This window comes from Papaver somniferum, chromosome 5, assembly GCF_003573695.1.
Source record: "Papaver somniferum cultivar HN1 chromosome 5, ASM357369v1, whole genome shotgun sequence".
Lineage (NCBI taxonomy): Eukaryota > Viridiplantae > Streptophyta > Magnoliopsida > Ranunculales > Papaveraceae > Papaver > Papaver somniferum.
The window spans coordinates 208326301-208398140 of NC_039362.1; the positions used below are offsets into that span (position 1 = coordinate 208326301).

Below are 71840 nucleotides of genomic sequence, written 5' to 3' on the forward strand. Positions count from 1 at the left end.
TTTACGATAAAATTTTGGTCATGTCAGATTTATGCGACGTGCCTAAAGAAGGTTCACAAGATTCCCCCGGTGTGTTCTCCGGTTGGTGTAGCAGTGGTCTAATCGTAGTTCTTACGTGTCGTCTTGTAGGTGTTCTCAAACCCAGTTTGTGCCACATCAGCGGAGGGTAACCCCAGAATAGCACATCACGTGCCACCGAAAGACAGGATTTTGGTACGGTGTACCGACCATTCCAATTATGTAAACATATTAAATGAGTCCACCTCATCACATGACTTCTACACCTCTACTTCCCAAGTTCCATTTCGAGGCCAATAATGAGGTGATGATGACGTTTTAATGATGTAATACGCCACGTGGTATAATCTCTAAAACGTGCACGGTCGGAAATGTTGCAGTTATGTTACTCGCCACGTGGTATAAATCTTTGAAACGTGGATGGCTGAGAATGTATAGACGGTGGGTCGTTGCTGCAGGCTGCTGGTCGTTGTTCTTGTTGGGTAGTCCGTTGTAAGCCCTAAACAAGACAAAGTCGTCCCAAAATTTAAAACCTCTATTAGCATAAAACTAAGATTATAAGTTTTGGTTTAAAATGTTAATTATTAAATAATTGAATATTCTTTTGGTTAAGATCTTGGAATTTGAATGTAAGAACAAAAGAGTTGGAAAAAAGAATATCTAATTCAATAATGATGAGTGTTGTGGATAAGTTTGTTTATTCAATAATTTTGCAAAGATATTATGTTTGATTTGTTGTTTATAGAGCTGTGTGGATGATAACTAATCTTAATAAACTAACCACTAATGTTTTGTGTGTGTTTTTAATATCATAGGTCTAATTAAGTTGACTAAAGGGGGTGGTAGACTAGTGTAGTCTTGAAAGAGTTCTCCACCACCAAGAAAAGATAGGTGAAATTCTTGAAAGAGTTGAATTTGCTAGGCTGCTAGCTCTGCGGCAAGGGCAACTTCATTGTAGGCCGGTCAGCTCTCTAAATCGAGCTAGGAAAGATGAAATATCGAGGACTCCAACTCGAAAGATTTAAAAGACGAACTTCAAGAACATATTTATCAATGTTATCTCAGCATTTCTGAGACATGGCATTAAGTTGACGAAATGGCTAGCAGGTGTGTTTCAATATGATTTTGGATTTTTTTTTTTATGGTGGAAATTTTATTTAGAGAGTTGAAATTTTTATCTTTTTTTTTTCGCTAATGAGACATGTCAACTTATAGAAAAACAGACGTTTAAGCTGGTTATGTGCTCATTGCACAGTTGACGCCTCATCAGAAATAAATGTTTTTCATCTACTGATTTTACACCCAAAAACTTATATTACCTACGTGTCTTATAGATATTGGTCCATGATAGTTCAACCATGACCCACCCGCGCATCACAGAAAAGTTCACCATTCGGGATCCAGAACTTGCAAAGTAACACTTTCAATCAAAAAAATGTTAATCAGATGGAAGGACTAGGGAGGCAGCAGCAATGTGCTTGTCATTGTATCTCAACTACAATATTGACCATATTTATTATGTTAAAGTGCAACAGAAAGCAAAACTGAATTTATTACACGATGGAGGTTCACTAGTGCACACAAGCTAATTTTGTGTTGCTTATTACTCCATAAATTCATTACTATTTCTATTAATATATTTTTAATATGGTGGTAGTAGTGGTGCAAGCAACATCCTATATTCCAATTGTATTGTAATAGGAATTATAAGTGAAGTGGTTAGCTAGAGTTTACTAGGTTTATAGTTCTAATCGTATTGCCCTATTAAGCTAATGCATCACGGTCCCATCTCTTTACAAGCATACCCAATAGTTTGTCATTTCTGTTAGATATCCGAAACACAATTGTTTATACACACACATTACGCATTACCCAGCAGATCCGCTCAACAATAATAACACATCGACATGTAATCATGATCATGTATTCTATGATTGGATCTCCACAGTTATCTGTTTCCGCTGCTCACTTCTCATCTTGACAGCCATCCATCCAGCCAGGGATAGTCTATTATGTGTCTTGCGAAGACAGCTGACAAAGTGACAGTTCATGCAAAATGTACACGACGGTACAGTGCTTGACGTCAACACATCACTGATTCCCAGCAGAGACGATGATATATCGGGCTGGCTGGACATTAATGAACGGTAGTACTACGTACATGAAAATCATCACATGTAAAAAAAAAAGGAACACACACAACTGATACTTCTCTGTCCGTCGAAAGTGGAAGGGAAGGGAGTACGCACTTTTGTATGACTCTGAGATCTCAAAGTGACGTCCACATCTGCAATTCCCTGGAACATAAGGCAATCAATATTGCTAACCAACCCACTTAGCAAATCTAATAAGAGATCTCAAGTCATAATCTCTTTTTATTTCAGAACTAACACTTATGGTTTCGATTGACACCTCAGTTCCTTTTAAGAGAATCGAAAGTGATCTCCAGAAAAGAAGGAACTCCATTTTATGTGCACATTATTTGGAAAATATAAAAAGGTGTTAATTTGATCTGGTTAAGTAGTTAATGATTGTAGTCATATTACAAGACTGCTAAAAGTCTTGTTCTTCGTTACGTAACTCCCAAAATTAAATACGAAAATGTGAATAACATCTCAGGTCATGCGAATACTAGTGAGACAGTGTGCACAAAATCAGACTCGTGATGATCTCGGAGAGCATAAAGTATTAAAGTCCCGGTCATTTTAAATGGGCTAATGACAACGGTAGAATATTACCGCCGGCTGGGTGGTAATTATTTTTTTTGGTTTAGCAAACAGTGATTTGGAACCCAGTTTGAAGCCATAAAACATGTCAAATCCACAAAAACAATCATGGAGAACTTCATTTCTAACACTTCTTCTCAACACGACAAGAATGAGGCCTTCTTTAAAAAGCTGAATTAAGGCGCCATCCAGACGCTAGTTATATAACTAGTAAATTCCTTCCTTTTTATTTACTCGCTCAGCAACAACTAAAACATTCTGTAAAAACTTTTCAAGGGTTTTCAGAGAGAAACAAACAATTGGCCCTGCCGCTGAGAGTTGGAGGATTCTATTAGGTTTTCATTCAGCACTGGCATTCATTCAATCAGCGGTTTGATTTGAGGAATTTTCGAAGGAGAAAAGAAAGAAATCCGTTTGGATGGAATCAAGAATTCTGCTATTACAAGGAAATTTTGATGTTAAACTTTGATTCAAGAGTTATTATTAGTTAAAAGGTAAGGAAGACAGACAAATTATGATTGAAATGAATGAAGTAGATTACAGGAACTGAATTAGAATAGTGGAATTTCTTCTCATTAAACCTTTTCACTGATATTTTCCTCTAAAAAAATTTGTTTTTCATTTTCTTCAAAGTTTTCCAGAGAATACTTGTAATTGAAATACTGAATTATCAGAATTTATTCCAATTTTGCGATAGAATAGAATATCCATTTCTTTTTTTGACTGGTAGAAGAACAGGACCAATAATCTTTATCGATTTTGAAAAGAACCCAATTCTTAAATGCATCATCTGTCTGTCAATCTCTAGATCTCCATAATCAATCATCTTCTATTTCGAACTTCCATTGAATTACAGTTCAATCTATCAAAATTCATTGGAATTCAGAATATTCTTCTCATAATACTAGAAAATTATAAACTCTCTCTAATCCATGTTTTTGGTCATTGAATTGTTTATTACTAGGTGAAGGCTTTAAGCTACTTCTACTTTCTGGTCTTTTAGTGTGTTTTTTTTCCTGCTTCAGCTTGTCTTTGTTGTTACGTTTTTTACCTTCCAAAATTGAGTTTCTTTACGCATTTTAGATGTCCACAAAGCTAAGAAACTGTAATCCAAAAGGGGGATATCATGTGATTCTATTTGCACTACTTTTTTCTCTTGTTGTGTTCTGACACTGTTAAGAGTTTACTTTATGCAGGGAACTAAAACAATACAAGTTTCTTCTTCTAGTCCAGGTTAGGCTTCTTTGTTTCTTTCTTTCCATTCATTGTGTCGTTTTTCGATTAGTATGTAATTTCATTTCTAATTTGGATGAATGAATGAATTCATTAATTGCTTTGAGATGGTACTCGTGAATTGCTGACTAACCTTGAGAATTGGTTGGCATTTAAGTATCCAATCCTTTTATGGGTCGTTTTATCTGTAAAAGTAATCTTCTCATGTGAATTCAGTGCCTACTTTGTGAATTTTCTTGACTTTTCAGTTTTCATTGTTTATGAATTTCTCTTCATTTAGTTGATGACATTCGTCCGTAATAGTCGTCTATAAGGTGTGCCTGGAGTTTTTATGTGTTCTTGAATTGTTTCGACAGATATAAGCTCCAGGATATGGGATGCCTGGTATCAACACCTCAGGATACTGCCGGTGGTAATAGGAAAAGGCAAGGAAATGTTGGGGAAGTGGCAGTTTTTGTACCTGGGTTCAGGATTCCAAAGCCTGTAGATTTCTCTCAGCCACTTGGTGATAGTTTGTCAAAGAGTCTAGTGGAGCGTCTTTCTGCTCTTAGAACTCGTGTAGTTGTTATGGCTGCACAAGAAGCACCCACAGCATCAAAATCAAGAAAAAGAACAGCTACTCAACATGGTTTGTTAAGAATTTAAATCATACAATTATTTTTTCTTTTTTTTTGGGTTACAGTTTGGTTTAACTTCATGTGATACTAAACTTAATCTTGTTATGTGCAGGAGGTTCAACAGTGTCTGATCTTCAGCAGGCTCTTGAAGATTACTTACCAGTATTATTGGGATTACTTAAAGAAGGTAACTTAAACCTCTGATTCCTGAAAGACACTTAGGCACTTAGTTAGTTCACCATGTGTTAGCGTAATGTTGTAGTTTCTTCTTTTGAATTGTGTTGGTTCCTTCATTTCAGGTAGCAATCTACAATGTATGGTACACTTTATATGGGTTAATCAGGAGGACGAAGCAGAGGTGAGCATCAACATAGAGACGTCAGATTTTATACATATATGAACTACATGAGAACTGATCCATATGCTCACTGTAATGTCTGCAGGAAACAGCCTTACCAAATGCTTGGTATGAGGTATTGTCAGTTTTACACTTGATGGCCATGCTATCGTTATCACAAGCAAATATGCTGCTCCTTCCTAAAACAGCTGCTGATGGTTATCAGCCAAAAGTATCAGAAGGTATTTACTGAAATTTTATTTCATCTGCCACCAACAATTTCTTGATTCTAAGAGATTCTCCTTCATCGTTCTTGCTGTTTCTCTGGTTTGGCTAAAGAAGCTTTCCTATCAGCTTGTATATTTATTTTCAACCTATTTTTCGTGCTCGGTGAAGCTTTCTTGTTGTTTCTTTTGTCACTGCTCCTACCACAAGTAATTTTTGTACTTCTTTTTTGTAGCAGAAAGCAGGCGAATGTCAATAGATATTTTCTTAAGGGCGGCAGGATATTTGGATTGTGCTCTTAAGCATGTTTTCCCCAAGCTATCCCCAGATCTTAGGTTTGTGCCTTCTTGTTTTTTCTTAGCTGTGGCCTGTAAACATATAACCAAGTTAATCATTTGAATTTACATAAATGTTATTGGATGTACTTGATGTCCCATTAATGTTGTATATTTTCATGCTTTACTACTTTTTATTGACAAATACCATTGGGCTGACATCAATACTCATGCTGTTAATTGTAGGAGAGATCTTCCTGTAGACCTAGCAGAAGGGGCACTCCGATCACTTTCCTTACAAGCATTAGGCCAGGTACTAAATTGCGCACCAAAAAGTTATTTAGTAATATCATGGTCATTTGTTCTAATTGTTCTGGATTCTGCTTTACTTTTACATGTTCAGAGTATAAGTCTTAACAATGTCCTGTAGCTCCCCAGTTTTACGTTAAGTTGTCCACCAATCTAAGCTAGATAGGGAAATTGGTAACCTGTTGGAAATTCTTCACTGTCTGATTAATGGTTTCTTTCATATGATGAAGGGTGTCGAAATTCAGCTTGGCATGGCAATTGATAGTGTTAAGGCCACACTGGCGGTGAAAAGGAGGCTTGCTTGCGAGATGGTTAAATACTGGCAACAGGTATTGTCTCAACTATATATTTGTTGGTTTGATAAGTTTAGAGTGTTTCCCTTCAAATATTTCATTTTCCACTACCCTTCGTATGGGGGGTTTAGGAGACTTTCTAAGAGCTATGTCTATATTCAAAAGACGCCAGTTAGATTCAAGAAATATTTGTACTGATCTAAGAATCTTAATGGCATAGTTGTGAACATTTGTGGGATTTCTCTTATTCATTGTTTGTAATAACTTAGAAATTAGAATATCCTGGATCATATGGCTCCATATTTCTTGACAAGGAGACATTCTCATTTTTGCTATTTCATTGCAGGCTCAAGAAAATGTAATGCGCCTACCATTAACAAATGGGTGGGGCGAAAAACATAAGCTATTTGTCAAGTGGAAGCATATTGAAGCAAAGGTATCCGACTCTTTTGTTCATGCAAATTTCATGTTCCATTATAGAGACTTTCAAGTTTTAACCTGCTGGCAATCCTGAGATTTGCCATGTTCTTCAAGGGTCCTAAATACTACTTATCTTCTGTTGTAAACCTTGATTAGTAACTAGTCCTGTGTGCATATTTTTTAATTGAGTTGACACATTTGTATTTCCTTGCCAGGCAGCAGCATATTATTACCATGGTTTAATCCTTGACGAGGGTAACACTGAGAAATCTCATGGGATTGCTGTGGCTGCTCTTCAAGCAGCAGAAGAGTTTCTCAAAGAAAGTAAGAAGGTCTCTGACACTTTTAACAAATCTCCTCCTATTTCAAGGTTAGCCCTTCATAAATCTCTCTGTACTTCTTTTTTTTTTTACTTTCATTACATTATCTGTTTAGGGTTGTTACTAGCGATACAGTTTCTAAAGTGTAAAACAATTGCCAGTAAGCTCTCTAAGTTTAGTTCTGTCCCCGTGTACCATCAACTTTTGAGGCTTGCTTCTTCACAATGCTAAGACCTCGATTTCCTTGCAGGAATCCACCTCTTTGGGGAACAATGAAGTATCTCTCTGAGAAAATCCCAAAAGACACATCAAGCAAGGTTCGGATCAACCGGGATCTCTACACTTCTGAAAAGTACGTACATTCTAAATTTGGATTTTATGTTCAAGTCAGATATTTTCTTTTCTTTTCAAGCTCGGTAACATCCCAGGGATCCGTTTCAAATTGCCTGGTGAAGCACATTACGGACGATTATAGTTCTAGGCATTTGCATAATTACATATGGATAGTTTCAATAGGTTCGAGTCTTAACGGACTAAATTCAAGACGTTTTATCCTCAAACTATTACAAGTTCTGTTGCTTATGATTTTGTGTGGATTGCAGGATAATGGAGACAGCTCCAGCATTGCCAGATTTTGCGTTGGCATTGAAACCAGATGATTATCAGCTCCCACCGGTGGATCCCTCATGGAATGATCACGAGACGGCAAAGGCTCAACCTGTTGCCAGCCAGCACACCCCTGGGAGAATGTAAAGTTGCTTTATGAATGTTCACACTTAGCATTGGGCACTATACGAGCTCAATGCACCACACAAGGTCCAAGTCTTTTGGTCCCCAAAATTTTTCATACATCTCAACACACTTCGATACACCTTGCCTGTAGAGGCGTCAAGTAGAACAACTTAGGTCTGAAATTTATGTAAGGAATCATGGTACCGTAGGTCAACCTTGTAAGAAAATCACATCGCTCTGAAGCTTTTAACCTTATAAAATTGAATGAACGGCAATTGAAATTTTAAGCTTTTGAAATTGCTACCCTGTGCAAGTTTCTTAGAATGCCTTCTGCTGCCTTTTAAATTTCCAAATTCCAATAGTAGTATGTAATTCTTTCTTGGAAGGTTTGGATGATATGAGTGTCGACAATGGACTATGGACAAGTTGGACACTGTAATTGGCAACTTGGTAGTATAATAGAGCAGAGAAATACCTAGTGTCCACTTATTCTACATTCTTATGTTCAGTTTTCAATTTCTATATTTAGAATAATCACAGCCTGAGGTGCATCGGAGCAAGTGAAGCCCATGCTGAAGGTGAGATCCCACTCTAAGACTCCCTAGATCATTACATCCTTGAAGCATTACAATAAATAACCTATGAATTTCTGGACGGCAAACTGTTTGCCTAGAGAAAATACGCACCATCACAGGCAGCACACGGTTTGTCGTCTACATTATAATATGAGATTTATCTCTCGAGTTCTCCTTCAGATTGACAGAAAACTCAGAAGAGTTCTGGAGCTCCTCCTATAGTGGCACAATGGATGCCCCACTCCTTTACTTTCAAGTTTATAAAGCATTGTAATCCACACAAGCCAAGAATTGCAAGTAAAAACAGTAATTGGAGAGAAAGCTACAGATCATTAGTAGAATTGTTATGTCATAGAGATGGATGCACTCCACAACTGCATGCGAATATCGCTAGCTTAAGAGGTAGTTGTGGTAAATGGTAATCCACCACTACATTATTCATAATGGTTAACAATTTAACCATAATTCCATATATTGTCAAATGCCATCCATATACCACTGAGAAGGATTAGTGAAAAAAAAAAAAAAAGATGATTCTGGGTGGAAACACCTAATTGGTATGTCAACTCCAGAGGACTAACTTTTTAAATGTGTTTCTACTGCTCTACTATCCTAGGTACCATTATTTTTCATTTCTAGAGCTTTGGTGCAGGAGGAATCATGTCTAATGCCTTGAGCATGAAAGTAAAGATAAACGCGTCTTCTTGGAGCTTCTCAAACCTGCAACAAAATTAAATTTTATGTTACATACAAAAAAGAATGGAGACTTTGAAGAAAGAAGTGTTTGACTCATTCAGAGGGAAAAATGAATGCATTATGTGGTTCATTCGAAGTGCAGAGGGTATATAAGTATATAGTCTCTCGAAATAAGGACATAGAAAGCTCTCCAAGTAGCAAATTACCTTCCCGATTTTGAGGAGTGTCCAGCACCGAATTCACACTTGAATAGCAGTGTGTTAAGATCCGTTTTCATTTCCCTTAACTTCGCCACAAACTTGGCTGGTTCAGAATACAAAACTCTGGTATCTGTAGCAAAAATCAAGAATAAGACGACAAATTTTCTTTTATGAAAAAGAGTGAGCAGATAGATGAGACCTTGCATTCACAAACATTTACGGCTTTCATGATAGAATTTGAAGCCTTAGATATAAAGCAGGGAGAACTCTATTAGATCAGTTTACTCGTAGCACCAAAGAGAAGTGTTGAACTTACCATGTAGACCGGCAGTAATGAGAATGTTAGGGTAATTTTGTGCCTTGATCTGTAAAACAAAATAGTATTTAGGCAAAATTATAACAAAATATAAAAAGAAGCATATCATTTTCTTTATCAAAGGAAGCAATGAAGACTCAGTTAGTTCTTACATTATCCACAGGAGAATAAGATTTCATGTAGTGGTAAAATTCTTCTTTACGAGGATCACCCCATTCCTGCAATAAAATCCAAGGTAAAACATTATCATTACAAAAGTCTGAAATCTGACATAGGATAAAGTGGAAAGGCCGAAAAGCGGTGTCATCTTTATTCAAATTCAGGCATTCGAGATGAGATGTATCTCGAGATTTATTAGTCTTAAGGAATAAGAGACTAACCTCATATTCTGAAGTTGTAAGAGGAATAGTTGCATCTAGCATTGTCGTCACAACGTCTACAAATGGAACTCCGGCTACCGCTGCCTTGAACAAATCAGGACGCATATTGAGAACAGCACCCATAAGCAAACCTCCAGCACTCCTTCCGTTGATGCACAGCTTTTCTTGGGCGCAGTACTTGTTCTCTATTAGATACTCGGCACAAGCAATAAAATCGGTAAAAGTGTTCATCTTCTTTAGGAATTTTCCATTTTCATACCACTGCCTTCCCATTTCACCTCCTCCACGAATATGAGCTATAACATAAATGAACCCTCTGTCTAACAAAGACAGCCTTGATGCCTTGAAATATGGATCTATGCACACCTATTAATGTTAACAGTTTATAAAACATCAATTACGTGAGACTTCCATCAACACTAGAAAGCAACAAAAACGAAAAAGAAGAACAATAGTTTGACACCCGCCTTCTACCATCTATGGGCATAGTCCTTTAGATGCATATGATAACAATAGTGACATGCCATGAGCCCATGACTGATTTTCTGTCAGATTTTTTGGTTTTTTAACCAACTGAACATGTAACTTTTTTGGTTTAAATTTGTAGTCATTTAAGAGTTCGAACTCTGAATCTCTGATTAGCGCACTTTTATGCAGAGCGCCAACCAGAAGTCCTGATGATGCTCTCTTTATGTTTACGAGTATAGAAGTTAGTTATATACAGGACACTGACAATAAGTGAAAATCACAAGCTAGTAATACAGGAGAATATTAGTAAGTGGTGAACACGTCCTTCATACCTCATATGATCCATAGCCATATAGGAGTAAAGGATCAGTCCCATCAAGCTTCACAAGAACCTTATTATAAACGATTGACATAGGAACTTGAGTGCCATCTGAAGCAGTTGCCCATTTTCTTTCCGTGACATAATTTGATTTGTCAAAACCTCCTAAAACCTGGTAAAATTGTGGACAGTTCAACAAACTGCTGACTTAAAAACATACACATAACAAGAATGGTTATGAACGAAACATAATTGACAAGTACTCCAGTTTAGAAACATAATCAATGGAGTATATAAGAAGAAAGGAGCAGTGGTGTCACTTACAGTATCAATCTTCTTCAACACAGACACGCCAGTGTTCATATCATAATCATATACAGATTCAGGTGTCTTCAGTGAACTGTATGAAAATCTTAAAATGCTTGAACTAAATTCTGCCTCAGAAGGATCCACAGAGTGGACAGGATCTATAAAATCAACAGCTCGACCTCCAGATAGGGATTCAATTGGTTGCCCTTCGGCAGGAAGTCCATAAACAGTCACTTTAGGCAAACCATTTTCACGCTCAAATACAACGAGATTGTCTACAAAAAGTTGTATGTCTTGAATCTTCACACTGCATGAAATTCAAGCGCTAGTAAGTTTTTAATCAACTGAAACTGCAATAACTTGCAATTGAAATTATGTGCCATCTGAAGCAGTTGCCCACTATAGAAGCACGAATAAGTTCAGTGGAAAATAACTTGCAATTGAAACAAACCACATGTAAACTGTAAAGTTTCATGTAATTGCAAAGTTTGCCAGTCATGGTTAGCCAACGGCACATTAACCAGGAAGATTCCACATAGCATACAATTGTATAATTACCAAGAAGTTGGCAATCAGTAAAGGCAAGTCAAATATTAGTGTTACCTTTCCCTGTGAGAAAGTATCAATGTTGTCGCAGATGTATTATCTATTGGGCACACAAGTAACTCTGAATTGTAAATCTCATCGCTTCTTCTCTTAATGAAGAAATGACTTCCACGATGGCTGACTGATGTGTCGATGCCATTCAAACGAGGTGTCAAAACAACAAGCGCATCTTCTTGCTTAGAAACGTCAAAGTAGAAGACAAACCGTGTAGTTTTACTTTCAGATGCAACAAACAAAAATCTCTTGCTCTCAGAAAGTTGAAGATCAATAGAGAACATATCATCCTTTTCTTGATAAAGACAAGTATCGCCAGATTGGTCAGAGCCCAGCTTATGTAGCCAAACCTGTTAAATTGTAAGAATGTTAAAGTCATAGACGTCAAACTAAACTCAAACCCAAGTTGGCAAAACACGCTGAACATGCACTTTTCAAGAACATAGCAGCACGGAAAGGACGACTATCTATAAGCGAATTATCTATAATCAAAGCAAACTACAGTATAGAGAAATTCCGAACATAAAGTTAATTCACCACTGACCTTGTCTGGCCGAAGGGTCTCGTCCATTGTAACATAAGCTAGCGCCTCATCACCAGCCCATTCGAGGTACGATGTGACACCAACCAATGGCTTCCCAACTAGAGCTTGAGACTCTGCGTCAATGACATAAACAGTATAAATCTCATTTCCTATAGTGTCTTCTGCATACGCTACCAACTTATTATTCGGACTAACCTGCAAACAAATAACGGAACAAAGCAATCAATTAGCGGCATCAACTAAAACAAAACCATAATACATTATCAAAAACAAAACGCAAAACCACCCAATAGGTACATACTCTGAAAGCTCCAATCCTATAGTAATCATGCTCCTTGGCCTTGACATTTTCATCCAGGATAACATGCTCTTGAGGATAGTTAGGTCCTATCGGCATTGTATCATGCACAGTAGCAGCTCGTTCTCCATTATCGCCTATAAGACGTCTACAATACTGAACATACTCCCTCCCCTCCAATGTTCTCTCATAGTAATAATAAGGTCCTTTCCGAATTGGAGCAGTTATATCATCTTCCTTAATCCTCCCTCTTATCTCAGCAAATAGCTTATCTTCCATGTATTTAGTCCCTAACAAAAATTGAAAAAACAATTGTAACCTAAATTCCAATTATCAACACTCCATTGACGAAATCAATGAGATCTAATTAAGATGATAAGATTAAACATACCTTCCATGACGGAATCAACATACGAATTTTCTTCATTGAGATAAGAAATAACCTCAGGATTAGAACGAGAATCATCACGAAGCCAGTAATAATTGTCGATTCTAACATCTCCAAACATTTCCATTTCATGTTTAACCTTCTTTGCTACCGGAGCTGCTTTCATGGTGACTGATGGTGATGATAACGATGAAGATGGTGATATTCCTGCTGCTGTAGATTTTATTACAGAGGAAGGTAATGAGACGGAGAGAAGAAGTGGGAAACCAAAATAAACCAGGCCGCTTATACCAGCGGCAGCAATACTTCTTCTTCTGAGAGAGGAGGTAAGGTATTACGAACAATACAACCGACTACCATTTTAATTTCCGAAAAATATGAGGGTGGTGAGATTCGAAGTCGAGATCTCTATAATGCACCAATGGTACTACTACGAGTATACTGTGACTGCTGCCGCAGTCTAAATTTGCCTCGAGCACTGTGACTGCCGCAAACTGCAGCCGATGTGGCCTTCAAGTAGAGTGTGGATGCTTTCAAGCAGCAGTCTCTGGAGCAGGGAAATATAATCTAGATGGGTGTGTGTTAGGAGGGAATCTCTTATGAATAGGTTTTAGTCATGCAATTATGCAATTAGGAAAAATGAAACTTTGGTTTTTCTACTTTGCAAAACAATAAGGTGAATGTATCAATGTTCCTGAAACAGAGGGACTACCGCATAACAAACACGCAGGTCTCTTCTTGACAATATTTTGAGTACAAAATATTTATCCTAAAAAGAAAATACATAAGATTTCAACAGGTAGTCTCAATGAGATAAGGTAAGTGTAGGGTTGGATTTTCCTTTCTTTGTATAGAAGATGTTGATGAGGTTCCTACTTGATAGCAGCTTAGCTTGTGTTTTGTAGTTTGATCAACAGTTAGAGAACTATTCGGTGTTCTCAAAACTTCTATGTTTTTGGTTTGATTTTTGTTTTTTTGCTTTTTCCTGGTGCGTTTTGCTCTCTTTAAGATGTATTCGCTTGCCCACGTCCTGGGAAGCACCGACACACGACACGGACACGGACACGACACGACACGGACACGAGGACCGGCAATTTCTCAAAATACTAGGACACGGACACGTATATATATAAATATTTTCATTAAATTATATATGTTTGTCCACATTCCTAACATAAAAGATTAAGCATTTACCTGTCTAAATGTTCCAGCCTTCCAGGAGAACATAGATATCCATTATCAACAAAAGGTTATATAGACATTTACTAGTCTATATATACATATCAACAAAAAATTAGAAGGCTTTGCAAAAGGGAGTAAAGTCCTTTCCGCGACATTTACTAGTCTATATATATACATATCAACAAAAAATTAGAAGGCTTCGCAAAGGGGAGTGAAGTCCTTCCCGCAACAGCGCAACTTCATGAACCAAATACTAGCCCAAAAAACAAGGATCCTCCAAGTATGATGTGAATGCCGCTACATCCAGGATCCAGCTGTAGAAATTTAAAACAAAGAATTGGCATAAATGAAAGTTGCCAGAGTTTGTAAGAGTGCAGGGCTACTTGTAGAAGGTCAGTTTAAACACAAATTTCAGGGGGAATTCACATCATAAAACAAAGAATTGGCATGATAGTAACTAAAATTTTAGAATAAAACAGATCAAGGAGATGGACAGTTACCTGGTCACCAAAAAATAACGTCAACAGTCAAACCAGGGGGTATAGCTCCTCCACATTAGCTTCATTATCATCCAATATCATGCGTTCCATCTCTGGCTCATTAAGAGAAAGATCAGCAACTTCAAGTACACCAACAGTACCCTCCATAGTATCAAAAGAATCACCTCCAATGTCCCACATTCTTGTATCCCCTAGCAAGTATTCTGGGCTTCGTCTTGATAAGAGACGAAGATTAGTATGAACAAATACCAAATCTTCACCTCTTTGTGGAGTAATTTTATTTCTCTTCACAGAATTTATGAAACTATACGTACTCCAGTTTCTCTCACTACAAGAAGATGAACAAGGTTGGCCAAGCAACATGAGTGCTTTTTGCTGAAGTAAAGGAGCATACACCCCATAAGTAACCCACCACACATAAGGATTCATACTCCATCTATCATTTATGGTATTTGCATTTGCAAATTCTTCACGGCAAGATGAAAACTTAGCATACTCAATGTTAACTTCTCTTAACTCATCCGCATCGTAATACCTCTCGAAACACTTCAATCTTTGACCTGCAATCAAAAGATCTCTATGTGGTGGAACACGCCCTGGACGTTCATCAAGCCACTGACGACTATAATACCTATGTTGTTTCAATTATGATTTTAGTATAAATTTTTTTAACATTTAACTCAACTGACCAGAAAATATAAATAAGCGATTGCATATTTTACACTGTCATACATACCTTGGGTTCAATGAATGTGCCAAAGAGTGAAGCGGTGTGCTACTTTTACTCCAACGATCTGTTAAAATCCCGTCCACCACCATATGAAATGGTGAAATATCATATTCTTGTAAGCCCTCGTGGCGATGTATAATGCTCTTTACCTCATCTATCATTCGATCCCACCTTTCATAAACCAAGTGAAGACAAGGCTCGTCTGTGTCGCATAATCTAAGCATTTCTATGATAGGTTTTGTAAAATCAATAACATACTGCAAAGTGTTCCACCAATCATCATCCAACAACTTCTCTTTTATAAACAATGCTTGATTAGGATCATCATCTTTATATGATGACCATTGATTGCAAATTACCAAGTTACGGAGTCCTTGCTTCACATCTTTAAATCTTTGAAGCATTATAATACTAGAGGCAAAACGTGTCTCTGCAAGTGTGAATAATTTTAACTCCACATGTTCATTAAACATGGCTAATCTCATGGAATGTTTAGTGATGAAGTTTCTGATCAGTACCACCTCAGCAATAATTTCACTAATCCAAGCACACCCTTCATATACTAAAACATTAGTTCGAATATCTCTCGGATGACATATATTCTTTAAAGCAAGGTTTAGTGTGTGGACTACACATGGAGTCCAAAAAATGTGTTTAAAGTGACCTTCTACAAGTAGCCCTGCACTCTTACAAACTGGTGCATTGTCCGTGATTACTTGCACAACATTCTGATGCCCAACTTCCGTAATTGTCTCAATGATCAACTTAGAAATGTACTCTTTGTCCTTCACTGACCCTTGAGTGTTGACTGCTTTAATAAACATTGCACCAGCCTCTGAAACAGCCATAAAGTTCATGAGGGGTCTTCGTTGTTCGTCGGTCCATCCATCGGTCACAATACTCACACCTTTTTCTTTCCAAGTGCTCTTAATTGGTTCTAGCTCTTTCTCAACATGTTCTCTTTCCTTCCGTAAAAGAGTTGTTCTTAGTTTATTATAACCCGGCGGAATATAACCTTGAATGCTTTTACTATCTGATGTAGCCAAATTAAATGCAACTTTATAATATGGACACCTAGCAAGATGGAACGGCAAGCCAGCTGCATAAAACAACCGTGCAATTATGCTATCCATTTCTTCACGTCTGGCAGCATTATACAATTTCTCTATTGGGCTCTCAACCCCTCTTTTCTTCTTCCTAGGATCTTCAACAAGTGATGAAGAATTTGACGCAAAAGAAGAACCACTACCTGATCCACATGTTGGCAGAGGCACACTTTTAAACTTAGATGCTTTTGCTCTGGCCTCAGCTTCATCACTCAATTGTTTCATTTCCTGAAGTTTATGTTCTCTGACCTTTGGACATATTCTAATTCCAGAGCCTGGAATCTTTAACAAATGTGCTTTCACTCTTGAATATGAACCCGAATATGGAACTTGACAGTGGTTACATACAAAATTCCAATTACCACCACCTTTAACTTTATCCTTCTTAGTCACATATCTCCATAGCGGAGTAGTGCTTAAAACCTCTTCGTTCATATCTGGCTATCTGCATCAAAATTAAAGAGATGATAGCCATCAAAATACAAGCATAAAATCATTACAAGCAGAAAATTAAAAGATAAATTATAAGTATTATATATAAAGCTCAAATTCAATGAACGACCAAAAATTCCCCCAAAGGCCCCAAAAAAAACCCTAAAACCTACACAGTAGACAATACACATGATCCCCACCACTAAAATCAAAACAAAACCCAAATTCACCAAATACAGCAACAACCCAAATTCACAATAGATTGAAAATAGAACAAAAAATCAATAACTCAACAAAATCATGCAAATCAGAAGGAAGAAGGGAGAGTAAAAGAAAGAGAACATACCTTCAAATTCAATGTAAACAACTACGAGATAAAGCCATAACAACTAGAAAATGATTGTAAAAAACTAAATAAGTTGATTTTCGGATGATCAACTTAGATCTGAGAAGAGAAGAGTAAAGGTGAGGGAGACTGTGGGAAGGGGTATTCTTCTGAGTTCTGAGAGTAGAAGATAGACGAGAGAGAGAGATGAGTTTTGATAAAAAAAATTTTTTTTTTGGAATTTAAGATAGAGGGTAACATATGCGTCCGACGTGCGTCCGAGTGTGTCCGATGTGTGTCCAATGTGCGTCCAACGTGCGTCAAGTGAGGACACGGATTTTGATGCGTCCGACACGCGTCGTGTGGGCGTCGTGGCCGCGTCATGTGTCCATAGTGCGTCCGACACGGACACGGAAACGAATCTGATGTGTCCGTGCTTCACAGCCCACGTCTTGTGTGCCTTTTAGTTTAACCACTTTTTCCGATTTAAAAAACGTATTATCATCATGAGACAATGATGAACATTATTAAATCTTTTATTAATACCTAACATTCAATTGCATACAAAGCTTCATCCTAGACCTTAGTCTAAAAAATTAGCTATGAACATTGAAAGAAAAACAACAAATATCAAAAGATTTTACATCAAAAATAATAAAAATCGTACTTACAAAAATTCTCACGCGAAAATTTGGTAATGCTCTTCTCAGCTTCTCTCCCGTCTGTATTTTTGAATGTTCATTATAGGCAGGCCCAGGGATCCGCACATTCCAGGTCCCACTTCCTTGGACCTTGGACGTGTAAAGAGTAATGGGCCTGGTTACCAGCTAGTTTTTGCCAATAGAAAAGAAGCCAGAATACAACGTTTATAACGGATATTTAGTACAAATGTTTTTGATCCGTATTTTTCTTAAGCAAATAATCACAAGCACTACTAATAAAACCCGTGCTTCTAACAAGTTTCCCATGCGGAAGATACAGACAAATACATTTGGATATAAAAGTTGTTATTCAGTTCATCGTCTTCCTTGTGAATGAACAAGCAGATCAAAGTTCAGATTTCACGGCTGAGACAGGGACGTGGCCGTGAACCCTCAGGCGGTAAATGCATGTGTGAGAAGCTCCATGGTTTGAAAAGAAGTCAAATCTGACCATGTTGACGACTTGCTTTTCTCCAGACTCCACTTTGAAGGTCTGCGCATTACTTTTGTCGAGATCGTAAGCAAACTCAGACAGCGTATACATATTCTCACCCTGATGAGATAGATCAGCGTCGCCAGCACCGGTACCGATTGTCCCAATCTTTTGATACCAACCAGAGACCCGACAGTCCTTTGGAGCACTTGCTCTGTCGTAGGCTACACTCTGTTTATATACCACCATTATAATACAAACCAAATTAGAAAGAAACATAAACAAAACAATAACGACAGAGAATATCCAACATATTTGTTCATCATATCATGTAACTATAGAGGAGACCTGCAAAGCTATGGTTACTGTTACTTTTATAGTGTGGCCAAAATGATTAGAGCTGATTGAACAGCAAAAGCTCATAACCAATTAGTTTCGCAAGGAGTTTCATACAACACTACCTACTTAACAGCAAAGGCTGTGGTTCAATAAACTCCTTCAGCCAAGCAACTATTTTTCAAGGAAGAAAATCTGAGGAGCATCATTTAAATACCCCTTGATTTCCTTCCACAGCCCTAAGTTTCATAGATTACAGAATTCATCCAGTTAAAACTTGCTGAAACAGTTATTTAAGAATTTATGAAAAAAGACTCTACTTATTCAGTTCTAGTGTTATAGAGCATAAAATTCGAAAGAATGTATGGTCTCCAACCAGTTCCAAACTCATTAAATAAACTCTATGACAAAGGTGAAAGCAGAGTCAACTACCTCAGTGAAGAAGTAGGTGCAGCAATGGAAATATATGCGTCATGTAAGGAGGATTTATGATTTCTAATGCAAACCTATTTCATATTCTACAGCCTTTGGAGCAGACAGACTATTAGCATCACATATGTACCTGGCTTTACTCAGTGACTCATTTATAGATTATTAGTCTATAATCAACCAAATTCAATACATGCTTAACTTGCCAGACCTTATTGTGATACTAGTTCGAAATCTAGCTGAGGCCAAAGAGAGGTGAAGGATATGGTTTCAGCATCCTCCTTAACCAATGAACAATTTACCAGGTCCTATGACTTCCAATACAGGATAATAAAAAAAAAGTATGTTTCGTTTACACAGCAGCAACTACGGTAAAAGATCTCATTGTGTGGCTTGATAATGACAGAATACGTGCATGATCTGCAGTTTTGGTCCGTCTACTATATTTCTTTATCATACTCATCCATCTAGGAGGCATGTGAGCAAACCAGGAGGAAGTTATCAAATACAAATTCACGAAGCTAGGAGGTAGTGCAAACTATTCAGATAAAACATGCTAATTTGCAACGAAGATCCATAAATGAAACAGATGAAGAAAAAAAACTAAATATACTACTTTATCTAAAATGATTCCCTTCCAAGTTCCAACAAACTTAAATCATAAATTTCATACCTACTTTTCTACAACATGCATAAAAGATGTAACAGGCATTACATATCAGTATAACTATAATTGAATGTTAGAACAATGTGGGGCTAGTCACAATACCTTAGATACATGTTCGACAGTCACAGCCTCTGGAATGATCCCCGTCCTAAGCTTAATTATCACATACCCACTCTTTCCTTGCAGAGGAAAGCATTGACCAGGTTCCCCAAAACTTGGTTTCAATATAATCTGTGCATCCTTCTGAATCCCAAACTGCTTCTTAAAAGGAATCCAAGCCAAACCCTTCTTATATATAAAAGGTTCCGAATGATCAAGCACAATCCCTCCTCCAGAACCCAATGCATAATCAACCATTCCAAGCCCATCAGCAGCATGTTTCTCAATTTCCTTCTCAACAATCTCTTTAGCCAAACCTCTAATATCATCCAAACTCCATTCATTTCCCTCCTTACCCTTCCCATCACCCTTCCCCTTCTCAAATTCCTCCAAAAAATTATCAAAATCTTGTTTGGTAAAGAAACCCTTCTCTTTCAATTCACCAAAACCTTTCTCCAATTCATCAGTCTTGACACCCAATTTCATCAATTCAGACTCATACAAACTCCCTTTCTCATCAATCTTCTTCCCAATTTCCCTCCTTAAACCACTAATTTCACTCTCAACTTTCTTATCCATAATCTCAACTTGAACTTGCATCATCTTAGTAGTTGTCTTCAAAAACGCTTCCACTTCTGCAATCCTTCCCTCAAACTCAGTAATCCCCACAATCCCACCATCACCAACACCAGCACCATCCTTGAAAACCAATTTCCTTATCATTTGAACAAGCCCCAAAAGGACAAGAATGAGTATAAAATTCTTGGCTAATACACTGATCACTGTCTTCCATAAAGGTACTCTCTTTGTAACCAAGACTGTCTTCTTCTTCACTAAACCCCCTTTCTTCAAAGAAGATGATGATACATTTCTATCTCTATCTCCACCGATTGAAGTGGTTTCTCCTGCTTTTCTGATCTGTTCAGATACAATTGAAGTTCCTCCTTCTGCTGCCATTTCGAAATTGGATGATCTCTTCTCTGTAACTACTGTTGTTCTCCTCCTTGATGCGGGATTTGGATCGATTGGGTTTGACGATGTAGACATTGATTTTAATAAATTTGAATTTCTTGATGGAAACCCTAGATTTGATTATTATTTAAAATAAATAAAGTGGCTTTCCCTTTTTTGACTTTCTCTGTTTTTCTTGAACAGTCGTTTCGATTGGGAATTGCGGTTATGCAGTTGGGGGATTGGGGATATTCTATCTAGACGGAGGACGTAATAATTCTCACACCTATCTTACACTTCCCCAAACATCACACCGTTTTCTGTCAAAGCCGCTGGCGGCTTCATGTTTGCCAAAGGGAAAGCCACAATTCAGCTTACATCCTGTTGTTTATTTTCTTTGTGTGGATCTGACTTGCCTGGATCTAACTCGCTTAAATCCGATTGAAATCACATCTGACTTAGTCAGATCTGATTCGCCTGACTCAAAAAATATGTGAGTCAAAGATTGGCCACATGAATCAGGGGCTTCTTGTTACCTGAATCAAAAGGGTCTGAGTCAGGTGGCGAGTTGGATCTGATTCAAAATAAAAAACAAACGGTCTGACATCTACTCTCGTCGAGTCAGTGATTGACTCAGATCTAGAAGTCGAGTCAGATGCAAACCGACATGTTGTTAAGGTTGCGAAAGTGAAGCACCAAATACAGATGTGTTGCAAAGATGAAGTAAAAACTTGGAGCAAAATTCCAACAGCTATCGCTTCATCCAGCAGATGGAGAATTCTAAAGATTGGCTTTACAATCGGTTTAATGTTGCGAAAGTAGATGTGTTGCGGAGATGAAGAAAAAACTTTGAGCAAAATGTCAACTATTATCGCTTCATCAAGCAGATGGAGAATCCTTTTTTCTTTTTTTTCTTTGCAAATTGGACATTCATTAAAAAGAGCTAACTTGAGGTGTTAGTAGCCACTGATATGGAGAAGATGAAGCCACTCCTAATACTTAGATTTTATTTACTAATAATTTCTGAGAAATGCAAAGAGCACAGATAGAATCCCAATTAAGATTGCAACTAAAGTATTTTGCTTGTTTTGGTAATGTATCAGGCACTGCATCACTTGATTTGTGAACAAAGTAAAACCCTGAAAAATTATAACAAAAATCAACAATATTTCTTGTTTCTTCCAAAATAGCCTTGCATTGTCAAAAGATAGGAGTTGTGATCTCATTCAGATTATTTATCAAGCTCTTGTAGTCTTCTTGTATGATGAAGCTATTTGAAGTTCTTCTCCTTTGTCGATTGCGCTGCCTATAAAAGGCCTACAACTTCTGCTTCTTCAGGATTTGATGTTCAATGGTCCTGGTCTTCCATTTACAAAGTTTCATGCATCATCTCTTAGTTTTAGAGCAAAATTATAGGGTCTATCTTTAGATATCCAATCTGCATCTACATTTATGTGTCCTTCTATTTGATGGTTGTCATGGTTTATTTAAGGTCGGGCAATTTCTATTTTTTAAGTTCCAAAACTGCATGTGTCTCTGTATAGCTAATGCAACTTATATTGGTGAGTTCTATTTTCCTTGGAACACTTTTCTACATCTTTCTTTCCAAATGAACCATTTTTGGTCAGCGCTAATTTTATAGAAATTAAATTACTAGGTTCCCATTCGGATTTTACATATATCAAGACATTTTATGGAATTGTTAAGATGGAAAATAATATGATCTGGTGGTAGAGCCCATACTGATTCAACAAAGTGATAGTAAAAGAAGAGATATTCTATTGTTTACTTTGCATCACACCCAAATGAGCATGTAGGAGAATCATCTTTCACTATACGCAAAAAAACTGGGATTGGTTGTACGAGCATTTTGAAGACGACATTTCAAGAAAAAGAGCTTAATTCTTTAAAAAAAAATTAACTTTCCATAAATATTTCCAGAAATGACCAGGCATATTTAGATTATCCCATCATCCATTAATTTGTTAAATTACCTACAAAACTTGCGTTAACTGTGAGGTAATTAATTTGGGATGCTATAATTTATACTAAGTATTGCTCTTATACCTTCTAGTTGCAGATTGGCAACTGAATCCGGGTTAGCTTACGAACTACGTCTATAATGTAGCAAGACAGTCAAATACATAATCTATTAACTCAAATTGAAAAGTTCCTAGTCTTTCAGCTAGGTGATTAAATTAGGCCAATCAGCATTCGAAAAAAATTCGAACAATTAAGAAATACAACTAAATTGAGGTGGCAGAAGAACTCTTTAACAAATTGTAGTCCCAAAGAACTCACAATTTCCACTTAAGTAGTGCAACTTTACTCGCACCAAAATAGACCCAATAAGTAAAACATTACATATTAGATTTTTTTTTGCATTGACTATTGTTTGTATACCTTCTGGTATGTAAGATAATCTTTGTGTATAATTGCATGTACGATGTTGGTCCAGCGGGGTGCATGCAAGTGGTTCCATAATTACCTACCAAATTTGCTTTAACTGTGAGGTAGTTGATCTCGGATGCTATAATTTAGATTGAATATTGTCTTTATACCTTCTTGTGTGCAGGTTGCGCATAACTGTTGGAAAGACGCGAGTTCAATTTTGATCTCGCGCTTCTTTCGGGTGCTTAACAAGTTTAATCCATACTTGCTGGAAGGTAATAAAGTGCCTGAAAGATCGCCACATGGTCCAATCTCGCAGGATTTTCATAATGATGGGCCTGATTCCTCATCTGAAGGAACTGGATCTCCATATACCGGGTCTCCAAGCAGTCAGGAACAACACAACTCTAATCTAGACATTAACACCAACGTCAAGAGAAGAAGAAGAAGAAGAGGGGGTCAGAAAGCTGCAAAAGCAGCGAGAGACGCAGCCCAACGAGCATTAGAAGGAGGTTCAAACGAGTTCAACTATGATGAGCACAAGGAATCCGAGTTGAAGATAAAAGCAAATAAATCCAGGGACCGTGGCATTGTTATAAATCAACAAAGAAAAAGTCGTCTTTTACGAGAATAATACTACAGGGATTGTAAGCTAAACAAGTTACTCGCCTTGAACACTTCAACAATGAATGAACGACAACTTTTTGTATGTACTAAGGAAATGGATGCGGCCTAACAACAACAAGTCGCGGCCGAACAACAACAAGTCCCTCAACAAACTAGCCAGTATCATAATGTGGAAGAAGACGAAGATGATGCCTCAGAAGAAAACGAAGATGAATACAGTCTTGATAACTGATTCTAATTCTTGTTTACTAGTTAAGTTTAATTTAATTGTACTTGTTTATTTAAAATTACTTTTAATATAATTGCCTTAATTTTAATTTTAAGTGTAGTCTTTTAAACAAACAATTTTAAGTTAAAAAACATATTAATTAAAATAAACAACACTCAATTGAAAATAACATTTATCTTCCTCTCCTCATGCCTTGCCCCCACACATTGTCTTTTGCTCCTTTTAAATCCCAAAGGTGCTTAGTTGTCCATAGATTCCCCGGTTTTGGAGTCTATTAGTGGCAAGTGTATATTCTCTTGCCGGACGTCCATGCTCCACCACAATATTCGGACTCAAATCTTCATCTGGAAAATTAGTCCAGGTTGGGTCACGTCTGGTTTCTTCAATGACCATGTTATGTAGAATAATACAAGTCAGCATAATTTTGTTCATTTCTTGAAGATCAAAAAAGCGAGACGGCCCAGCTATGATGGCAAACTTCTTTTTCAGCATGCCAAAAGCGCGTTCAACATCCTTTGTGTATTTCATTTGTTGGGTGTTAAAGTACTTCATATCCTTCGAAATCGTCAGTCCAACAACTACCTGAATATAAGCTTGAACCATAGTTGACCATTCTGGATAGATTCTGTCTGCTAGATAATAATCCTGAGTGTAGTGATGACCGTTGATGGTGAAATTACAATGCGGCGTGATCCAATTGTTAATATCTTCAAACAATGGTAACTTATATAAAATGTTGAGATCGATATTTGAACCCGTAAGTCCAAAAAAAGCATACCAAAACCAATAATCATAAGTAGCTGTATTAGAGCACTGCTCGGTCGAACTCGTAAGCGTTGATATCTCAAGCTTGTTTGTCAAGTTTAGGTGATCAAAACTATAAGTCTTGATTTCTAGTCTACTTAAAGTTATGTCTCGGATTAGGATAGAATGTGTAGTTGAGCTTTAGACTTCACGGCGTTCATCGATTGAAGACTGAGATCTACTGAGGAGAGCTTGGAGGAACTTCATCAATAAAAGGTATGTGGAGACTAAAACTTATCTATCACTAAAAAGTCTATTCTATTCCATCTCCTATTGAGACAAATTCGTATAGCTATATAAGCTTTTACATTATACACATTTGACATTTCGAGTTGAGTTTAACTCGCTTATATTTTTCTCGAAGTATGTGTTAGAAGCTTTTTTCTTTAGCTACATTCATCATTATTCTTCACGAGTTTAGTCGGAAACAATTTATTTGTTGGAAACTAAATAATAAGTTAAAAGATGATCATGTGAAAATTTCCTTGAAACATCTTACATGATTTGTGTGAGACAATCATTTGATGTCGACTCAGAATGTTTCGTATTGATTATTCAATCACTTGAAAATTACTTATAAGCTAATAGTTTGTGTGAGACATCTATTGTCATCTTCTAAGAATGTTTCAATGATTGAAATGGGAGTTTAGAACAAATAACCATTATCTGGATATAACACAGTATGCATACCAGTATGCAAACTATTGTGGTATGATTCAGGTCCGGAAACCAAGTTTGCATACCAGTATGCGAACGGTTTTAACTGTTAAAGTCCGGGAACCAAGTTTGCGTACCAGTATGCGAACGGTTCTACCTGAGTTAGTTCCGGGAAGACAGTATGAATACCGGTTTGCGAACTATCGGACAAGACCAAAGTCCGGAACTTCATTTTGCGTACCCGTTTGCAAATTGAGTTGGTTTATAAGTATGATTTCATACTCATGAACAAATACATTTATAAATTAAGGAATGCAATCTTTGCAAACCGTGGCTAAATGTTCATGAATTGATTCTCTTGAATCAAATCCGATTTTGTTTCAATTTGCCTTTTATGCTTCTGTGAGAATATAAACAATTGAACAACTATATGAGTAACACAATAAGATTTATTTTATTATCATTTGATCTAGAAGTTTTAGATGAATGCGGTTAATACAAAAGTGTTCATATGGATAACTTCGGTTAACTATTGTTGAGCCAACTCAATATACACGTTTAGGTACGGTTACCTATATCTCAATGAAGGTATATTTCATATGTGTGTAACAAGATAAGACCATATAACTATAGAGAGATATTGCTTTGGTTTTGAGCAAACTTAGCTTGAATCTTAAATCAGGATTTCATCTAACGGTAAATATTGATTGTTTTGTTTCAAAGTTGTCAAACCCTGATTTGAAGACTATATAAGGGAGAACTTTAGAAACTGGGATATATAATCCCCACACCTCCTATGTGATACTAGTTGCGTACTAGAGTCGATTCTCCTTTAACCTATGTTTTTCCTATAACCATTATAGGTTAACAACTTGAAGACTTCATTTGGATTTTGAAGCCAGACTCAACTATTTTCTCTGTAGTTGCGTGTTCTGATCTTACTTGTTCTATCATATTGAGTATTATCCTCTCTAATATTGGCTCGAGACGATAGGTAAGATATAAAAAGTAATCACAAAGCTCTTCGTCTCATTCTTTGTGATTCCACAATAACTTGTTCTACTACCAATTGGTATTTCTAGGCTGTTCTTTGGGAATATAAGACCGGATTATCAATTGGTTCCTGTTCACCTTGATTTATCAAAAGAAGGAATAAAAACTTCGTAGGTATTTCTGTGAGAGACAAGTTTATCTATCAGAATAGCTGTGAGAGACAGATTTGTTTATAAAGTCTTCGACTTTGGGTCGTAGAAACTCTTAGTTGTGGGTGAGATCATCTAAGGGAATCAGGTGCGTAGAGTCCTGTTGGAATTCAAAGGTGTAAGGAACGCGAGTGTACCTTAATCGGTGTGAGACTTGGTTAGAGCTCAACTACATTCCAGTCTGAAGTTAACTTGTAGTAGGCTAGTGTCTGTGACGGCTTAATACAGTGTGGTGTTCAAATATGGACTAGGTCCCGGGGTTTTTCTGCATTTGCGGTTTCCTTGTTAACAAAACTTCTGGTGTCTGTGTTATTTCCTTTCCGCATTATATTTGTTTATATAATAAAATTTCACATATTGTGCATAGTTTAGTCAATTGGTAAATCTAACCTTTGGTTGTTGATAGAAATTGATTGACACTTGAACATTGGTTTTTGATACCGTTCAAGATATTTCTCATATCAATCGGGCTCACAGATTTCTATCTGTTCGATTGCAGATTGTATTGAGAAGTTGAGATATAACTCTTGGATATATTTTCTTGATTGAGTCTGACTGTCTAGTTGATTCTCTTGGAATTATATTGGAGTTAGTCCATATAGATTGTCGAACGATTCGTTGTGGTTGTTAGACCCCCGCTTTTTCAATCTGAAGCTTCCAAAATTACAGTTGGTTTTGGATAATGACCCTTATATTGGCTTGCCCATTCAACCGGACACGCATGCCACGTCCAGTGTATGCATTCAAGACTACCTAGCATTCCTGGAAAACCCTCGCGGTGGTTTTTGCAGTTATTCTTTGAACATCTTCCTGAGTAGGCTTTCTTAAAAAGTTTGGACCAAATTGCTCGACTATTGTTCGCAAAACAAATTGGGATACCTAAAAGCGATTGTTTTCCCAATACGGATGTAATCATCCGTGAAATACGCTGGTAACCCGTAACATAGTATACGGAGGGCCGCAGTGACCTTTTGTTCGGGACTAAAGCCCCGTACATGTCGTGCACCATACTAATAATTAAATAAAGGTTGTACCTGACAAATCTCGGCAATAATCCTTTTCCTCAAGTTGTGGCCCGTGCAGAATCGTTGCTGAAAATCCTCATCGGAATAGACACAATCCTAATTAAAATAATCATGCATCACCTTTTGGTGGTAAAAATGTTGATCTCGCCACGTCCATCTTATAGTCGTAACTTCATATGGCTCTAAACGATTTGATATGATCCCAGTTTGTAATTGCAACATAAATATTCTCCTTCTTCCATCTCGGTCGACCTCGCATGCATTGCTATATCAAGCATGTTTGTCAATGTTTGTGATGAAAACTATGAGTCTTGATTTCTAGTCTACATAGCTAAGTCTCGGACTAGGATAGAAAAGTGTAGTTGAGCTCAAGGACTTCATGGCGATTCATCATACAACGACGAAGATCTACTCAAGTAACCGTGGAACTTCGTCAACAAAAAGGTATGTGGAGACTTGAACTTATCTATCACTCAAAAGTCTATCTCTTCTATCTCCTACTTCTTATGAGACAAAATTCGTATGCTATATAGACTGGATCTTACACATTTGATATTTCGAGCTGAGTATATCTCTCCTATCTATATCTCGAAATCATGTGTTACTAAAGCGTTTCGCTTTGATCGGGTTTATCTTCACCTAATGACGAAAGTCATAATGTTTCAATCACTTTGAAAATCGCTTTGACGAGAAATAGTGTATCAACTATATAACGTCCTCTAAGAATGTTTCAATGGTTGGAATGAGAGTTTAGGTCAATATAACCAATGATGGATATAAGCATTGTGTGGTAATATATATGTGCATAAGTCCTATTCCTTAATCTGAAGTTTGCGAACTTTGTTGATTGAGAGAAACCGGGGGAATTGGCTTTGCCAAGTCCGCGAACTCAGTTTGCGAACTCAGTCCGCGAACTGACAGAAGCTCTCTTGCCGAGAATTTCTGTTGGGATTTTCCAAAAACTCGTTTGTGTGTTTAGTCCGCGAACTCAGTCCGCGAACCTAGTCCGTGAACTAGCGGAAGTCTCCTTGCCGAGATTTTCTGCTAAGTTTGGAAAGCTTTGTCGGTTTCCTTAAGTCTGCGAACTTGCTTGCGTACTTGAGTGGGTTATGATCTAAAGATGTGCTCTGAACATGAAACTTAAATTATTAAGGAATGCAGTATGAAAATCGTGGCTATAAAGTTCATGAGTCGATTCAATCGAATCACTACACCATTTTCCCCGAATTGCAACTAAATTTTGTAACGGCCCAACAGCCGTTACAAACTTTTATGTTACAAATGGCCGTTACAACCTAGACGTAACAGGGAGGAGCCGTTACGAAAATTTTTCCAGATTCGTAACAGAAGGAAAATGTTACGAATAGTATCAGGCTAATTTTTTACGTGTGCCAGTCACACGCTTGGTGACACTAGAGCCGGTAACAGATATTATTGTGTGTGTGCCATTCAGCCGTGTGCCCCCTTTTTCCACCCAAGTTCACTAAGCTAGAGTATTATTCCTCCCCTGAAGAGATAAGCTCGTGAAGAGATAAGGGTTTCATCGAGTACACTCATTACATTTTTTTCACTTTCTCTTTCTCTCTTCGTTTCTCATCTCGTTGCCTCCGCAGAAGATACCAGAAATTTATCAAAGAGATTTTTCGATCTGTTATTTCAATCGTAAGTTTCAAATCAGTTAGTATTCAAATTTCTCGATCTGTTATTTCAATCATAAGTTTTTTTTTTATTCAATCAATCATCGTCTGTTTTTTTCATTGGGGTTTTTAATTTTAGGGTTTTTCCATCTGATAAATCTATTGTGATTTCTATTTCTGATTTCATTTTAGGTTTATTTTTATCTGGTATAAATCTGATACGATTTCTTTCTCTTATTTCAGGGTTTTATCTGTGGAAGAGCTGAAGAACTTTGAAGGTGTTTGTTTTATCATCTGTTAAATCAAGTTTTAGGATTTGAAGGATATATACTAACTGATATAATCAACTCTTAAGATTAGGGTGTTTTATTTGTTTTTTTCTATAAACTAGCATGTTTAGTTTTTTGATTTGTTGAAGTTACATTGGTGATACAGTAGTTGAACGGTTCTCGAAATGACCTAGTTTTTCCAGTGAAAAGTACTAAATGTCCATCTGTAGAAGCTAAACATATACTTGGTTTGTAATGTAAGGATACCGAAGCAACAATTTTTACTTATTCGACAATTTTGTATTCGCTTTATCTGAAAATATACCATCATTCAAAAACTGTACTGTGAATTTTCAATCATGATGTTTGTTTATTTACTTCAGCAATTATTCCTTGATTTGTTTGTGAGCTTTGGCTGATTTGATAATCTATAAGATGAGCATTTAAATTCCCTGAAATCATATGCTATCCAAGGAATAATTGCTGATGTAAAGTCTAAAACAATGTAAGGTAGGAATTTTTGCACATAAATGAAAGTCTATCGAAATCGAGAAGTTCCAATGAAAAGAAAATATGAGAAGACTTTACGGATAGAGACTAGATGGCATCTTAAGAGACACAGAACATAAAATGAGGATACAAATTTAGTAGACATAAAATATCTTGCATAGCAGCATAAACCATTAATTTTACATCAACAAATACAACTACTGTATCATGACCAATATTGCCATGCCCTGTTAGAATATATATATATATATATATATATATATATATACATATATATATATGTATATATATATATATATATATATATATGTTGAACCTGCCTAACTATGCATGCCTTCCATTAATGAAATGGATTTCAAGGTAGTGTGTCTCATGCCAGTACTGGTGTAGAGTGTATAAATCCAGCTCGTTATAGTTGGTAATTTGAACTCTTACTTTTTATATGAAATGGACGAATAGTTTGTTTGCCATTGTTGATGGCTTGTTAGTTGCTTATTTAACCATTTTAAAATATTCAACAAGGTGGTCATAGACTTCTGACCCTTTGTGCTGGGATGAGATGGTATTGCTTTGATTTATCTAATTTTGGGGTTAGTGTTAATAAGCAATGACATGGGTGTATGCATCTGCTAACTAATTAGTTTGGTTACTTAAATTAATAATAGTGTTGTGTGGTGGTCAGTAATGTTTATTAAGGTCAGATGGTAGTGGATAAAGGATGCATGTGTAGGATCAAGGTTTTACATCCTTACTCCCTCTTTATGTTTATCATTGCGTGACTTGCCAAGAATGAGGTCCACCAACAATTTAACTCCAAGAACTTGTGTGAGGTGGATGGTTATCATAAAATGTAATGTATATGCTAGATATCTAAAGTTCCTCATGGTTCAATAGTGTATATAAGCTTGCAAAAATATCTTGGTTAAACTAAACAGTTATTGTTGTTTCTACTATTCTTGAATATCTATTTTACTACATAATCCTATTACTATTGGTACCATTTTAAGTCATTGAGATTCCGGTAGGCTCATCTCTTGCAAGTGGTCCTCAAAGTAATACATCTATTTTACACATTGTCATTTGCATATCATGTTTTGGTATGCTACACAACCCAGTTTATGAAAGTCTATTGAAATCGAAAGTCTAAAACAATGTAAGGTAGGAATTTTTGCACATAAATGAAAGTCTATCGAAATCGAGAAGTTCCAATGAAAAGAAACTATGAGAAGACTTTACGGATAAAGACTAGATGGCATCTTAAGAGACACAGAACATAAAATGAGGATACAAATTTAGTAGACATAAAATAGCTTGCATAGCAGCATAAACCATTAATTTTACATCAACAAATACAACTACTGTATCATGACCAATATTGCCATGCCCTGTTAGAATATATATATATATATATATGTTGAACCTGCCTAACTATGCATGCCTTCCATTAATGAAATGGATTTCAAGGTAGTGTGTCTCATGCCAGTACTGGTGCAGAGTGTATAAATCCAGCTCGTTATAGTTGGTAATTTGAACTCTTACTTTTTATATGAAATGGACGAATAGTTTGTTTGCCATTGTTGATGGCTTGTTAGTTGCTTATTTAACCATTTTAAAATATTCAACAAGGTGATCATAGACTTCTGACCCTTTGTGCTGGGATGAGATGGTATTGCTTTGTTTTATCTTATTTTGGGGTTAGTGTTAATAAGCAATGACATGGGTGTATGCATCTGCTAACTAATTAGTTTGGTTACTTAAATTAATAATAGTGTTGTGTGGTGGTCAGTAATGTTTATTAAGGTCAGATGGTAGTGGATAAAGGATGCATGTGTAGGATCAAGGTTTTACATCCTTACTCCCTCTTTATGTTTATCATTGCGTGACTTGCCAAGAATGAGGTCCACCAACAATTTAACTCCAAGAACTTGTGTGAGGTGGACGGTTATCAGAAAATGTAATGTATATGCTAGATATCTAAAGTTCCTCATGGTTCAATAGTGTATATAAGCTTGCAAAAATATCTTGGTTAAACTAAACAGTTATTGTTGTTTCTACTATTCTTGAATATCTATTTTACTACATAATCCTATTACTATTGGTACCATTTTAAGTCATTGAGATTCCGGTAGGCTCATCTCTTGCAAGTGGTCCTCAAAGTAATACATCTATTTTACACATTGTCATTTGCATATCATGTTTTGGTATGATACACAACCCAGTTTATGAACTGAAATTTATTTGCTACTTCTGGGGGATTAAAAATTTTCCATGTGGTTTTCATAAATCTTAATACGGTATAGTTATTAGTTTATTTGATGATGATACTAATTCGGCGGAATAAGCAGAGATACTTTTGTTACTTGTTTCATCCAATTGACTTATCCAGCTCACCTATATATAATTTTTCCGTGTCTAAGAGTCGAGCAGAATGAGGGTTTGGAATCATCATCCATTTTTTTGCATACTACATGGACGCAGTTGCTTTTCCTAAATTTGACCTGTTAAGATCAATAGATATTTGTATTGAATTACACCCCCTATAAAATAATAATGATAATCTTGGCACCTGACCAGTTTTTGTTACTGTGATATTTGTAGTCATACACTTTGACTTGTTAGAATGATGTATTTGGACATTATAGCCTATATTTGTTAGGATTGCAGTAATCCTGATTTATGAACTAAATTTGAATTCATTTTCTAGTTGTTGATATATATAATTAAATTACATTCCATAACTAATTGTTAGGTGCAAAAGTATATATAATTAACTTACTTGAATAAGATTTACTTTTTTCGGTGCATTTTGGGTGCAAAAGTATTTTGATAAATATGAATTTGATATTTTGATTTCATGTTAGGGTTTGAAAGACCAAGTCAATGGCTTTACTTTTATCACACTAGGTTGTGAGGCGAAGAATGTATCGCAAAACAGTGGCGTATCAATGAAAGCTTTTACAAGACTGAAAGCGAAGTCGGCCGAGGAAGCAGAAATAACTTATTACGGAGTTATTAAAGAGATTATCGTCTTGAATTACATGGAGTTTGAAGAAACTATTTTCTGTTGTGATTGGGTTAGTGTTGGAGATAAGAATGCGTGTAAGGTTGATGCAGTTTCAAAGGTTATAAAGGTCAATTTATCCAAGATGAAAAGCAAAGTTAGAGTGTCCGATGAGCCTTTTATCCTTGCATCTGAAGCGACTCAAGTGTTCTACTCGAAGGATCTTACAGATGAGGGATGGTCCGTGGTGTTGCACTCACATCAGGGGTTAACTTGTTCAGTAGATAAATTTGAAGTTCCTACAGCTTATCAATCAGTTCTTACTGACAATGAGAATTTCAAAAAGTTGCTTTCAATTGGTTCTATTTGAAATGAAACTGATGCCACCTTTGCAATGTGTTGCGCTTCACGAATATCTATAAAAAGAACGACTGCCTTTGTTTTGCTTTTGTTTTGTTTTATTTGATCGCTTATTATTTGAGATGTGTTATTTGTTTTATTCGCTTGTTCTGTGATCTGTTTTCTCTTGTGCAATATTTTCTTTCATGATGTTTGTTTTTTTTCCAGGATATGGCAGCAGTAGTCGTCAATGAGTATGGACAACCAGTTTCCAGGAACTGCACGACAGTTGGTCACCGGAAGGGCTCATTGGTTCGTACACATGTGCTTGTTTCATACAAAAACTGGAAGCTTGTGCCTCAGAAGCATAAGGATGATGTTTGGAATACCCTTAAGGTACAAAACTTACCTTAAAGAGGGTTGTATCCTCAGTTGTTGTTCACTCCTTTAACTTCTTTTATAGTGGTTGTATCCTCAGTAAACCATTAATGAGATCTGACTTTACAGGACGAATTTAATATCCCTGAAACATCGAAGGATATTGTTCAGAAGTCCATGGCTGGTCCATGGAGGAGATTTAAAACTGAGTTACGTACCGATCATTATGATTTGTACCCTACTCATGAAGAGAGGATTCTACATGTTCCACCAACTGTAAGAGAAGAGGATTGGATAAAATTTTGTGAGAATGAAAAAGAAGAAAAGGCAGCGCAAAGTAGAATTGACCATAAGCGGAAAAGACAACAATATGGCTATACACATTGTTCCGGTCGCAAACCTCATTGTTTGGTCAGAGCTGAATTGGTACGTAACTTTTCTCGATCTCTTCTACATTCACAATTTTCCCCATCTTTGGTGTATTTCAATAATGCCTCAAACTCTGATATATTCATAACTTGTCTCGATCTCTGTAAATGTAGGAGGCCGAGAATCCTGATGTAGAGGTCAGTCCTGAGAATGTGTGGCTTAAAGCTCATACACAAGAGAGTGGTTCAATCTTACCTAGCGCCCAGCCATATATTGTGAGTCAGTTCACTTTTCAGTTATTTCAAGTCTTCTCATTGTTTTTAGTTAAACATATTATAATTTTCTCGATTGTTATGCTTGGCACAACATGATAAGCTGAAGAAGGCGCAAGAAGAGATCAAAGAAAAACTGGATGCAGGTCTTCCGGTAGAGGAACTTTGTGCACTTGTTGCGGCTTTTGGAAAGGATACTAGAGGACGGGCTCGTTCTCTTGGTCTTGTATCTCGTACACAAGTCCAACTTTCTGCTCCTGCGCGTCACAAGGTCAATGAGTTGAAACAGAAGGAGGGTGGTGTTACTCAAATGGTGGAAGAACTAGGTGGCAATGTGGGGGTTCTAATCGAAGGACTTGGCAAATTATGCCACATAGTTGTCTCAAACTTGGAAAACACCTCAAAAGCTCCATCTCCACAGGGTGTTTCTGCTTCACCTTTATCATCTCCACAGGGTGTTTCTGATTCACCTCTATCATCTCCACAAGCTGCGACGAGTTCACCAGCTGCATCAGGAGTACATGGCATGCCGCGTTGTTCATTATTGAACTTCGAGGGTCAAGTGGTTGCAACTGGTAACATATGTACTGGTGGTTTAGGAGAAATAATTCACGGAGATCTTGTACCCTTACATCTTGCCAAGGTGTGTATCGATACTATTTCCAAGCCAGATGCAATAATTGTGAGTGCCAACAAGTATGCAGCGACCTTCAGAGACGTTGGAATTGGAGGATATGTGCTTCATCCAAAGATGCAAGTTACGACACACCATTTCTTTCTTTTTGATGTGTCAACCTTTTTGAGCATCGCGTAGTATCTACCTCAACTCATATGGTTCTTTTTGGTCTTTTTATGCAGTTCAAACTTTTTTACGTATGCTCTTATGCAGTGGTGCATAACAAGTTTTTAGTCTTATTTTCCCCTTTTTTTTTTCCAGTTCACACTTTTGTATGTATGCTGACTGATACGCATACTCTTATGCAGTTGTGCATAAGAATAGATTTACTTGAAGCAACTTCTGCAGTGTTGCATAACAAGTATTTAGGCTTATTTTCCCTTCTTTTTTGCAGTTCACACTTTTGTATGTATGTTGACTCATACGCATACTCTTATGCAGCTGTGCATAAGAATAGCTTTACTTGAAGCAACTTTTTTTGTCCGATGTAACTTTTTCCTGAATTATGTGAACACAAATCGGCTTATGAATGGATATGCACTTTTAGTTCATCATTTATTTGTATATGTGTGGGTGGATTTTGTTCTGTTATATGTGAATGCACAGGGGACTTCTCGCAAGGTCAGCTGAAGCAGCAGTAGCCAGCCGGGGAAATATCAATCCCTGGTAAGTACTTCACTTGGTTATATTTGTACTATAAAGTTTAAGAGGCGTGGTTTCTGACCTTCAATTTATACTTGCGAGGTATTATGCTGGCGGGAAGTGAACTACAGCTGGATTGGCATCAACTTGTGTACCTGCTAGAATACCGGGTAAGTACTTAACTTGTATATTTCTAGATTCCATGTTTCCTACGGGACTTTTGTTTGTTGCGCATGTGAGAGAGCTTATGGACTTTGGTTTGTTTCAGGACCAATTGCAATGATGGCCTGGATCAGTGGTTGCAGTTTCAGTTGAAGCTCTTGATGACTAAATCATGGGCTTGTTCTTATTACAAAACCACAGTAAGTATTTCTCATTGTTCTTCTCCCAAATTTATATTTTTTTGAAGTTTTGTCTTCTTTTAACATAGGTTGGTATATATGCTTAGGAAGTTTAAACTTAGCAGATACTTTTCATCTATAACTTTATGCATGGATTTCGAACTTGAAGTCTTAAAATTTGCAGCTTCAAGTTGGTTTAGCAGCTCTAGCTGTGAACATAGAAAATTTACAGTAAGTTTCTATGAACAGTCTAAGTTATAAATTTGTGAACATAGGAATTTCTATGAACTGATATTTATGGGAATTTGTATACATTCCCCTACTATTTGATACTTAGAAGAATTTAAGTTCTATTTTGTATGAATCCATTTGAATGTGATAAGAATTGATTGAATGGACATGAATTTGATTGAAAAAAAATATTGTTGATTGTGAAGGATAAATGAAACGTGTATGCAGGTGGTTACTTTGAATTCTGGCATATTCCGGCCGAGAATGAGCTGCCGGTCAACCTTGACCTGGTCAAAATTGGTCATTGCTGACTGATTTTGACCAGGTCAAGGTTGACCGGCAATAATTTTTTTACTGTTGCAAAAAATCGTAACGGCTTCAGCTTGTTACAACGTTCTGTTACTAAATAAATTCGTAACGGCTCTCGCATGTTACCACAGTGCCACGTAGTAACGGCTCTTCGTTGTTACAAGAGCCGTTACAAAAAAAATCGTAATGGCTGCTGGGCCGTTACAAAAAAAATTGTAGCACCCCTTTTCGTAATGGTACGGAACAGTTACGACCCCGATTCATAACGCTCAATAACCGTTTCAAATCGGAAAAAATGGTGTAGTGAATCGAATCATCTTTGTTTCAATTGTGTCTTGTGTAGTTACATAAGATCTCATAGCAATTGAAAAACTCTCTAACTAGTTCATTTGAGTCAATTGCACTAGTTATGGTGAAGAAGAACAAGGTTAATATGAAATGCTCATATGGTTAACCTTTTGGGTTACTATGTTGAACCAACATACACGCACATGTTTGGGCATGGTTTTTCTAAACCCAGTAAACGTATATCTCAATTGTGTGTGACAAGCTAAGTTTTCGATCTAACGCTTGAGAAACATTAGCTTGAATCTAAATCAGGTTTTCATCTAACGGTGAATATTGATTGCTTTGTAACTAAGGAAAAACCCTGATTTGAAGACTATATAAAGGAGACATCTAGCATTGGGAAAAACTAATCCCCACACGTCTGTGTGATACTAGTGCGCTCGCTAGAGTCGATTCTCCTCTAACCTTAGGTTTTCTTCTCTAAAACCAAGTTAACGACTTAAAGACTTCATTGGGATTGTGAAGCCAGACCGATACTACTTTTATCGTAGTTGTGTGATCTGATCTTGCATCTTCTATCATACGAGTACAATCTTATTGATTGGCTTGAGATCGTGAGAGTTCTCCGATAGGAAAGATAAAGAAGTCACAAACATCTTTGTCTCACTGTTTGTGATTCCTCGACGTCCTCTTGTTTATACAAGTAAGACTGTTGAGAGGTGATTGATTAATATAGGTTGTTCTTCAGGAATATAAGACCGGATTATCAATTGGTTCCTGTTCACCTTGATTTCATATCATAAGACGGAACAAAAACCTAGGGTTCTTCTATGGGAGACATATTTATCCTTTGATAGACTTTTATGTGTGAGACAGATTTGTTTATTATCAAGTCTACGATTTTGGGTTACAACAACTCTTGGTTGTGGGTGAGATCAGCTAAGGGAATCAAGTGCGCAGTGTCCTGCTGGGATCAGAGGCGTAGGAGTACAGTTGTACCTTGAATTAGTGGGAGACTGATTGGGGTTCCAATATATTCCAGTCCGAAGTTAGCTTGGAGTAGGCTAGTGTCTATAGCGGCTTAATACAGTGTGTGTTCAATATGGACTAGGTCCCGGGGTTTTTCTGCATTTGCGGTTTCCTCGTTAACAAAATTTCTGGTGTCTTTGTTATTTCTTTTTCGCGTTATATTTGTTATATAATTGAAATAATACAGGTTGTGCGTTAAAGTTTAATCGATTAGAGATCCGACCTTGTGGTTGTTGATTTCATTGATTAACACTTGGATATTGGTCTTTGGTACCATCCAAGTTATTACTTTTGTTTGATTAAAGACTCGTTATTGCTTTAGCTTGAGTAAATCAAAACAAGTGAGAGATATTAACTCCTTGAGATACTTTTATCTATATTGAGTCTGACTGTATAGTTGATTCTCTAGCAAAGTATTTCGGAGTTAGTCCATACAGATTGATAAGCGAAATATAGGGTGGTGTTGTTAGACACCCGCTTTTTCAATTGGTATCAGAGCAGGCAAACACGCTAAGACCTCATCAGTCTGTGTTTATAGCGATCTGACTCTATGGACAAGAGTACTATCTCTGACAACGCAACATCAGTTCAGGGTTGTTCAAATAAGCTTCAAATATCTGAAACCACTAAGGAAAACTCCTTATAGTCTCCTTCAACCAAATCTGCATTCAACTGAAGAAAATCTCTTGATGAACAGTTGGATGATCTCTCGGACAATAGTGATTCAGAAGAAGGACAGAGCCTTAATGAGGAACTTTCTCAATACATCAAGTTGTTTAATCGTGAATTGAAAGAAACAAGGACAACTGCTTGCTTGAGAAAGTACATGGTTCTCTCTGTCAAGAAAACAGAAAGTTGAGAAAACTCTTTAAAGGTTATGATGGTGGATACAAACTGTTACAATCTACCGTTAAAGATCATGAAGAAGAGGTTCGCTCAAAAAAATCTGAATGTGATAATCTTCTTCGTAACCTCTGTATGTTAAAAGAGAGGCTTGCCGAAACTAAAGCAAGATGTGAATCTCAACAGAAATGTTTCAATGACAAAGAACGCAGTCTTCTTACCAAATAGAAATCCTTGGAAACTAAACTCACTGCTGCTCTTAATAAGGTAAAATCACTGGAGGAGAATCTAAATAGGTTCGGTTATATCTCTACAAAACTGTCTTCTATGCTGAGAGCCTGTAAATCATCATGATAAACGTGATCTGGGATATAAAGGAATAGACGCTCCTAACAGTGGTAAGATTAATTTTGTTAAAGCTGTTAATATTTCTCCATGTGAAGAACCTGTGTCAGCTTACAAAAACAAGGATTCTACTTCTTCTAAATCTGCTCAAAAGAGAACTACTGAACGTAAGTCCTTTAGCTGCTATTACTGCGGAAACAAAGGACACTCTGAGCGAAGGTGTCGTCTTCGGATAAGGAATGAAAAACTTCACAACATTCTTACATGAATGTCTAAAGAAGTTGTCAAACCTATATCACAGATTGGAATCAACCATGTTCGGCCTCAAGGGATATAATGTGATAAGGCTTTTCCTAATTATATATTTAAACCGAAGGATGCCTACAATGGTGGAAGGAAAAACAACAAAAGTGTGACACATGCTGTAAATCAGTCTGAAAGGAGAAAAAGGAACAGGAAAAAGAAAAACGAGTTAAGTTCCTCTAATCATCTCAAAAAGGACTGTGAATCCAAGTCTTCCAACTCAGAGTTTCTACACATCAACAATAGGGTATCTGATCTGAAGATCTGTATAAACAAACCAAGACGGAATATCAAGAAAACATGGAATGTTGTTAACACAGGTACTTCTAAATCTTCTCTTGATAATGCTTCTTCAACTATACCAGGTAGTTTGATAAATACCGATGAAAAGAAAAAAGGAGAAGTAAATAATGATGAGCAAGATGCTCATCTTATTACACCCTGACATGTTCATGTTGCATCTCTTTTTAATTATTTTAGTTAAATAGAGATGCTCGTGATTCTCAGGATTTTCATCTTGATAAAGCTGTGAAGATTGTAGTGCATTCGATATTACAATATTCTGTTTGCTCCTCAACATCTTTTTTTTTTGGCTTCACGTGTCTATATTAGGACCGTTTCTCTAGTACATGCACCAACCCTCACGAACGTCATGTTTCCTAGGGTTTGATGGAATTCCTTATATATATAAAGAGTTCCAGAAGTGCAAAAAGATTTTCTAAAAGTCTTTTTGGTGCACAATGTAGGGAAGCAACATGGTTGATGATGTTGAGCTATGTCATATTAGTATCTCGTGATTTCATGCTCTTGATCATGAAAACGAAGACAAATTACCAGTTCAGATTTATTCACAACTGGTAGGAAATCTTCTTGGAGACTTTAAGGTTGTACGAGAACAACTCGGTGTTGCAACGAGGAACCTTGACTACCTAAAAGGAGAACTAAGGAAGGCAACTGAGGAACTCATTCATGTTCAATCCCTCGTTGCAGACAGGATTTAGTTTTTCGTCTAATTTTGGTTCTAGTTTGTTACCTAGTAAGTCTTCCTTTTGGATTAGTTGGAAGTATAACTAATGTTTTGAATAGCAAAGATTGTGACTACACATAGCTATTTTTGTTTTCATCTTCTTGTGTTATTTTTTAGGTTTATTGGTTTTAAATTCTAAAACTATTTGGAAGATGATGTTATTGCAGTATTAATCTATTTGATTTTGAAGTATTGCAATATTTTTATGGGATATGTGATAGACACATTTTTGTGTCTAATTTGTCCTCAATGTCCGTATTGTTGGAACTCTATTTTTGTACTAATATTGTGTTTTATGTATTTTTAGGAAATAAACATTTTTGGAAAATTCGGCTCGAAAAGTTGATTTTGGCACCCGGAGGACAAGTGTTATTCGGACTCTCGCTTTTGGATAAGGGGTAACCTAATTACTAAGGGGACACCACTTTTTGCTAAGGGGACACCTTCTTCACGATTTGAAAAAATAAAATTGGCGGGAAAATTGGTTCATCAACTGGCAGAATTTCAATCGACAAAATGAAGGTGTTGTGGTGCGATTCAATGGCTCAAACTTGGTAGGAAGATGTGATATAGCTTAAGGAACACATTATGGATGTCAGAATCGATCAATTTAGGCTGGAATTCTCGGTTCGATTCACCAAACTCAAAACAGAGCAACACACACTGAACACGAGCTCAAGTGTGTTTCTGCTGTGCATGGAGTGATGTGGAGGTGCGAGAAAGCTTCTGAGGCATGAAGAAACTAATTTGGAGCGCTTTGGGAGCGAGTTAACGTGTGTAAATTCTATAAATGGTAAGTATTCTCATTTTTGGGCAGCAAAGAATAATCGAATTAAAGAGAAAATATACGCAATCAATGGTCGGATTTCTTTCTCCAAAACACTATAAATACAAGTATCGGTCATTGGGAAGAGGGGTCGAAAATTTGGGGTCGAGAGGAGGTCCAGAGAAGCAGAAATCAAGAGTTGATGAAACTCTGTTGCTGCTGCTGATGAAGAACACCAAGAACACGAAGAACGGACTCGCAAAGACAGTCGTTTATTAACTGTCTAAGACGCACATCCGTGGGTCGCAGCGCAGTCTAAACAGCGGCAGCACTTTCCTTTTATCGTTCATTCTGTGACGCTTTTTGTGCATCACAGATTACAGTTTTACACCATTTTCACTTCTTCTCATCATTTGTAAACCATTTTTGAGCCATAATAAATTATTTTGAGAGCATTTTTACTATGATGAGTTAAACCCCAACACTGGGACGACGGAGGAGGCCGAGCTTCATACATGGGTAATTTTATTAATTCTTTTTAAGACTTTTGCATTAAAAATTAATTGAAATATGATTTGATTAAATTGGGTGTTATTTGATTAGATGGGTCATGCTTAGCTTAGGTGATTTGATGTTCCATTCTTAACATTTACTATCTATGTTTTGAGAATCTACTTTGGCAAAATAAGAGTCCATATATGTTTTGAACGATTATTGTTGAGAATAAATCATTGAGCCCTATGTTATGGAGATTGGCCGAATCATTAGTCCCAGTACCTCTCTACCAATTTGTCAATATTTTTGTATATAATTTTTATAAATCTAAAAATCCTTCACCTTCACAAGTCTTAGAGTTCGAACCTTCATTACTATAACCACGAAAAAATCTTTAATCATTTTCGGATTTGTGTTTAGGTAGAATTTTTAGGTTTTTTTTTTTAGTATTATTTGTTCCTTTTTACGTTTCTTTTGTGTCTTTGATTTACAGGTTCGAAGTGGAATACTAAGGACTTGGGAACAAAAAGCTTAAAGCTAAAAGCTAAAAGAGAAGAAAAAAAAAGACGTAATTTTTTTTTTTAGGATTTGTAAATAGGCTTTATCTTTCATAATTTTTGTAATTTTTGGACTTTTTATTTGGACTTTATTCTGGACAATTGGACTTTATTCTTTTTTTAACCCTACGGAAGGGTATTATTATTAAAAAAAAAACATTGTATAAACTGTGTGCAGGGAAGGACGACGATTACTATATCGTCTCGGCCCCTCGGGTTCGTACACGGCATAGGAGTCGTGCCCCGAGTCGACGACAACGATTCATCTCCCGTATGGTACGGGAGGTAAGTCCAATCGAAACACTCGCGAATCCCCTGCAAGCGAGTTACTGTATGCCTTAAGGTGATAATTGTTTGAGGACGAACCAGACTGTCTTTATTTTCCTAGTAAAGGGCAAGGCCTGGCCTAAACAAGATAAGGGTTCGGATTTCATCACCGTTCCCTTCTTGCCCGTTTTAGGAAAACAAAACCTAACGCGAACCCAAGCTTTAAAATCTGATTAGAAAGAGACCTATAGGGTATCGAGCTTGTTAGGAAAAAATTTCGAAGGATATTGGTTACCTTTTAAGCAAATCCAAAGTTCATGATGGTTTCTGTGAGTTGAATGCGTGACTGCGCCGCCTTGTGATAGCGATGAGGCCTTGGGTATCAAAGCTCCACTGAGCTTCCCTCGCCTCAATTCAACTTACTTTGACTCGGATTGATTCCAGAGGGGTTTTCTCAAATTGCAACGAATTCCCTTTCGAAAGATAGAAGCTGGTCTAGAAACAATCTAAGTGGAGCCATCATGCTTTTTGTTTGCTAGAAATCTTTAGGTTTGTTTTGGTGGAGTCGACTCGGCCTTGTTTCTGGTTGTGTAGAATTCCCTTGCAATTAAGAATGTCGAACTGGTATGATAGAAGCCAATACAATGAGTATCGACCTGAATTTGAATATGGACATCATCAGTTTTATGACCATGGTGGGATTAGTAGTTGGGAACGCCAACCTTTTCAAGGTTATGGTTCATACCATGGTGAGCCCAATTACTATCCACACGCGAATTGGTCTTACGAGCAAGAAAATCAGGAACACTGTAGTACTGGTTACTCGTTTTTGGAAACTAGTCCTGATTATGATATTTCTGAACTTGTTCCATCTCTAGAAGATACCCAACAACGGATTGAAAGGACGTATAAACGTTTAGTTGCAATGAATAGTTCAAAAGAAGAGTGTATACGATATTCTGAGATGATAAACGAGAGTGGTGAACGTATAAGTGTTATGCTCAGTGAAATTCAGGCACGTCTAAAGGCAGAAAATGAACAGTTGGCTAATGATGCTCGAAATAATCTAAATTTCCAAAATAGGGTTTCTAATTCTACCCTTGATATCAATAGTGAATATTTGCCTAATTTAGAGGACGAGGCTAGAATAAAAGACACTACTTATTTAGATAAGGTTTAATCATCTTTGTACTATTATGATGATGAGGATAGTAGTAATGAAGAATTTGAAACATGTAGGCATAGTGATCAGGAATCTATTAATCCAATTGATCTTTATAATGATTATATTATTTCTAGTTCAAATCCAAATATTTTTTATGATTATTCACCTATTCAAAAGGACGAGGATTTGATTAGGGATACCACTGTTTTAGACGATGTAGTTTTTTCTTTTGATTACGAAGCCGATAGTGGTTTAGAGGAACGGGTTTATTTCGAAAGTGCTGTTTTAGAGTCTAGCAACTTAGAAACAATAGTATTAGATGAAGAAGATATACCCGTAGATATGAGTAAAGATGCACTACCTGATAATAAATTAGAAGAATCAATTGACCATTTTCAAGAATCTAATGATCCAGAAATTAGGGAGATTGTAACTAGTCTATCTAGAGACACTAAAAACTCTAAGTTTGGGGGTGATTATCACCTTCATAGTGCCTTACCTTTAACTCTCAGAAAGTCCCTTCACTTAGGACTTGATATCTCTGCCTCGACAATTTTACAAGATTACCTTCATACTCGTTTTCCCGAACCTAATGATGTCCAGGAAGAAGTTCAGTCGTTAGAAACCCATCCTCTGGTTGATGTGGTTTGCCCAGGCTATGATCCCCAGATTGACTTTGTTTTCCCACCAAATAGTTTTCTTTCAACTGTGGGAACGTTTATATTCCAAATGTGTCGAATATTAAGTTGTGAGACTAAACCTAAATGCCTTAGGAAATTAGAATCGACACATTTGCTTAAGAATGACCACTATTCTCACTGTGGTCAATTATGTAAGTCATATCTGATTGACTTAGAGGATCCGCAATTATTTAGGTTATTACTTTGTGCTTCTAAGATCATATTTGAGTTTTTCCAGACTCTATGACCTAATAATTTGGATCCAACCTATGAAGAAACGCAGCCAATGAAAATATTCTATTTAGACCCTTTCATAGAACCTGAACTTGAACCACAATTAGCAATAGTTATCAGGAAACTAGGTAAGGGCATGCTAGTGTTGTTCATTTCGTTGGTTCACTGCAGTTTCCTTTTGTCAGCTCTTTTTGGTTTTAAAGACCCACAGTTATTCCGGCTACTGTTATACGGTTCGAGTTGACTAAACCTTTCCTACGTCTGGCTGAAGACTTTAAACTTAGCACTTCTTGGGAGGTAACCCAATCTCATGCAACACGGTAATATCCTTCCTTAACTCTTTTTGCTTCAAATGGTAACAGTTTCTCATTGTTCATGCTTTTAGTTTCATCTTTAGAACATTGAGGACAATGTTAGATTTAAGTTTGGGGGTATGGGAGAAACATTTTAGTCGCATCTTTGAAACTTCTAGCGTCACATAGTACCCGGTTAGCTAAGTTTACATACTGTTTCTCACCGAAAAGATAGAAATTGGAATGCTAGAGATAACAACCTATTGAGACATTAGAGAAAAAGACATTGAGATCCTTGAAATTCAGGAGAGAACTTGTTCCTTTTAGAGGGTAACCCTGATGGACCTAACCATCCATGATGGAAAGGCAAGTAGGTCAGAAGGAAATGCCAGAAAGACAGAGCAACCTCACAATGTAGTCTTAGTTACTGTATTACGACTCTCTCTCAGTAGAAACTTATCATCATCAACAAGCGGAGTGACATCAAAATTTATGAAAAAGTTGAAGACGTTTAAGGTTTAGAAGCAACAATAGAAAAGAATAATTCAAAAATCAAAGTTGAAGACTTAGTTACAAGAAGTACAAGAGCAAATGATATAAGTTGTTGAAGTTCATGATATCAAGACATCACAAGTTGTGAGGATCCAAGTTCTAAAGTCTTTCTCTCATGGCCATGTAAATTTTTGTGTTGTAAAAAAAACAAATGAAAAATGAAATGAAAAAAAAAAAAAAAAAACATCATTACGTTCTTTTTGTTCAATAAGGCCATAGGGAAGAAGAAATTTATAAGTCATGCAAGAAATCGAAGAGAAGAGTTAATTGTCAAGGTTCTATGAGGTTCGAGAGTTTATCATCAACAGTTGAAGACCGAAGAAGACGTTATTTCTACTGAGCACTGTGAGAGAGTCGAAGAAAGATGCATTTTGGTTGCTTTGTTAGTCTGCTTTCAATCTGGCACAAGATCTTTCTAGCACTGGTTTAACTCATCACACGTAATTAGTCCAGTTGTGTAGCAGATGTACCTCTCATCTTTATCTCTCTCCTAATCTTATCCAGCTGTAAAGCAGCGGACGCATCTTACAATGTTTATCTAGCTGTGTAGCGGATATCTCTTTATCTAGCAGTCGTGCGGATGTGTCTCCCCTTTTCTTCAGTCAGCTTTAGAGCTGACACCTTTAATTTCTCTGGCATTCTAGTTACTTGGAGATAGGTTGAGAATATGTTTGTCCTCGTAGCTCTTTGGATACTTGTGACCAATTAGAAGTTACGGTTTTTGTGGGCACACCTCTGTTAAACCCACCCGATATTAACTCGGTTTTATTTTTTAGTTTTGCTCGAGGACTAGCAAATAATAAGTTTGGGGGTATTTGATAGACACATTTTTGTGTCTAATTTGTCCTCAATGTTTGTATTGTTGGAACTCTATTTTTGTACTAATATTGTGTTTTTATGTATTTTTAGGAAATAAACATTTTTGGAAAATTCGGCTCGAAAAGTTGATTTTGGCACCCGGAGGACAAGTGTTATTCGGACTCTCGCTTTTGGATAAGGGGTAACCTAATTACTAAGGGGACACCACAGTTTGCTAAGGGGACACCTTCTTCACGATTTGAAAAAATAAAATTGGCGGGAAAATTGGTTCATCAACTGGCAGAATTTCAATCGACAAAATGAAGGTGTTGTGGTGCGATTCAATGGCTCAAACTTGGTAGGAAGATGTGATATAGCTTAAGGAACACATTCTGGGTGTCAGAATCGATCAATTTAGGCTGGAATTCTCGGTTCAATTCACCAAACTCAAAACAGAGCAACACACACTGAACACGAGCTCAAGTGTGTTTCTGCTGTGCATGGAGTGATGTGGAGGTGCGGGAAAGCTTCTGAGGCATGAAGAAACTAATTTGGAGCGTTTTGGGAGCGAGTTAACGTGTGTAAATTCTATAAATGGTAAGTATTCTCATTTTTGGGCAGCAAAGAATAATCGAATTAAAGAGAAAATATACGCAATCAATGGTCGGATTTCTTGCTCCAAAACACTATAAATACAAGTATAGGTCATTGTGAAGAGGGTTCGAGAGTTTGGGGAAGGCTAGGAAGCAAAGAGAAGCGAAAGAAAATCACACAGTGCAAGTTTCTGCTGCTGCTGGCGAGAGGAAGAAGATGAAGAATTGACGCTACAGAAGCGTCGTTCTTCAACAGTTCCCGCAGCAGTTCTATTGTGTCGCTGTTTACAGCACTGTTTATGTATCGTTCTTTCCTACACTTAAGTTTATGCAGCGCAACAGTTAACAACGCAATTGTAACGCTTATAACTGTTGCAAAATCTCTGTTTAGCCAGAAGCGTCGTTCTTCAACAGTTCCCGCAGCAGTTCTGTTGTGTCGTTGTTTACAGCATTGTGTATGTATCGTTCTTTCCTACACTTAAGTTTATGCAGCGCAACAGTTAACAGCGCAATTGTAACGCTTATAACTGTTGCGAAATCTCTGTTTAGCATTTTCTCATCATTTTATTCAACTTGTTGGGCTATAAAATTGTATTTTGAGAACATGATTAATATGAGAGGCTAAACCCCAACACTGGGATGATGGAGGAATCCGTACTTTATGCATATAGAAATTATATTTAATTCTTTTATGACTTCTTGCACTTTTATTAAATGTTTTATGATTTTTCTTAATTGATTGTCATTTCTTTTGATGGTTTATGCTTGGTCTTAGTACTTTTGATATGCCATGCTTTCGATTTACAGTTAATCTTCTAAAAATCTACCTTGGCAAGAATGAGAGTCCTTTTATTTGAACTATAACTGTTTGGAAAAAAATATAATAATTATATGAATAATTATGGTGGAATCCTGAATCCTAGTAACTCTTGATCCTGTGACAATTTTGTATATATTTATGTTTTAAAAATCTATTCAAGTCCGAGCAACGAACTTTTACTACCACTTTCAAAATTACAACAATATGTATTATTTGCGTTCGTGAACTTGAAGGTCCCATATGTTGTCAAAAGTAAAGTCGTTCATGAATTGGTATCCGTATTTATGAAAGGACGAATGGACTTTTGACAAATACAAAAGTTATGCCTATGCAGTCATGTATTTGATGGGAAATAGGATAAAATCTTTTGTGTGACAAGGATAAAGTCTATTATGTCATTATGCAAATAGTGACGGAAAGATAGAACAGATCATTGTATGTATTCCACGGTATTGATCTTCATTGATCCATTCTTTTTGTATTACCGTGAGGCTCCATGGTATGTCTTATGTCGAGCACGGTACAACTAAGTTAATTATTTTGTGATTAACTTTGTTGGTTGTTCCGTAAGATGCTATATGTTGAGCATTTTGAACTAAATTAATCATTGTTCCGTAAGATGCTATATGTTGAGCATTTTGAACTAAATTAATCATCTTGATTGGTTATTTAGTTATTTGCTCCGAAAGTTTTTCTTTTGTCGAGCAAAACTTTTGACAATTAAATTGATTACTTTCGTGAATAATTTGGTTGTTTGTATTCCAATTAGATTAATTACAGGTTCTCTTGTAATTAGTCTAATTGAGTTTTCATATATTCCACAAATTCTTGTGTTGAGTATATGAACGGCTATACTAATCATGTTCTATTGGTTAATGTAGTCGTATATTCCGTAAGGTTTACCTTATGTTGAGTATGTGAACGATTAAGTTAGTCATCTCCGTATGATTACCTTAGTCGTAGCTCCGTAAGTTTAGTTATGTTGAGTACAATCAATTAAGTTGATCACTTTTGTGGTTTGATTTAGTTGCATATTCCAATTAAATTAATCATGACTTTACTTGTGATTAATTTGATTGAGTTTTGGATACAGAAAATCATTCTCATGGTTTTTGGTGTCCAATTAAAAATCCTTCTTTTCTTTCGAAATTAAGGTCGCTCTTGTTGTTCTTTCGAGAATGACATCAAATGGGGGACAGTTCTTTTGAACTTGTGCTTAATGGTAATATCTTGCCGGGTGTGCGGCTGTGGAATTTTATAGGGGTTATCTTGTATATTAAAACTCCTTGATGAATGCATTTAGCTTCGGCTTTATGATTGCATCTAAATTAAGTTGGTATGTATTTTTTCTTTTAGTCTATGAAACGTCTCTTCTCGTAAATTTCATTAGGATCCCGTTCTTGTACCTTTGCCAATTTTATTGACAAAAAGGGGGAGAATTAATGTGTAGTTCTACTACATATACATATGGTTTTCGGATCATTGTGTAAGGGGGAGTGGTTTCCATGTGAGATGGAGTATTGACTAAGGGGGAGTGATACATATCACCATAGTATTATTGTTAAAGTCGTGATGCAATTGGACTTTGATGTTACATAATAATACTATGTCATTGTATAATGATGATAGAGAATCTCGAGTTCTCTCATTGTTATAGCTATGGATCTTCAACAACGGTGATGCTAAACTTACAACCTTTGGGATTATTGGAGTACTTGGAAGGACGAAGATTTCAGGGAATGTTGAAGATTAGACTATGGAATAGGAGCCACTAAAGTTTATTTTTTTTGTATTCCATATGTATTAATAGTTTTGTCACTAAAATTGACAAAGAGGGAGATTGTTAGAGCATAGCTCGGTCGACCTCGCATGCGTTGCTATATCAAGCATGTTTGTCAATGATAGTGATCAAAACTATGAGCCTTGATTTCTAGTCTACATAGATAACTCTCGGACTAGGATAGAAAAGTGTAGTTGAGCTCAAGGACTTCATGGTGATTCATCATACAACGACGAAGATCTACTCAAGGAACCGTGGAACTTCATCAACAAAAAGGTATGTGGATACTTGAACTTATCTATCACTCAAAAGTCTATCTCTTCTATCTCTTGCTTCTTATGAGACAAAAGTCGTATGCTATATAGACTGGATCATACACATTTGATATTTCGAGCCGAGTATATCTCGCCTATCTATATCTCGAAATCATGTGTTGGTAAAGCGTTTCGCTTTGATCGGGTTTATCTTCACCTAATGACGAAAGTCATAATATTTCAATCACTTTGAAAATCGCTTTGACGAGAAATAGTGTAACAACTATATAACGTCCTCTAAGAATGTTTCAATGGTTGGAATGAGAGTTTAGGTCAATATAACCAATGATGCATATAAGCATTGTGTGGTAACACATATGTGCATAAGTCTTATTCCTTAATCCGAAGTTTGCGAACTTTGTTCATTGAGAGAAACCGGAGGAATTGGCTTTTCCAAGTCCTTGAACAGTTTACGAACTCAGTCCGCGAACTGACAGAAGTTTTCTTGCCGAGAATTTCTGCTGGGATTTTCCAAAAACTCGTTTGAGTGCTTAGTCCGCGAACTGGCGGAAGTCTCCTTGCCGAGATTTTATGCTGAGTTTGGAAAACTCTGCCGGTTGCCTTAAGTCCGTGAACTTGCTTGCATACTTGAGTGGGTTATGATCTAAAGATGTGCTCTGAACATGAAACTTAAATTACTAAGGAATGCAGTATGCAAACCGCGGCTATAAAGTTCATGAGCCGATTCAATTGAATCGAATCATCTTTGTTTCAATTGTGTCTTGTGTAGTTACATAAGATCTCATAACAATTGAACAACTCTCTAACTAGTTCATTTGAGTCAATTGAACTAGTTATGGTGAAGAAGAGCAAGGTTAATATGAAATGTTCATATTGTTAACCTCTTGGGTTACTATGTTGAACCAACATACACGTACACGTTTGGGCACGGTTTTCACAAACCCAGTAAACGTATATCTCAAGTGTGTGTGACAAGCTAAGTTTTCGATCTAACGGTTGAGAAACATTAGATTGAATCTAAATCAGGTTTTCATCTAACGGTGAATATTGATTGTTTTGTAACTAAGGCAAAACCCTGATTTGAAGACTAATAAAGGAGACATCTAGCATTGGGCAAAACTAATCTCCACGCGTATGTGTGATACTAGTGCGCTCGCTAGAGTCGATTCTCCTCTAACCTTTGGTTTTCTTCTTTAAAACCAGGTTAACGACTTAAAGACTTCATTGGGATTGTAAAGCCAGACCGATACTACTTTTATCGTAGTTGTGTGATCTGATCTTGCATCTTCTATCGTACGAGTACAATCTTATTGATTGGCTTGATATCGTGAGAGTTCTCCGATAGGCAAGATAAAGAAGTCACAAACATCTTCATCTCACCGTTTGTGATTCCTCGACGTACTCTTGTTTATACAAGTAAGACTGTTGAGAGGTGATTGATTAATCTAGGTTGTTCTTCGGGAATATAAGACCGGATTATCAATTTGTTCTTGTTCACCTTGATTTCATATCATAAGACGGAACAAACACCTAGGGTTCTTCTGTGGGAGACATATTCATCCTTTGATAGATTTTTATGCGTGAGACAGATTTGTTTATTATCAAGTCTGCGAGTTTTGGTTGCAGCAACTCTTGGTTGTGGGTGAGATCAGCTAAGGAAATCAAGTGCGCAGTGTCCTGCAGGGATCAGAGATGTAGGAGTACAACTGTACCTTGAATTAATGGGAGACTGATTGTGGTTCAACTATAGTCTAGTCCGAAGTTAGCTTGGAGTAGGCTAGTGTCCGTAGCGGCTTAATACAGTGTGTATTCAATCTGGGATAGGTCCCGGGGTTTTTCTGCATTTGCGGTTTCCTCGTTAACAAAATTTCTGGTGTCTGTGTTATTTCTTTTCCGCATTATATTTGTTATATAATTGAAATAATACAGGCTGTGCGTTAAAGTTTAATCGATTAGAGATCTGACCTTGTGGTTGTTGATTTCACTGATTAACACTTAAATATTGGTCTTTGATACCATCCAAGTTATTACTTGTGTTTGATTAAAGACTCGCTATTGTTTTAGCTTGAGTAAATCAAAACAAGTGAGAGATATTAACTCCTTGAGATACTTTTATCTAGATTGAGTCTGACTGTCTAGTTGATTCTCTAGCAAAGTATTTCGGAGTTAGTCCATACAGATTACTAAGCGAAATATTGGGTGGTGTTGTTAGACCCCCGCTTTTTCAGTTTTGTACATTGCCATAGAAATTGCCCTAAAGAAACTTAACTTACTAATGACTTTTATCAGTCGAAAACTCAAAAATTAGTAATGAGAAGATTCAAAAATAACTTTTTGAGACAGAACTTTCACACCTTCTCTGGCAGCAAAGAAAATTCAGAATCCTATATAAGGATTTTTCAAGTCATGTCTCCAAAACAAAAATCAGCGTTTTTCCATTAAATTATTTATAAGCAAATTGCGAAATAACAAAAGCCCATATAAACAAATTACAAAAGTATATATATAATTAGTATTGCTAAAAGAAAAGTATATATATAATTAGTATTGTTAAAAAAAGAGGAGGACCTTCACACTTTTATTCTCAACCTCTCTCGCCATTTTGGTGAATAAAAACTATATATTTTTGGATTTGAAACTAATATTTTGAGAATATGTTCTTCTTACAAAACTTTACATTCCTATCAAAAATGAGTGCATTCCCAAATACCAAACCTCACAATCTACCGGTATTAGCTTCAACAATTAAAAATCCGTTGATTTTCAACGATTCATATTCAAAGTTAAGAATGGTGGTGTTATCTCGGAATACACTCATTTTTCAATGGGTACGTGAAGATGCCAAGTTCTTAACTTATACTCCCTCTGTACCACATATATAGGCGGAGGGGGACAATTCTCTTAGATTAAAAAAATAGCTTTGGATTCCTCATTTTTGCAACCTTTTATTGTTTTACCCTTTGTCCTATTCTTAACACAGTTCTCCATACACAATTAATGATTGTATTTAGGAAAAAAATTATCTTCAATATAAGACTCCGCCTATTTAATAGGTACGCAGGGAGTTCCAAATATCACAAACAAAGTGGAACAATGTTTATTTATTTTTGTAAGTTAAAATGCATTCAAACCAACCGACTAACTTAGGGAGTTGGTAACCTTTACATCAATACCAGTAGAGCCATCTAATGTTGGGCTGTTAGCGTCCACCCAGACATTAAATTTATCTACTTCTAGAGCTTGCAAAATACATGGTGAAGGTATATTTCTCCAATTAACAAAGGAGTGAAAATGTTTTAGCAAGGATATCGGCTACATTGTTGGCAAGTCTAAGGACATTAAAAAAACCTAAAAGGTTTTGACAATGTTGAAAGTGTCGTTTTACTTTGTCCATAATTTTTTGATTCTGCCAAGTAATCTGAGATGGTTTTCCATTTAGATAATCAAAAAGATTCATACAGTCGCCTTCCACACTGAAAGTGGAACAATATTTAGTCCACCGCTAAAAGACTTTTTTTATTTCTTAATTAACGATGGTTTAATAGGAGTTCTAGTTTTCATTTGTCATATATGATGCATCCGAGAATGTTGACCGTTTGGTGTTTTGATCTCTTCGGGAGTGACCACACAGGTGAGGATGCAGATTTTACAAATGTCACGCTTCACTGTTAACTATTACTTGAAAGAATTTTTTTTTTTTCGCTCTAGGGGGTCGTTTTTGTATTCCACGTGCAAACAAGGCAGTTTCTAGTAAATACGACATCGTTGCCCAAGCACCATAAACGACTTGAGATGAATATGATGGGCTACATGGATTCACTTGAAGCTATCTTCAAAAGCTTGGTTTGCACCATTTGCACTGAACCTCGAACACACATATTAACATTGAACATAATGAATAGGGCAATGATGGCCAAATTGGTTTGGAGACAGGAAACACAGCCACATGCTATTTGGTCCTCTATTCTAAGAGAAATATACTTTTGTAATACTTCTATGCTTTGTGCAAAACAAATACTATAATGGATCATGGATATGGAGATGCACTCTGCAGGACTAAAAGGCATCTTCTTTTTATATTAGAGATTTACATTCAAGATAATGTCATGTCAGAACTTAGAACGAACTGTAATAACAAAGTAACTAACCTAACAAGAAAGGCCTAACAGAAATTAGTCATTTGTTAGTTACTAGTCTATTATGTAGTACTCCACATAGATCATCCCAATACAAAATCACTTCCAAAGCTTGACAAACTTGTCATGACTAGCAGAAGCCACCAAATTCGTCACGTTTGAAACTGCAAGACCAGCAATCAGTCCTTCATGCGCAGACAGGGTCATTGTTTTGTTCTCACTCATGTTCCATAGCTCCAAAGACTGAAAAAACATACAAAGTCGTGATAAATAAGAATCATCTCGAAGCTGAAGTTCAAAAGATAACTCGAACTCACTAATATTACGCATGGACAAATAATGGCATGGAAATAGTGAAAGCATGAAACAGAGACTTGCCTGGTAGCAACCAATGACTAATAAATTAGGATATGATGGATGGAAAACGCAAGAATGAAACTTGTTGCCGTTACAGTTCAACTCGTGCACACACTCGCCCTCATTTCCTGATCCAAGTGTCCAGACCCTGACAGAGTCTTCACTTACCGATGCCAGTAACTCACCAGAAGGATCCCAGCACACAGAGTGAACTGAACCCGTATGTCCCTGCAGATATAAAAACATTCAACGCATATAGTCACCTCACTAAGACTGTAACACAGGATGCACAAAACAAAAAAGGGCAAGCACCCAAAAACATGCAAATTAGATACGAGTGGTTTCTGATCCATCAGTATCAAAAAATTGTGTGGCCCACTTATACACGAACCTGTAATGAATGGCGGCAAACATTAGTCTCAACATCAAGGATCGAAATGACATTCTCCGCAGCAGCAGCAAGGTACCTCCCTAGACGAGGTTGGAATCTAATCTGGGTCGTTCCACCCTGGATAATCAAATAAGCAAAAGGATTAGAAACCAACACACCTAGACCAGAAGAAAATCACATATGTGGTTAACCGAATCCGGCAATAGAGAGGAGTGCTAGACCATGGAGACGTTCTAAAAAGAACATTCAAGATGATTGTATACCTTAAAGACCCGAGAACAGCTACCATTGTTGACACTCCAGTATCGTAATTCGCTGTCCCCATCACATGAGCATAAGAGATCCTCCTTATTTGGGTGAAAGTCTAGTGACATGACAGGAGCAGAATGCCCCGTGAAAGTACGCAGTGAATAGCCCGGCTGCACATGGACCCACAATTACAGTCAAGATGATGTATCTATATATATATATATATACATATTTGGAAGAAAGGCGAAAGGAAATATACTAACGTTGTCAGCATCCCAGACCCTGACAGTTTTGTCGAATGAGGAGGTAGCCAAGCGTGGCATACTTGGACTGAAGCGAACATCAGTGATCAGCAAGGAATGTTCTTCCAGGGTTGTTTTAGGCTTGAAGGAATCTGTGTGCCAAAGTACAGCCTGCAATTGCAAATTCACGAAACAAGTCCATGTTAACATTAAAACTTAATATGTTACATCTGGCACTACCACATAATAATAACTCCAAATACACAAGCCTACACCTTTTTATCATGCCCACCACTGGCGAGTAGCTTCCCATCCGATGAAAAATGGCAACAGACCACTTTACTGGTACTTGCTCGGAAAAAACCAACCTCGGTAAATGTGAAACCTGATACAAACCAAGAAGGCATCCATCGATTGAGCTCAAATTAATAAGAATGACAAAAAAACTAAATAATCAACAACGGAATCTCGTTACTAACTACTAGCTACTCTGCTCTGTGACAGTTTCTTAGAAAAGAATGCTCATGCCAGTGTATAACAAAAAACAAAGTTTTTTTCCTCGACTGATATCCATACCACGGCTTACAGGATCTCTAGCATCATTGTCATCACGTAGGAACGACTCAACATTATCATCAAGGGATCCATCCTCCACAAAATCAGCCTGCACATAAGGATCTTATCATCCCATTGCTAAAATGGAGTGCTCCCAAAATTCACTTTGTGAACTTAAAAGGAAAGGGAAGAGAGATCTGCTTACCAGCTGATTTGATGGTGAGGCTAGAGGTCCAGTTCCATCGGCTCCAAACATTATTAACGCCTTTGAGGAATTAGCACCAAGTTGTACTGAAGGCACATCTCCTGGCGTGTGAGTTGAAGGTGTGGAGGGTGCAGAACCGGGAGAAGGGCCAGCTGTGTTTGCAGTTCCTGAACTGTTGGCAGGACCAGAAGATGACACTGGCTGCTTCCTCTTTCGCCCAGTCGGATTTTTCGAAGCCTTAAAAGACACCAAATTAATCATAATTAAGAACAGTGGCCACAAACAGAAGAATACACTAGAAATTTCGACCAAGTAAAAAAGTAACAGATTTATACTAGAAATTCAGATGAAGAAAAGGAAAACCTGATCATTTCCTCGGAAAGAGTTTGACATGCTACCATCTAATGATATGCTGCCTACACCTGCAACTTTATCTTGCTGGAGGAGGTGATGATTTGAACCCTGGGATTGACTAAGAAGTGCTTGTTGCTGGAGCTGAAGCTGTTGCTGATTACTGTTCTGCTGCTGCTGCTGCTGCTGTTGTTGTTGCTGTAACTGGGCTATTTTCTACTACATATAAACAAATATAGTCAGAATAGCTGGAAGAATTTCCATATCTGTCGAAGACATCAACGAAACCCTTGTAGACATCAGACTGCAATTAGCTAAATGGATACCTTGATTAGCAATAAATCTGTATCTCCGCGAGGCATCACCGGGCATGGAGCTTGCATTGGTGATCCAACATTTGCAATTATATCACCAACGGAGCTGGATTGACCATCCTTCGATAGACCCATATTCCGACTGTTTAGAAGCATTCTCATTCTTCTACTATCTACATCGTTGGCTGAAGGGGAATTTAGATTTTGCTGTGCCTGAAGTAAAACTTGCTGCTGCTGTGGAGTCAACATTGGGAGTTGATGAAAAGGTGGAGGGGACTGTATAAATGACTTTTGCGGCTGAAGGAGCCCTGAACGAAGTTGATCAAGCCCTTGCTGAAAAAGAAAGAATGTGCATATATAAGATGATAAAATAGTGCCAATGTGCAAAACTAAATGTAACCGAATATCTCTCGCAGTTATTGTGTTTGTTGAATAACATATCTGGTATTGAAATATGGATCTCTTTTTGTAGTCACTGTTCAGAACATTGTGGTACAACTGGAAGTGTGTTAGTCATCAAAAACTAAGAATATGGATGGTTAAGAGAACAGGCTAAGTTTATATGTGTTCAACAATCAAGTATAGTAAAAGAAAAACTAAACAACAGAAAACTTACTGTGAGTGGCCATCCTTTCAAAGTCAAATTGTTGTTGCCTTGATTTGAACCTGAACAGACAAGAACAATCAGCCACAAATGTATTTCAGTGACACTATCTAGAAGGAATTCCTTCCCTCATACTCAATCAGGGATTCATACATGTACTTGAACATAATGCTATCTAGAATTGAAACTCAAGTCATCTATGTTAGTTGAACTGCTTGTGCAATGAGTGTGCTAAACCCGGCATCAGACATGAATTTTGCCCAGTATCTTTACTTTCTTATCTTCTTTAACATTGGTAGTTTTAATTCTACATACACGCGTCACGGTTTGGTATTACAATAAGAAACCGAATTGCTTAAGCCACTTCCAACCAACAAAATCAGTTCATCAGTTGCATATTATATAGCTAACAACAGATGAGCACAGAACATAAAAAGTAACAAGATGAAGATCTTACCAGGAACACCAATGAGTGAACCATCTGGCCCTGCACCTCTGGGGGTTAATATTGGATTCATCTCACTCTTTATTTCCTGTTTCAGAAACACAGTAATAAGAGAAAGAAACTAGTAGCTAACAACCCATGAAACCTGCATTAAGAAAAAAGCTATACCTGTGTAGATCCAGGAAGCTGCTGGTTTCGGGCTTGCACTTGATGCAGATTTCCTGACATACCACCAGCAGTACCATGCAATACTTGCCTGAAAAAAGTAGGTTTGAAATCCAACAAATAAACATATAAAGCCAAATTTGCAAACATCAAATGTTTAAACATCAGTAATATCGTGATCATACCCAGAGGACTGGCCAGCAGGGGATGACTTCAACATTGACGCGTGGTTTGCTTCCAAAAGCTGGCCCACGTTATCACTAAACCTTTGCTGTAAGAGAATTTTTAGAGGGTTAACCAATGTATTTGAGATGGGTTATATCTATTGAGTTGTTGTGAAACAAATAGAGGATGTGTTACCTTAATTGCAACATCGTCCAATGAATCCCTTTGATTTGGCAACTTTAATCTCTCCTCGTACATTTTCGTAGCCAAGGCGTTTGCAGTTCCAGGATTCTGCCTCATAAGGGGGTCATTTCCAACAAGCCCGTTTGCAGTTCCATTAAGAAGGTGGGCTCCATCTCGCCGTTGTTGTTGTTGCTGCTGCTGTTGCTGCTGCTGATGGTGTTGTTGTTGTTGCTGCTGCTGATGGTGCTGCTGTTGTTGTTGTTGTTGCTGCTGCTGCTGTGCATGCCTCTGCAATAAAAGCTGCTGCATCTGCATGTGCTGTTGCTGTTGTTGGGGTTGCTGTTGTTGTTGATGCTGCTGCTGATGTTGTATTTGTTGCTCCCGAGCTTTAATCAATTGTGTCTGCAATGTAAGATCTGATACTGTAAGTTTATGCACACCTGTCTAATTCAATACCAGTTACTTTGGTCACTGTTTTAACCAAAGGTTTGGCGATCCAAGGGTTTGCCTCTCACACAAGTGAGCGGCCAAAACAGCATGCTATCTCACAGCATCTAGACCAGGAATTCTCGACATACAAAATCTAGAACAATCTTTTAGTCGGTCATAACATATCCATGCACCCTCAACTATGATAAATGGAAATCGAGACTTCATACTATCATAAACATGTTTCCCTTTTTATAGCACCCTTAAAGTTGCAATTCCTACGGCATTCTGAGTTTCACCTAAATTGATGAACTATTACACGAACTTTCTAGAATTCTGCAATTTTATTTTACTTTAGGTTATCACATACATGACGTCTTATGCTTATACAAAATGCCTTAACATCAGTATAATTGTACACGAACTTTCTAGAATTCTGCAATTTTATTTTACTTTAGGTTATCACATACATAACATCTTATGCTTATACAAAATGCCTTAACATCAGTATAATTTTAGCCTAGTGGGAAACACTTGGTAGACATATGGTTCCATCCTAAGTCAAAAGCAACAAAATCATAAGTGATACAAGATTTTGGGACTATCGTCAAGAAATATACCCGGCATACAAAGTTCCGAAATGTGTACTAAATTCAACATGTCACGAGAAAAACATTAAAATCAGAACAAACAAAGAATCCTATCTATACTTCTATATTCACCTTTTGATAATCGAGTTTAAATGTCTTCTAATGCATAACAAATACTTAACACAATCAGTAGGTTTCAAAGAACAAAAAGAAATAAATAATCGAAAACTCCCAAAAGCTTGAACATTCAAAACAAAACCCACCTCAATGTAAGAAGCTGCAACTTCAGAATGCTTCTCATTTGTTCTAGCAATAAAAATATCCCAAAAAACCGACCACCATTCGAACAGAAACCCACCAGGAGCATCAATAGCTACAAAAAAAAAAAAAAAACCCCAAAACCACCATCAAAATTGCTTTAATCTTCAAGATACAATACTCCATTTTCTAAAAAAAAAAAAAAAAAAAAAGAATTCTTACCAACTGGATCAGATGAGACTTTCCCTTCAGCTTGAAATGCCTTAGCTGAAGCTTGTAAGTTCCTTTTCACTAAGTAATCATAAATATACACATCTAACCTGTAAACATCAGTCAACAAAAGTCAAAATAGGTCAAACCTTAAACTGCCCTAAACAAACTAAACAAGAACTAAGAATACTAAAAGCTAGAAAGAATAAATCTTCTTCTATAAAAAAAGGGGTTTTCAAAAGATGAAATAAAACTAAACCCTAGAAATTCAAAACAAAAAGGAGAGCTTTTTATTCATATTATTACATTTTATCAGCTTCCCAGTTAGTTTGAGACATGGTGTTGTTGTTTGGTGAACACCCTTTCACCACCACTGTCTCCTCTTCCTGCTTCTCTTCTTCAATGACTGGTTATTTCTTTGTTCTTCTTCTTCCTTTTCTTCTTACAAAGTTCGATCTTTTTCTTGTCTCCTCCTCCTTTGAGTATAATAAACAACATCATATACTCATTCCATTACATCTTCATTAGAGAAATTTCTTCACAAACCCAATCTTCTTCGTCTTTTCTTTGATTTTTTTGTTAAAGCAAAACCCAACGCAGAGAAAATAGAGACAGAAGACAAGAACTACTCTTTAGGAGCTTGGGGAGACGAGAAACAACGCCTCTATTTCTGGCTGCACAAACAAAGAAGAAAAAAAAATAAACTTTTTTTTTTTAATTATTATTTAAATACGTATTTTTGAGATAATAATTTATTTTTTTCCGGAAATTAAAGAGAAATTGGGACAGAAATTACCTGAAAACAAAATGGGTTTTTCTTTTCATTTAGAAAATTTGGATTATTTTTTTATTTTTATTTGGGTGAGTCTGACATATTTTTCTTTCTGAATGGACTGAGTTTACAGCAGCAGAATACACAGCAGATTATCATTATTGCTCTTCATGGAAAATGACATCATTTACCCTTGTCTTCTTACTAAATTACAACTTCTACGTGGTATGACTAATATACCCTTGTGATGTGAGGTGTTTTTGAGTTTGGTTTCGAATGTTAATGAGGGTACTTTCGGTTTTATGTCCTGACCTAATCAGTGACAGGCTAACGAAAGTACACGTGGTTGGAGATGAGTATATTTAAATTCTTATAAGTTGTTGTTTAATTAATGGTGTGGAACCCACTGCACGAATCTAGGGGCAAACGAGTTCTTCTAAATTCTCATCTGATGTCGTATTTGTTTTTTATAATGTGTAGTGTACTACTGGATTTACTTTAGGGTGTTTGGATAATGACTCGTTTTTGAGTGTTCATTGAATTTCTTTTGAAAGAAAAAAAATAATTATTATTTGACTGCTATTGCATCCCAAGATCTGCACGGATGCATGCTCCGCTCGACCCCATGGCCTATATTTTGATTTGAATGTATATCCGTGACGTTATGTGTTTATAGTATGTTTAGATACCCGGAGTAGAGTTTATTTTTGGATATCAAATGGTTAAAGTGAAAACCGTTGTGTTCCAGAAACAGTTAATTTTTTTATATTTGAAATTTATTCTGAAATTATACGACTCTACCAACCTTCAAAGTTTTAATTTAAACATTTATTACCATCTTTTAAGGTAAGTTGAATTTTGCACGTACTAAGGAAATATATATGTAAGAGTCACAGGGAGGCTAAATATGAAGGGAGATTTAAAAAAAAATTGTATGTATTGGTATGTGTGAAGGATTGACTCAGTCTCACAAGTATGCCCACGACTGGCACCATGAGTCTGAGCCATACAAACACGTGACAAAACTATACGCAAACTTCTCGGAAATCTACACGCTTTTTCAAAGGGACCCACAAGTTCGGCCCCGCAAGTCATTCATGGACGGCCACATGTGGTTGATGCTCAACCCCAACTTCTCTGTTGCCTCAAACACGATCCTCATATTATATGAAGTTATCTCGTGCTCTTCACGTGACTCGAACTAGTCATAACGCACAAACTATGGAATACTCGATCTCCTCCAACTCAGTTAACATCGAATACGGAGATTATTACCAACCAACCAACAAATCATGTATGAAGGCTGACTCAAATACATAAATGGGTTGATATCAGTTAGGGTTTTGGTCTAGTAGTACTCTACGGTACGCATGAGGATACTCAACTGTATTCCTCACCGTAAAACAGAATATTATGGTGGTAGAGGTTATCGGAAACAAGGGATAAACTCGACTTGTCGATCTATTCTTAGTTATTCATGTGATCACAGATGGGGAGTATATAGTATCCTCCATCCTTCTACAACTAAGAACACTAAATATCGTTCTCTTTTTGTTTGCCTCCCTGAGACCAACCATGTTTCCTCCTTGGACTGAAGCAGTATTCGAACGACCTTTATCATGGTTTAACCGAAGATTGTTCGTTATCAATCTTCTGCAACTCATACTAAAACCTGAACCTCACCTGAATGTCCTTACCCATTTTTAGGTATCTACATTATGGCAACAACAGCGGGAGGTTGGTCATTTAGTTAAACTCATAGTTCACAATCATGGTTGTTATCAGAAAGGAAACAAATTATTCAAGCACCAATTTCAATAACAAACGTCCCAGTGATCCCATCCCTCAAAAACTAAAACCATGCTAAGCACTAGGAAGAGATTTTGAAAATTCAACAAAACTCTGTTATTAAAACTCATACAAATATTCTGACTCATCTGAAAGCACTCGTTAAATGATCAGTAATGTTTAACCCACTATTTATCGAGAAAATATGTGTTTACCATAAAATGAGTGTTGAAACTTCATGTAACAACAATGATAGAAGTCCTTTTATAATCGATCTCACTGAAAATACCTAAAAATACGTTTGTGAGGAATGTGAACAAAAATGAGAAATAACCAAAAGAGTTCATAACCCTCGATAATGATTACCGTGATCTTGCTTTTATGTTATCGAGGTTTTTGTAATCTCTTTCAAGCAAGATAGATATTAATTGCTTAGTTCTCTTCGTCTCATACTTTGTGATACCCCAAGATAGATATCTGAAAACTATTCTTAATTGATAAGTTGAAGATTGTTTTTGAGAGGTGGTAAACAATCCACGTTTCTCATCTAAGTGAGTTTACGTGTTCCGAATTTGTGAGATTTGCTAGCTTTATCTATTGCAAACATATTTCCAAGCTTTGATCTTTGATCTAAAGGGAAATCAAATAGGCTTATCTGTTAGAGGAAGATTGGTATCAAAAGTCTTCACCGAGGTTGAAGCAACTATATTGGTCTGCAAAGGACGACAGCTAAGGGAATCAATTGCATAGAGTCTTCCGAGGTTCAAGGGACGTAAGGAGCGCGAATGTAACTGAATGCTTGGAGGGTGTATTCGGTCTCAACTATATTCCAGTCCGAAGTCTGATAGTATGCTAGTGTCTGTAGAAGCATAATACAGTTTGGTGTTCAAATCTGGACGAGGTCCCATGGTTTTCTGTTATTGCGGTTTCCTAGTTAACATACCTTCTGATGTCTTATATATTCCCCTTGACGTTTTATATTGTTTGTCTTTATAATAGGATACACAATATTATGTATTCATTCTTAGTAGATACGTCCATATAATTGCGATCATTTACGAGACTTGTTTCTTGTAGAATTCATATCTTGAAAGATAGATAACAAGTTTATTACTTGGTAGAATTCCGATTTGATTATTTGGATATGAATAGATTGATCTTAATTGGATATTAATTTTTAAGATCGTCCAAGTACTCTTCTTAGGTTTACGGACTCTTTAGTCTATACATATTGTTGAGAAGATATACAAATATAAATTCTACGTACATATTGTCAAGGATCATTAAGTTGGTCTACTTGCAATTATATTAGATTTTGTCCATACAGGTTGCCGATCGAAGAAGTTGGTGGTGTACTTGGTACCCTCTGCTTTTCACTTATCAATTAATTTCAGTAAAGGATGAAACAATATGGCGGAGTAATGGGTATTAATTCGTTTGATTTCAGTGCTAGACAAGTACATGATAATAAAACTATAAAAGTCACCCTGACGAATAATCCACTATCTGTTGTCTCTCTGTCCTTCCGTCTGAGCGTCGTAGACTTTTCAGGGGCAGGCCTCGTTTACCATTTTTAGGATATGCATTGCTTGCAGTATATGTCTGTCACATGCGGATGTTTTTCTTATCCTAAAAAGTTTTATATATTTTTCTCAACTTCATAATAAAAGTCTTCTTTCTGACCGTTGAGGCACATCTCATATTTCTATTACAAGTCAGGAATATGAGGTCGTTTTTCTTGTTTTATAAGAATGCGTATCAACACAACCCAAAATCAATTTTATTTTTCTAATTTGTCGCTTGTCATGGTTCAATGATCCTCGTAGAGAAGAATTTATCACCATATGAAATCTTATTCTCTCAAAAGTAATAGAAGAACTAACTGAATTTTCATTGCATTTGAAAAAAGAAAATAACACTTCATTTTATTTTTTTGTCGCTATTTAGATTGAAAATTATTTCTTTTTACAGTTAAGGCGCAAAACCATCTCAACAGTATCATCACTAGCAATCTACACGGTAAGTTCAACATTTATCGTGGATGTGTACGAGAATCTAATAAAGTACTTCATGCATTATACCTAAACGCATAAGGTACTATATCCGAATATAGACGTAAAAATATATAAACTTCTTAGTAAATTGAAATTGATCATGCTAGATGAGACTCTACCCTCTTATCTTGTATTTATAGGGCCTTAGATGATAAAGTGAGGGACTCTAAATGGAACATGCTTTTGAATGATGCTCAGATCCTCTAGGAGATCTTAATTTCATTTGTGCAAAGAGGAAAAACAAGGTGTTGTGCCTTTCAACCAGAGTCTGTTAGATACTTTTGTGAATTTGGTTGGTAACATTGGCTATTCTGATATTACTTATTCATGGAATCCCTTAACTTGGTCTAATAAAAGGCAGAGTATTAAATCGATTTTAGAAAGATTAGATAGAGGTATTGAAAATGCATGAGATACCAAATACACCCAACTTTTTCGTTCGAAAACTTGTATAGACAAAACTTAATACAATTGCAAGTAGACCAACTGAATGATCCTTGACAATATGTATATAAAGTAAATATATCATTCTTTACTCAATCAGTATGTATATCGACACAAGGTCGGTGAACCTGATTGTTAAGCAGAGTACTTGGAAGACCTCAAAAATCGATATCCAAGATCAATCTTGTAGTACCCAAATAATTCATTCGGAATTCTGCCAAGTGATTAAACGTATAGTTTATCTTTCAAGATACGAATTCCACGAGAAACAAGTCTCGTAATCGATTACAATTAAGCGGACGTTTCTACTTAGATTGAATACGTACAAACATGTTGTCAGAGCACTGCTCGGTCGAACTCGCAACCGTTGCTATCTCAAGCTTGTTGTCAAGTTTAGTTGCCAAAACTATAAGTCTTGATTTCTAGTCTACTTATAGCTAAGTCTTGGATTAGGATAGTAAGTGTAGTTGAGCATTAGACTTCACGACGTTCATCGATTGAAGACTAAGAACTATTAAGGGGAGCTTGTGGAACTTCGTCAACAAAAGGTATGTGAAGACTTGAATTCATTTATCACTCAAAATTTTATCTACTTTATCTCCTATGTGATACAAAAGTCGTATAGCTATATAGACTTCGATTATACACATTTGATATTTCGAGTTGAGTTTAACTCGCTTACATATTTTTCGAAATATGTGATGGTAAGCTTTCGCTTTAACCAAGTTCATCTTATATTCTTGACGAAAGTCAAAAGATGATCATGTGAAAATCACCTGGTAACATCTTACATGATTTGTGTGAGAGATTCATTTGATGTAGACTCAGAATATTTCGTATTGATCATTCGCTCACTTGAAGATTGCTTTAAAGCTAATAGTTTGTGTGAGACAGTTATTGTCGTCTTCTAAGAATGTTTCAATGATTGAAATGGGAGTTTAGAACAATTAACAATGATTGGATATAACACAGTATGCGTACTTGTATGCTAACTGTTGCAAGTTATTCCAAGTTCGGGAACCATAGTATGCATACCCGTATGCGTACTGGTTGGTTTAATGAAAGTCCGGGAACTTAGTATGCGTACTAGTGTAAAGTTCATGTCCGAAATTTTCAACTAAGTTTGGAAGGTATGCGAACCCAAACTTAGTCCGACCACTTATGTATGTGTACCCGTTTGCATACTTGAGTAGGTTATGTTCTAAAATCGGTTTGTTCATGAACTAATACATTTATATATTAAGGAATGCAATATTTTGCAAACCTTGTCTATAATGTTCATGAATTGATTCGAGTGAACCAAAATCGATTTTGCTTCGATTGTATCTTGTGTACTTCTATGAGAATATAAACAATTGAACAACTCTATAACTAGTTTCATTTGAGTCATTTGAACTAGTTATGGTTAAGATGAATAAGGTTGATATGAAAGTGTTTCATATGGCTAACTTCGGTTAACTATTTTTGAGCCAACAAGGTGTACACGTTTAGGTACGGTTACCCATATCTAAATGAAGTCACTTTTCATTTGTATGTAACAAGCTAAGTTAGATCTAACGGTTGAAAGATATTAGCTTGAGTCTAATCAAGATTTCATCTAACGTTTAATATTGAATGCTTTCTTACCAAGGTAACATTGATTGCAAACCCTGATTTGAAGACTATATAAGGGAAAACTCTAGCAACTGGGAAACCTAATCCACACACCTCCTATGTGATATTAGTTGCGAGTAGAGTCGATTCTCCTATAACCTTAGATTTTTTTCAAAACCCTGTAGGTTAACGACTTGAAGACTTCATTGGGATTGTGAAACCAAACCCAACTATTTTCTCTGTAGTTGCGTGTTTTGATGTTGCTGTTTTCTATCGTGATTGAGTATTATCTTCTCTAAGATTTGCTCGAGATTTAATCTCCGATAAGCAAGATAAAAAATAGTCACAAACATCTTCGTCGCATCGTTTATGATTCCACAATATCTTGTTTCGCTACCATACGATTAAGATTATTGTGAGGTGATTGGTATTACTAGGCTGTTCTTCGGGAATAAAAGTCTGGTGTATCAACTGGTTCATGTTCACCTTGATTTATCAAAAGACGAAACAAAACTTATAGGTATTTCTGTGGGAGACAATTTGATCTATTCAATAGACTTTTCTGTGTGAGACAGATTGGTTTATCAAGTCTTCGACTTTGGGTCATAGCAACTCTTAGTTGTGGGTGAGATCAGCTAAGGGAATCAAGTGCGCAGAGTCCTGCTGGAATTCAGAGACGTAAGGAACGCGACTGTACCTTGATCAATGTGAGATTGGTTAGGGCTCAACTATATTCCAATCCGAAGTTAACTTAGAGTAGGCTAGAGTTTTTAGCGGCTTAATACAGTGTGGTGTTCAAATCTGGACTAGGTCCCGGGGTTTTTCTGCATTTGCAGTTTCCTCGTTAACAAAATTTCGGGTGTCTGTGTTATTTCTTTTCCGCATTATATTTTCTATATAACTGAAATATCACAGGTTATGCGTAAGTTCAATCAATTAGATAATTCAACCTTTGGTTGTTGATATAAATTGATTGACACTTGAACATTGGTCTTTGGTACGGTTCAGGTTGTTTTTTATAATAATCAAGCTCACGGATTTTCATCTGTTTGATTTGCTGATTACATTAATAAAAAAAGATATAACTCTTGGATATATTTCTTGATTGATCTCGCTTTATTAGTTGGTGCTCTCAGAATTATATTGGAGTTAGTCCATACAGATTGCCTAAACGAAATATTCGGTGAGGTTGTTAAACCCCCGCTTTGTCACATGTGTAAATAAAATTATAAAGATAAACAATATAATACGGAAAAGGAAAATACAAGACACAAGAAATTTGGTTAATGAGGAAACCGCAATAGCAGAAAAACCATGGAACCTCGTCCAGATTGAACACCGTACTGTATTAAGCCGCTACAGACACTAGCCTACTGTCAGACTTTTGGACTGTAATATAGTTGAGACTGAATCCACTCTCCAAGCGATTCAATTACTGTTAGAGCATTGCTCGGTTGACCCCACCAAACATTGGTATGTCAAGTTTGGTTGTCATATTTTAGTATCAAAACTCAATTAGAGTCTCTTGATTAAATGTCCTAGAGTTAACTTCGTTTAGGTTAGACTAGAAAGTCTAGGAATGTTGAGACATAAAGTATTACCTTGAATAACTGAAGATCGTAAAGACGCATCGACTACAATGAGGACATCATCCTTCCACTTGAGGTTAATGATACTGACTTGGCTTGTTTCTATTCCTATCGTCGGTTCAATTCATTTAAGATTGAAAACATAACATGCGAGGTTATATTTAATACTCTAGTATTAAACTTAATTATTTTATTATGATCAAAGTATCAAGGAAGAATATTTGATTACGAAGTGTAATGTTTATCTTTTGAACTTCGTAAATGAGACATCGACATAATCTATGTCACTCGTTACTCGATTGTGTATTGGATATAGGTCTGATTGTGTATTATATATATTTGATTACGAAGTATAATGTTTATCTTTTGAACTTCGTAAATGAGACATCGACATAATCTATGTCACTCGTTACTCGATTGTGCATAGGATATAGCTCTGATTTAATCCTAGGAAACTATGTTTGTTTACATACATTTAAAGGAAGTACACATATGAAACTTGTTTCGTTATCGAAAAGAAATCACTAGGCGTTTTGGTCCGGTTTTCTATGAAAATTTATTGGATAACCAATTCGAACCTAGGTAAGAACTAATTTGGTAGAACCGATCTTGACTTATGTTGAGTGATATGGTAGAACTGATATTTACCTAGTTTAGGATACATGGTAGAACCGATCTTAACTTATGTTGAGAGTCTTGGTAGAACAGATCCCTACCTATATAAGGATACATGGCAGAACCGATCCTAGCCATTGTTGGGAGTCATAGTAGAACTGATCCTTACCTATATTGGAAGTCATGGTAGAACCGATCCTAGATATTGTTGGGAGTCATGGTAGAACCGATCCCTAACTATATTTGGTGACTTGGCATAAACGATCCCTACCTATGTTAGGAGTCATGTAGTACCGGTCCCAAGAGCAAAACTGATTTCCAAGATTCACATATTACTTATGGTTTTATGTGAGTTTGGAATTAGGGTTTGCTAAATAAGAAAATTCCAGATGTCGACATAATTTTAACATGAATATACTCCCTCTGTTTCTGAAAGACTGTCCTCTATTCCTTTTTCGTCAGTTTCAAAATTGTGTCCAGCTTCTGTTTATAGTCATACTTTTTCAATGAACTCTCTAATATACCCTTGAACTCTTTATATTCATAAATCCATTTTTAACGTGACCCAATCTAAAATATTAAAGAAATTGGTATAATTGAGGAAACAAATATATCCTTCATTCCTTTTAAGGAAATATAAATTTAACTCTAAAAATTAGATTCCTTATAAAGTTTATACTTCTTAAATTCAATATCTTTTAAATTTCCCTTTTAAATTTCGTATTTATAATTCTCATACCAATTTTGGATAGTCTTTATTGCTAGCATTTTTATTAAAATAAAATATGTAAGTAACTAAGGGTAGTCAAGTAAAATAGTATGGTCTCCTTAATATTTTGAGAAAGTCAAAGTGGACTGTCTTTGTGAAACGGAGGGAGTAATTCTTATCTTTTGTTGTATAAAAATATTCCTTGATACTCAAGGTGATCCCAAACCGAAATATCGAGAATCTTTTAAATAAGATTTTCGATTATATGTTTTTGATTTTCCATCAATTAAAACATATCTCTTGGAAAGTTATATTAGTTAAGTGCTAAACTAATAGATATTTTATAATGAGAGATTTCATAATTATAGGTCGGATATTAATTGGAAATATGAAAATCGAATTTAGGTACTTATTGCATATCTTGAGAATATTTTCGCTTTGGAATTTCCTTGTTGTCCAAACAACCTTGGTCTGTAAATAATTGAGTTTACATTTCTTACAAACTATCCTAAGAGCCAGGAAAACTTCATTCGTGTTGTTTCTGGTGAAGCCGTCTGCCCGGAGAGGAAAGTACCCTAATTGGGCGAAATCTCTTACGACTACTCATTTAAAGACTTATGTGGGATCAAGAAGCTCTACGAGTACCATTGGTGGGAAACTAGATAATTGCATTGTTATTTTATTTTTCGATTATTGATTTGATTGACTAAAGTTGATGAAACTTTTATTGCACCTAGTTTGATTATTCTTGAGAGTTGATGAGTGCTAAAAAGTACATATTTCTATATATTTTTTCTTGGCATTTAACTCATCTTTTGTGCATTAATTCTCCATTTTATCCCATATTCTGTATTTTCATTGTTTTCAAGAATAAATACTTTTCTTAATTAATTTTGCATTTTTAGGTACTAAATAAAGCCTGGTTAACTCACGAAGTGAAAAGAGCAAGAAACGGCAAAGACTCCCGCAGAAAGGCAGCGAAGAATGATGTTTGCAAGAGCCGGATCAACTAGATATGGGCTTGGAATACCCAAGGCCCAAAACCCTCACCCAAACCCATTTCCAATATCCATACCCGCCTTCATATTCAGCCGTCGGATTGGATCATCTCAGCATCCTACGGTCGCTTCATCGTCGATCATCGAAGTCTGAAGCTCCTGTCAAACACTACAGCACCTAACTCCATCTTGAGCCGTCAGTTTCGTTGTATCAGGCATCCAACGGTCGCTTCCCGCTTCCTTCCATCTCGCCATTAGATCGATCCATCATCTTCGCATCCAACGTCGCATCCTCGCTGTTCATCAACAATTGCTAAACCCGCTCAACACCCGAGTACCAAATACCCTATACCCAAAACAAACGCACCCCGATCCATTTTCCATCGACTTCTTCTCTTTCTCCTTCACCCTCTGCAACACCACCATACCCTGCCGCACCACCATTCCCACCACCTTCTCCTGCTGCCTCCACCAACTCGAGCAAAGCTCGAGTAAACAAACCCTCACACATCACCATCACTCTTCTATCCACCTATTATCAGCCTACATCTTCACCTTCTCCTCTCACTGAAGAATTAGGTTAATATTAGTTGGAGTAGGGGTAAGGATTAGGGCACCAACTCGCACCAAAGAAGCATGGGAGGAAGCAGAAGAATGGGTCGAAGGCTATGAAGCAAATCAGAGAAGTATGGGTAAGATTCAACAAACCCTAATTTCAACTGTATTTGGGTATTTTTGGGAATTGGGTGTATGAACCCTAATTATATAAATTGGGTATAAATAGAAGGTGTTTGGTGCTGTTGTGGATATGCCTGGGCTAGCCAGAGCTTCACCCAAGAGGACTGGACTAGCCAGTTCCTCAACTGTCCTGTTTTTAGTTCAACTGTTTTGTGTTATTTTCAATTGTTTTGCACTATCAATTATGTTCTAACCTGTTCTGCTAGGGTTGAGATGAAGCCCTAGCTTATTGCTTGTTATTCATGCTCTTGTCAGTAGCCATGATGTGTGTAAATGCTCATAGTGAAACTCCATCTTAGGGCTCCAACACTAGTCTTTCACATTGGATGTCAGGCATCCATTGTAGTTAGAATCATCTAGTGTTGCTGAACTGCAACTCATGCTTAATTTTATATATTGTTCTTTTGATTAATTGTGCTTTAAACAGACAGTTAATACTTAGGGAAGATACCTTAGTTGTGATAGGAGATTTCATATCAAAATGACCCTTGATATATAGAGGATTGACATCCCTCTTGCTGGTGGTTATAAAAAAACAAAGTTACTGTCAGTGATGAATAGTCAGTGTGAGTTAGAGGTGGATTCAAAATCCCTAGCATGTTCCTGTTTACTTGCTTTACATTCTACTGTTTTTCAGTTCAGTCACTGCCATCATCTCAAGTGTGTTTTAACACAACCAAGACTCTTTGTTACAACTCAGTTTTAGTGAAACCTTAAGCTTCAACCACACACACCTTGTCCCTGTGGATCGACTCGCACTTGCACATTAGCTACATCGACGCCGTGCACTTGCGATATTAGTTTGTGACTCTTTTAGAGAGCCACCAAGTTTTTGGCGCCGTTGCCGGGGAGTTCTTGTTTTCAATTACCCGTTTCCCTTTCTAGCCGTCAGATTGGATCATCTCAGCATCCTATGGTCGCAGCATCGCCAGTACATCAAAGTCTGAAGCTCCTGTCTAACACTACAACACCTAACTCCATCTTGAGCCGTCAGTTTCGTTGTATCAGGCATCCGACGGTCGATACCATCCTCTTCACTTGTAGCCGTTAGATCAATCTATCATTTCCGCATCCCACGACTCAGCTTTGCGAATCATCGAGACTTGATGCATCCGCTCAACACCCAAACACCTAACACCTATACCCGCAAAACAAACGCACCCTTCTTCCCAAAACCATCGAC

At 36.7% G+C, this 71840-nt stretch overlaps 5 protein-coding genes across 6 annotated transcripts; 1 reads left to right on the forward strand and 4 right to left on the reverse strand.

Moving 5' to 3' along the window:
• The first annotated feature begins 2874 nt into the window (after positions 1-2874).
• On the forward strand, positions 2875-7802 carry LOC113284461. 2 transcript variants are annotated; one of them, XM_026533922.1, is made up of 13 exons: positions 2875-3238; positions 3941-3977; positions 4334-4605; positions 4707-4781; positions 4894-4952; positions 5038-5173; positions 5392-5491; positions 5678-5744; positions 5971-6069; positions 6380-6469; positions 6669-6823; positions 7024-7125; positions 7376-7802. In XM_026533922.1, the coding sequence occupies exons 3-13, from the start codon at positions 4350-4352 to the stop codon at positions 7524-7526; spliced, it is 1290 nt and encodes a 429-aa protein (XP_026389707.1). In that variant the 5' UTR covers positions 2875-3238; positions 3941-3977; positions 4334-4349; the 3' UTR covers positions 7527-7802. The 2 variants fall into 2 exon arrangements, with proteins under 2 accessions (XP_026389707.1, XP_026389708.1); XM_026533923.1 differs by having other exon boundaries at positions 5395-5491.
• A 588-nt stretch (positions 7803-8390) lies between these two features.
• On the reverse strand, positions 8391-12948 carry LOC113284462 (protease 2-like). The gene is made up of 11 exons (XM_026533924.1): positions 12602-12948; positions 12214-12500; positions 11913-12107; positions 11372-11718; positions 10784-11075; positions 10473-10631; positions 9673-10038; positions 9445-9510; positions 9293-9341; positions 8983-9106; positions 8391-8800 (listed from the first exon to the last, which is right to left on the reverse strand). The coding sequence occupies exons 1-11, from the start codon at positions 12762-12764 to the stop codon at positions 8716-8718; spliced, it is 2133 nt and encodes a 710-aa protein (XP_026389709.1). The 5' UTR covers positions 12765-12948; the 3' UTR covers positions 8391-8715.
• An 863-nt stretch (positions 12949-13811) lies between these two features.
• Positions 13812-15499, reverse strand: LOC113284463. The gene is made up of 3 exons (XM_026533925.1): positions 15017-15499; positions 14281-14911; positions 13812-14094 (listed from the first exon to the last, which is right to left on the reverse strand). Exons 1-2 carry the CDS (start codon positions 15493-15495, stop codon positions 14308-14310), a joined length of 1083 nt encoding a protein of 360 aa, XP_026389710.1. The 5' UTR covers positions 15496-15499; the 3' UTR covers positions 13812-14094; positions 14281-14307.
• Positions 15500-17563: 2064 nt separating this feature from the next.
• LOC113284464 (SUN domain-containing protein 2-like) lies at positions 17564-20715 on the reverse strand. Its single transcript, XM_026533926.1, has 2 exons — positions 19542-20715; positions 17564-18238 (listed from the first exon to the last, which is right to left on the reverse strand). Exons 1-2 carry the CDS (start codon positions 20583-20585, stop codon positions 17921-17923), a joined length of 1362 nt encoding a protein of 453 aa, XP_026389711.1. The 5' UTR covers positions 20586-20715; the 3' UTR covers positions 17564-17920.
• Positions 20716-53557: 32842 nt separating this feature from the next.
• On the reverse strand, positions 53558-60247 carry LOC113284465 (transcriptional corepressor LEUNIG-like). The gene is made up of 19 exons (XM_026533927.1): positions 60154-60247; positions 59664-60031; positions 59370-59467; positions 59153-59262; positions 57883-58272; positions 57708-57793; positions 57526-57613; positions 57370-57445; positions 56925-56974; positions 56321-56641; positions 56007-56210; positions 55644-55880; positions 55460-55547; positions 55159-55268; positions 54905-55054; positions 54656-54811; positions 54393-54509; positions 54023-54229; positions 53558-53887 (listed from the first exon to the last, which is right to left on the reverse strand). The coding sequence occupies exons 2-19, from the start codon at positions 59693-59695 to the stop codon at positions 53744-53746; spliced, it is 2664 nt and encodes an 887-aa protein (XP_026389712.1). The 5' UTR covers positions 59696-60031; positions 60154-60247; the 3' UTR covers positions 53558-53743.
• Positions 60248-71840: the final 11593 nt, after the last annotated feature.

Excerpts from the sequence above, each read along its gene's own strand:
- LOC113284462 (XM_026533924.1), bottom strand. The coding sequence starts at position 12,764 with ATGAAAGCAGCTCCGGTAGCAAAGAAGGTTAAACATGAAATGGAAATG. Across the intron at positions 9,511-9,672 it reads TTACAACTTCAGAATATGAG|GAATGGGGTGATCCTCGTAA; the intron begins GTTAGTCTCTTA and ends ATTTTATTGCAG. Across the intron at positions 9,107-9,292 it reads CATTACTGCCGGTCTACATG|ATACCAGAGTTTTGTATTCT; the intron begins GTAAGTTCAACA and ends TTTTTGCTACAG.
- LOC113284461 (XM_026533922.1), top strand. The coding sequence starts at position 4,350 with ATGGGATGCCTGGTATCAACACCTCAGGATACTGCCGGTGGTAATAGG. Across the intron at positions 4,953-5,037 it reads ATCAGGAGGACGAAGCAGAG|GAAACAGCCTTACCAAATGC; the intron begins GTGAGCATCAAC and ends TAATGTCTGCAG. Across the intron at positions 5,745-5,970 it reads CCTTACAAGCATTAGGCCAG|GGTGTCGAAATTCAGCTTGG; the intron begins GTACTAAATTGC and ends CATATGATGAAG.
- LOC113284463 (XM_026533925.1), bottom strand. The coding sequence starts at position 15,495 with ATGAGATTAGCCATGTTTAATGAACATGTGGAGTTAAAATTATTCACA. Across the intron at positions 14,912-15,016 it reads GCACATTCATTGAACCCAAG|GTATTATAGTCGTCAGTGGC; the intron begins GTATGTATGACA and ends GAAACAACATAG.
- LOC113284464 (XM_026533926.1), bottom strand. The coding sequence starts at position 20,585 with ATGTCTACATCGTCAAACCCAATCGATCCAAATCCCGCATCAAGGAGG. Across the intron at positions 18,239-19,541 it reads CTGTCGAACATGTATCTAAG|AGTGTAGCCTACGACAGAGC; the intron begins GTATTGTGACTA and ends GTATATAAACAG.
- LOC113284465 (XM_026533927.1), bottom strand. The coding sequence starts at position 59,695 with ATGTCTCAAACTAACTGGGAAGCTGATAAAAT. Across the intron at positions 56,642-56,924 it reads TGAAAGGATGGCCACTCACA|CAAGGGCTTGATCAACTTCG; the intron begins GTAAGTTTTCTG and ends TTTCTTTTTCAG. Across the intron at positions 55,055-55,158 it reads GTGGTGGGCATGATAAAAAG|GCTGTACTTTGGCACACAGA; the intron begins GTGTAGGCTTGT and ends TTGCAATTGCAG.